We start from the raw sequence: 58,668 nt of genomic DNA on the forward strand, positions 1-58,668 counted from the left end.
CGTGGGGAGGGGAGATGGGGTCTTGCGCAGTGACTGGCGCCCCGTGTCCGGCGGTGACTCGGGGGGGATTCCCGCGCCGGCCTCGCTGCCGCCACCGCGCCGGCCCCCGCAGGCTCAGTGTCCCCCAATGGATGCGTGTCCTCGTCTTGGCACAGAGACACCCCCTAAAGCAGCAGCCCCCCTAGACACAGGTATTCCCTATAGACACACCCCCACTGACGCGCAGACCCCCCCCCCCCCCTCCCCGTACACAGCCCCCACCCTCGCTCACACCTCTGCTTACAGGGGTGACCGGCTTGCGTCACACGACCCCCTGGGGACCCCCCCACCCACACCCCGTGGAAAGGCCGTGATCAGGGTGGGATTTTGTTTGCTGTGGTCCTACCGCCCCTCTCCCCCCCCCATGCCGAACCTGGATGCGGGCGCTGGAGCCCCTCACTCTGTGCCAGGGGCTGGGGAGGGGAGTTAAGGTGGGGCGCTGGGGACCTAGGGGACGGCAGAAGATGCGGGTGAGCTCCCTGGCCAGGCTGTCCCCTCCCCTGGGCAGGTGCCCCTTGGGCACCCTTTACTCCAGCCCTGCGCCCCCACGACCCTCAAACACCCCCCAAAATATCAGTGCCCCTGAGGCTGCCGATGGTGGCCAGTCTAGGTGATCTACAGGACTGCCCCACTGTGGGTGTCCGTTCTCACACCGCCCCCGCCGGTACCTGCCGGGCCCTGGGCGTGCCGGGGACCCTGGTGTTGCCGGGTGGGCTTGGCTGCGCTCTGGTTGTGCCCGGGCATTGTGCCATAGCCATAGCGGTGCTGCTCTCTAATGGCCAAGAGGAGGACACGTCTCTGTGTCACCCTAAACAGGTCACGGAAGATGCTTCCCCTCCCTCCGGGGTGTGGGAGCTGGCAGGGGTGGCCGCAAACCCGCGGCACCCCACAAGCTTGGAGCAGCAGTGTTAGGAAAGCCCTTCAAAAGCAGATCCTGCTACCTTTCCCCTGGCCCACAGGCTGACTGTGTGCATGTCCCTTGCTCCGTGCCTCTGTTTCCCCTCTCTGTACTCCACCTCTGCTTCCCCAGGGCGGCTCAGGGTTCCAGTCAATGATGCTCCATCTGCTCCTGAGTATGCTGAGGGTTTTGCACGAGTACTCCCAGCCGAACATCCCCGTGTTCCACACCACAGCCCCTGGGGCGGGGAATTAACCCCCTTTTTTTGCTGCCGGAAAGCTGAGAAAACCTGCCCACAGGGAGAGATCTGCCCGGATCCCTCTGCTGTGTTCTCAGGCTTCCAGCTTTTGCAGAGGAAATGTCAGCAAACCCGCAGGCAGGGAGGCCGCTGCCCCTTGGGGAAAGGTACCTGTTTCCACCGGGGCCCCAGGGCTCCCCAGGCGGAGGCGTCACGGGGCAACGCTGGTTTTCTGAGAGAGGCCCCAGCTCAGGGCTGCCGGGAGCTCCCCGGGGAACGCTGAGTCAGCGTCTGGAGGCCAAACGTGGGTGGGGGCGCTCAGGGGTGCAGGGAAGCCCCAGGGGACCTGCCTGGGGTTGGTAGGATGACCTATACGGGGCTTGCCCCGGGGTCCTCCACAGAAGCACAGTGGGGACCAGCGAGGGCTGAGAGATGCTGGCTCTGCTCCTGCTCCACTCCGGCTCCAGGCGAGGTCTTGGGCTGGGTTTGGGGACACAGATAGACCCCCACAGCCCATGTCCCACCAAGAATGAGGCATCTCCTCTCCAAAAGGGTTGGAGCCCAAGAGCAGCCACCCCTCCGATTGCGGCTCAGGTCCACGGTGATGCAGAGCATGGAAGCCAGGGGGTTTCCCATCACCGAGCTGGGGCAGTGGGAGGAACTGTGGTTTAACATCAACAACCTACCCGGACTGGGGAAGGGGAGCCTCTGGGGTGATCTCCTGGCTGCCTGCAGCTGTTTAGTTGGAGTTACAGCAAAAGGGAGCCAGGCTTTTTGGGGAGGCACAGAGTGAAATGGAGATCAGCACCGGATGCAAGTTGCATCAAGGGAAATTCCATCAAGATGCGAGGAAACATTTTTCCCCTGAGAGCACAGGAAAATAGTACAGAAGCCCGGAGAGGCTGTGGGATCTCTGTCCCCCATGATGCTCAGACCTGGCCTGGCTCCAGCCTGGTCCCTCCTGAGGTCTGCCCACCCTCGCAGTCTGGGGTGCAGTGTTGGGGTGACAGCCCTGACCCCTTCATGAGCAGTGTTCTTCCTTCCCTCCACACTAACAAAGTACCTGCAAAGTACCTGCAAAGTACCGGGCTGCAGCCACTGAGGAGGAGGAGGGAGAAGATATCTGGGCCCTCATCTGAGCCAGGGAAGGAAGCACCAGCACCACCACCAGCCCCAGGGAGGGGAAGGCACCCCAGGGGATGGCTGGGGATGTGCTGACATGGGGAGCTGCAAATGTGGGCAGAGCTGCCTGGAGGGATAAAAGGACCCGTATCCCTCTGGATTAAGGAAGCACTTGGATCTGCTTAGTATATAAATGACAGTGCTGGAAGTTACGCCTTGGGAGGACGGATCTGGCCCGTGGGGGTCGAAGGAGCCCTCTGATATCTGCAATGGAGTTCATGGCTCAGCTGCTGCCCTGGAGAGGAGGAAGCAGGGGAGGTTTTACCACAGACAGGGTGTTGGTAGGGTTCAGCATGTGGGTGCCAGCTTGGGGGTCTGTGACTGTGTCCAGGGCACCCCGGAAGATGGCTCCATCCCCCCAGGCCAGAGCAATGCCAGCACCTCCCTTCCTGCAAGGGCCCGAATATCCATTTCTGTATCCCATCCCAGCAGCCAGGATTCACTTGGCCTTGCTTTCCTCTCTGCTGTCCCATCCCATCCTGTCCCATCCAATCCCATCCCTGCTTCCCAGCAGAAATCCCTCATACTGCTTTCATGGCTGATGGATTCATTGCACAGCACAAGGTGCTGGCACCCCAAACCCACTGCTTCAGATGGAATGCCTGCAGCAGAACAAAGTAGGTCCCACTGCTGGAAACCCACTCTGCCAGGGGCTTGTGAGTCTAGGAGAGACCCAAGTAGGTTCTATGGGATGTGGGTGATGGGTCTGTGCCATAGGGACCTGCTGTTCTCCCACTGGGGGCTGGAGCATCTCTCAGCTGAGAGCTGAGAGCAGCACCCAGGGTGCCAGTTTTGAGACATGAGTGAAGGGTGAAATCAAGGGAAGAAACCCTTGAAGCCTGGTGCCTTCTCAGACATTGCTATTGGGATAGCACGGGCGGCCCAACATCCCAATGCTTTTATTACTGGTGTGCTGAGCTTGCCAGGCCTCTGAGGCACCCCAAATATGCAGCATGTAGGGTGTGCCAGCACTCTGCACCCCATGTGAGGCTGAAGAGCAGCTGTCAGAGCCCTGTGGTCACCTGGCCAGGCTCCAGCACCGCAGCACTGCACGGGCACTCGGGCCAGGTCCCATCTTACCCACCTCCCACCAGTATGGAAGCAAAGCGCTGCTGGTACCACACCGTGCATTGGTTTAGCTGACTCAGACCGCAGTGAGCACACGAACACATTCAGGGTGTGGAGACACGGGTTCCCTCTCCAGCACTGCTCGTCCTGCAGGCTGTAGTGCCTGTGCCTGCCTGCTCCTCCTTCCCAGCACAGGACTTATGCGGGATGGAGGTGGTAAAGGGTTGGTGATGGAGAGCGAAGCATCCTGCATTGTCTCCCTGCTGGGACTGGGGGCTGCGTCGTGCACACAAGTGGGAATCAGCCAGGCAGAGCTCTCTCCCCATCCCAGAAGGGAGGAGAAGTCAGCAGAGCCCAGCCTGGTGCCTCTCCAGGGGCTTTGGGGGGCTGACACTGGAGTATGGAGTGGGCTGAGGGCATACCACTTGTGAGGGACCAATGGGGAGTGGAGACTGGGGGAGACTGGGAAGGGAACTGCTTCTGGGGGATGGAGAGGGGAGGGATGGGGAAGGGCTGGGGGACTGTAGGGACCATGGTTTACGTCGGGGCGGGGTGCAGAGGAAGAGGGGTGACCAGAGGGCAGATTGAATAGAGGGTCCCGGGGACAAGTGTATTTTGGGTGCGGCTGGAGGGTCCCTGATGGTGGGAGCCGGGCGAGGGGAGAAGGCGCGGGGTGCTGCAGGGAAACCACGGCCCTCGGGGCGGGGGCAGCGGGCCGGGGCCGGGGCGGGCGGGCCGCGGTGGGGCCGCCCCGCAGCGAGGCGGAGCCGGCGGCCGCGCCCGGCGGGGAGCGCGGCGGGACGCGGAGCGGCCCCGGAGGATGGGGCGTGCGGCGGCAGGTGAGGCCGGGCAGGGCACCCCGGGCGGGCGGGGGTGGGAGGGGGTGGGGGGGGGGTGCGGCAAGCGCAGCCCCGGGGGTCGCTCGCCGGCCGCGAGCACCCGTCGGGCGCGGCGGGACGTCGGGTGTGAGACAGCCCCGGGCTGGCGCGGGGGGGGGCGGCAGCCCCGGGAGCCCCCGGTGCGTTTCCTAGGGGTGGGAGAAGTGGGGTTCGGCTCCCCGCCGTGTCGGGATGGGGCGAGGGGAGCGCTGGTCCCGCAGCGGGGGTCACCCGTCCCCTCTGCTCTTCCCGCAGGCGCTGGGCTGGGAACCGCGTCCCTCTGGGGCAGCCTCCTGCTCGCCGCCGGCCTTGCCCTCGGCCCAGCGCAGCAAAGCTGCAACTGCACGGAGCCCGCGGACTTCCAGGAATTCCGGGAGGCTCCGCTCCCCGAGAGCTGCTGCCTCAACTTCACCGGCTCCAACATCACCCACCTGGACTGGAGCATGCTGGTGGGGGTGCGGGGTCTGCGGGAGCTCTACCTCTCACACTGCAGCATCGTGGATATCAGCAACGCACAAGAAGTCCCCCCTGCCTTGGAAATCCTGCACTTAAGTCACAACCTGCTGAAAAATCTCCCCGGAAGTTTTCTAGAAGATGCCCCCAATTTGAGGGTCCTTTATCTGGACAGCAACCAGCTCCAGGAGTTGCCCAAGTCCTTTCTGAAAGCATCCACCCAGATCCAGGAAGTCTACCTGGGCTTCAACGCCCTGACCTTCCTCCCCACCAGTCTCCTGAAGCCGTCTCTGCTCCAGCTCCAGCTTTCCAACAACAGCTGGGACTGCAGCTGCACTTTGCTCAGCAGCCTGGAGGGTTGGCCCAGCCTGGATGATGGTGTCGTGTGCCACACGCCGGAGCAGTACCATGGCAGGGATCTCCAGAGCATCCCCAGGGACGAGCTGTGCCGCTCGCACAGTCTCACTGCCCTCTTCATCTGCCTGCCCCCCCTCCTCATCCTCATCGGCATCACCTGGTGCTTCTGCAGGCGGAAGAGAAAGACCAACTACAGCCTTCAGAGCAGGTCCCACAGCCACCCAGCTACGGTGGATGGGGGCAATGTGGTGGAGCCCCACCACTATGAGCTTCCCACTGCTCCCTCTGAGACCAAGAAGAAGGTGCTGCTGGGGAGCCAGGTCCTGCTCCAGCCCTCTGTGGATGTGCTGGAGAGTGGCAGAGACATCTATGAGGAGGTGGAGATCCAGGTGGGATCCCCCAGCAGTTCCCAGGTGCTGGCTGGTGAAGAGCTGCAGGGCATGGAGCCAGGCAGGCAGTGGGACACCCCAACACCGACAGCAGAGGAGCTGGGGGGCAGCGAGCCAGAGGTAGACACAGTCAGTGTGAGCGAAGTCCTGAAGGACTCTGCTGACCGGGAGAAGATCTACCTGAGTCAGTCAACCAACTATTACAACCTGGTTCCTGGCATCGAGCTGGAGGACTCAGATAACCTGGAGTATGAGAGCATCAACCTGCAGTGATGCCAGGACTCAGCCCGTGTCTGGGACACGCTGGGAGGACGGCAGGGGCTGGATGGTAGCAAATGCCACCAGAGCAAGAGAGGCACGAGCTGTGCTGCCATGGCTTCCAGTAGCTGTTTGCAAAGCCACACACCCAAATTCCCATCCCTTCCCCTGCATGACCACGGGCACCCCTCGCTTGCCTTGTGCTGCAGCTGGGCAGGGGTTATGAGGGTGCTTTGGGCACTGTGGGCTCTGCCACAGGATGGCAGGGTTTGGGGACACACGGACTGGCAGTGCCCAAGGAAGGATAGGGAGAGGAAGTGGGGGCTGGTTTTGGAGGACCAGATGACAAAACCACTGACTGGAGCCTCCATGCTCTCACGCTGGAGCGATGTGGCATCTGGCATGGACCTCTTGCTCCCCAGCCCACAGAGAACAGGGTCTGGAGACATGGGAGAGGGCTGGCTCTGCCCACACAGTCTGAGGGCAGTGATATGCCTGGGCAGGGTGCGCTGAGCTTGGCAAGGGGAGCCTGGGGTGGCCTGGGCTGCTGCCCACCCCACAGCCCTCAGCATCCCGCTGCATGGCATGGGGGCTTGAAAGAGCCAGTCCACATGTGCATGTATGAGTGTGTGTGTGCATGTGTGCAGGGACTGTGTGCACATCAGCAGGTGCACAGGGAAGCTCTGGAGGGGACCACTAGCAGCCTCCCCTGCCCCATGTGCTGCCAAGCCCTCCCTGTAGGATCCAGCTCTCTATAATAAATCATTTTGCTCCTGGAAGTGCAGCTCCACTCCTGCGCCTTCATGGTTTGGGGTGGGGGGGAGCCAACGGGACGTGGGGAAGTGCAGGGATAGAGAGCTTTGCTCCTACCCCATCTCCCCTCCCATGACCCGGGGAAGGTGTCAGTCTGCTGTAAATGCCACAGTTCCTGGCTGGGGCAAGGACACGCAGGACTCTTGGGCATGGGGCCAAGGCTGTGGGTGCTGTAAGTCACCCCTCATCCCCGGGCGAGCCTCACCAAGGGTGCTCCAGCCGTTCTCCAGGGGTGGGGGGACACAGGTGCCCTGCAGTCCCACCCACCCAGGGGGACATTTTTCAGGCTGGAAGCCCCAGCAGCTGCCCTGCTCTGTGCTGGAGCTGGCCTGGGCCGGGCGCTGCACCCGGGCAGGAAGGGAGGGAGCCCGGTAGGGCAGGACATGGCGCTCCCGCTAGCAAAGGAAGCAGCGTTTCCTGCAGAGCATGGCGTGGCCTCCGGCAGCCCACGGCAGGACGGGCCTCGGGTCCCAGCAGCACACAGCCCCAGCAAGGGTTGGGGATGAGGACGGGGTGGTTTTCCTGCAGGTCTCGCTGTCACTCGCGGATGTTTCCCACTGTTTCATGTACTGCTGGAATTTTTTCCCTCCCGCTCCCTTCCAGAGCCTGGGAAAGTGGCCCCGTGCCAGCCTCTAATGTGGCTCCACCACTGCCTGCCAGGTAGCGCAGCCAGGAGACACCCAGGGGACCACATATGCACCCCACACGTTCCCCCCAGGGACATGGAAGGACCAGGGGCAGAGGCAGGACAGCCAGCTGTCCCCAGGGGCTGCAGCCCAGCCCATGGCTGCAGGAGCTGCCAGCAGCAGGCAGTGACAGGCATGTTTTTCACCAGTGCTCCCAAAATATCCCACAGCACTCCCTATGTGCTGGCTCTGCCTGCATTCCCTGCGGTCCCATTCCCAGGGCTGCCAGGAGCAAGGAAACCCTCCATCCTTCCTCCTCCTCCTCCTCCTCACGGACCCTCACTTCAGCTGCTGCAACTGCAAAAGGCAACGACCTGAACTGCTGCGCTGGGGCCTGCAGCCCCCCACTGAATCCTCCAGCCACGGCCTGTGGCAGGGAGCTGTGATCGACTGTGAGACCCCGTTTCCCTGCCTCTGGCAGCCCAAATCCATCATGGGGAGTGCGTGGCTGCATGGGCCCATGCCGGGGTGGAAGTGGCACCAGTGGGGCAGGTGGGTGCAGGCAGGGAGCAGGCAGTGGCTGCAGCATGTGTGGCAAGGGCAGGGTGGTTGTGTGGGACATCACACGAGCAGGGGCATCTGCTCTATCCAAAAAGTGTGTGAGTTTGGGTTTTGTCACGGAGCATACACGTTCTCCTGGGGTAGGAAGGGCACAGCCCCAAGGACTGATATCAGCAGTGGTTGTGGGGTATTAGAACAAGTGATACAGCCAACTAAAGTCCCAGAAAGATGCTTCCTGTAGAAGGATTCCTGCACTCAGAGAAGTGTTTCCCCTGAGAATATTAGCAGAGCTGTAAAATAAATTCTCTTTCCTGTAATCCTTCCTTTCCCAAAGCCACCTTACCTTTAAAGCTCCCGTCTCATTCCTGAAAGTCAGCCACACTCTCCAGACCACTGCTGGACCCACTAAAGTGTAACCACAAGGTCATTTTCTGGGCTGGACCCCATCTTGTGAAAACATCCTGAAGTTAATACCGTGTGGAGCTCAGGACACCTCTCAACAGCAAGGAGCAGCACTCAGGATGAGGAGTGACCCCATTCGCGTTAGATTGGGTGTTCATCCCATGGCAAGTAGCATTTTTTTCTTAACTTCAGCCCTCACACATAGCTGAGGAAGTAAGGTAAGGTCCTTAGACCAGGCTTGGGCACTTCATAATCCCAGCCAAACTAAAGCTGTGTTTAACTTCAGCCCCTGCGCATCTCTTCCTGGCTCAGCACACGGCAGGCTTGGCCCCTGTGCACAGCTACACCATGGCCAGGCCAGAAATCACACACTGGGGTGTGTCCTGCAGCCTTTGCCACCACGGGAACAAGGTGCCACCGTCGCAGTCCCATGTCACACCTACAGCACGTCCCCAGTGCCGCTTTCGTTCACACGAGCTGCCGCCCTTGGCAGCTGCGTTTTTCCGCAGTGACGTGCTCAGCAGCGTGTGCTGACGAACTGAGCATCATCCTGCTCACCAGGGGACAGGTTTACAGCTCTGCTCTGACATCAGGTTGGTACTTGGTGCAGAAGCAGCAGCTTCTCCATCTGTACAAAGTCCCCCAGAAACACCCCTGAATCGTGTTTGCACCCTGAAGAGGGTGGGGGGGAAAAGGAACAGTCAGAGGAAGATGTGACGCATCCCTCCCAACTGCCCTTTATCGCCTCGGCCGCACCTCTCTGGAAAGCAAAAGCAGGCGTTGCTGGAGCGCAGGGAAAGTTTACCCCAGATCACTATGGAGAAGGAATGTGCTTGTGCAAACATCCCGCCCAGCCAGGTCTCTTGGCCAGCAGCACAGCCAGTGGCACCCAGGTACCCCCACCATGGTGTCACTGTGCTGCTGCAGCCACGCAGGTAACAGGCTGCTGTGTCTCACTCCACCCACAGCACAGACCTGTCCTTGCCTGCTGCCACCAAGGAGCCCACCAGCACCTCCTGCAGCCACACAGAGCATCACAGGAGAAACAATCCACACCCAAAACATAACTAAGCACAAGCTATTTGTGGGGCTCAGCCTGTGTTTTAAGCCATCAGAGACACTGGTGTCACCACTGCCCTGCCTGGGGTATGACAATCCCAGGCCCTTTCCTCCCCTTCAGTGTTAAAATCGTGAGGCTGGTGGGCACTGGGGTGCTGATGGATGAGTGGGGCTTTTGTAGAAACACAGGTGTGAAGCATACTGCATGCCCACGTCGTGGGCGTTAAAGGTCAGTGTGTGACCCATCCCACAGCCCCAGCCTGGGATGGGCGCCCAACTCCAGCCCAATACCAGCACAAAGCATTTGGCAGCAGCCCCAAGGATGACATCAGCACTCCCCAAAACATCCGGAAAAGCTTTTGTTCACCACTTTCCAATCCCAGAGCTAGAGTCTGTACCCAGCTTTCGAAAGGGACAGACTATGAGGAGAGCCTGGCCCTTCTGCTAGAAGGAATTCATCTTGCACTGGAAGGAATGAGACCAAGGAGGTCAGGGAGAGGCCAGCTGGTCACTGAGCAGTGCAGGAAAGCCAGATACATGGAGGTACCCTGAGGGCAACCTTGCAGCCAGGCAGGAAACACCAAGGAACAGCAGTAGGGGGCTGCTGGCCCCCACCAGCCTGGTGACCTGGGAATTGCAGGCAGAGGTACCAGCTGTGGAGGCTGAAGGTGTTAAGAGACAAGTTTTCAGCCAGGCTTAGCACAAATGCAGAGCCCAAGTGCTGCAGCTCATGGGACAGCCCTCTCCTGAGGCAGCAGGTCACCTTTCCCCATCGACCTCACTCCCTATGTGACACATGCTGGCCTAAGCAACACAGGAAAAGGGGGGACATGTGCCCAGCCAGACACCAGCAGCTTCCAGGCATGGGCATTTCCACCTTCCTCCTGTGTGCAGGTCGCAGTACTGGAAACTCTCCACTGGAGCCAAGTCTGACAACTTCTCCACACTCAGTCTGCCAAGTCCACTGTCCCAGAACCCAGGGAGATGCTTTAGTCAAGAGCATGCTGGGTCACAGCCTGACACAGAAGTGCTCAGGGATTCCAGGAGAGATCCTTCTTCCTTCACGGTTTACAGGCAGGAGAGGCTGCACAGGACCCCTCTGCCCTGCACACAACAAATGAGCACACACCCCCTTTACTGTAGAAGACTCTTGGTTTTATTCGTTCTCTCAGCAGAATCGTTTTCATTCATTTGCCTTTTCTGGCCTTGATTTTCCTCAAGTAGAACTCTAATTCCTTGCCTTCCAACACATAGCCATCGGCTCGGCCACACTGTCCAGGTCTGGAGGCAATGCAGGCTGCAAGGAGAAGCCAAACAGTTAAAGTTGAGTAACTCACCACCCCAGCAGATGCACACAGAGTGAAACACACGCTGCACGCAGCCTCGCTGCACAAGCACAGAGGAGCAAGTGATCAGGAACAGATACACCAGTTTATGTGATGGCTTTGGTACCACCCCCTATGGTATCTTGCTCCTGAACATGCTCTGCTGGACAGAGTCCCTAATGAAGTCCTCTTCAGATCTCCAAACTGTCATCGCTCAAATTCAGTAGCAGAACTGGACATAGGTCTCATCACCAGAAGACTTCAGAACACTGGCCTACTCCCCAGAACGTGGAACTGGTCAAAGCTGTGACAAGTTCATAGGACATTTTTCTGACCCACAGCGCAGCCTGTGGGTCTTTGCTCATTTTGCAAATCTCAAGCCCCATTGTTTTTCTCCAAGGCCAACCAGGAATGATCAGCTCCAGAAGCCTGGATGGGACATGTAACAATTCAACCTCCAGAAAAACATTCCCCCTTCCTGCCTGAAGTGGGGTAACCCCAGAGAAGATAAAAGAACAAGTTACATGCAAGACCCAGAAGATACTCCTCCAGGTACAGAGAGCACCCCATCACTTTCACCCTGCAGTTAGCTTTATCATAGCAAGTAGAACTTAAACAATCCAAGCACCACCAACAAGACCTGCTCTGGCACCCTGTTTGTGCCCTGACTCCCTTATCCCCACCCACATGAATGCTGCCAGGGACTCACCAAGCAGCTTTCCTTGCTGGAACTGCTCCTCAAGAATATTTGCTATCTTGGCATTCTTCTTCCGCTCATCGTATTTTTTCTGGATCTTCTTTGAACGCTTCTTGTTCAGGATTTCTTCCTCTTCAGGAGTCTAAAAAGAAGACCAGAAATGAAGCCACAGGGCCACCTTCTGCAAGCACAGGTGGTCACCACTAACACAGAGACTCTCAGATTCTCAGAACTGTCCTCTTTCCTAAGCCAGACCCCCCAGAGGAACAGATACTCCAGCCTCACAGAGCCAGGCACTGTTTCTCTTTTGTGACCAAGAAATGCCACGTTGCTAACTAGTCACTGCTGACAACAAAGCACAGCGCCCTAGGGAAGGGTGCTCTCAGTTGAAACAGCAAAGGTTTCCCCGATGAATTAATCCTCCTCCAAGAAAAGCGAGTGCTCTTTCCCTCCCCAGACATAATGAGAGCACGTGGGTGTGGTGCAAGTGCTGACAGACAGGTTACAGGTGTCTCCCTGTGCTGCTGAGCTGCACCGTGCTCAGTTAAAGGCGCTTTGATTTTAATTTGAGGAGACAACCTTAAACTGAGTGCTACACAGAGGGGTTTAAATACCTTCTAGCAGGCTGGGATCTGGAATAAAATTAAAGGCATTGGGTCTGGTTAACAATCCACAAGAAGCCTCTCATCATAGCAATCAGTCCCCAGCACAAGGACCTGACCTGCAAGTCTTCCTCAGCATTGTAAAGTGTCATCGCTCTCCCTTCAGTAGCAGAACTGGACAAAGGTATCATCATTAGAAGACCAGAGAGATCGACAGCCAGGTCCTTGTGCATGAACTGGTTGCAATGCCTCAGAGAGCTCAGTGGTACCCAACACTCTGCGAACAGTCAGGCTTAACCAGGGAGCTGGCAGGAATGTAGCTTAGACAACCAACATGACTGCTGACGGGTACTCAACCCTCATCCAGCAGGCACTGTCCTCTCCCAGTGACCAACTGCCTCTAGCCCAGCAGGCTCTACACTGCAAGGAGTCAAAGTGACAATGACAACCCCAGGCATACCAGTTTGGCGCCCTTCTTGCGTCCAAGGGGCAAAGCATAGTGGGCTTCGTACCACTGCCGGTACGGGGTGCTGTCAACAAGGACGATGCAGTTCTTCACCAGGGTCTTTGTCCGCACCAGCTCGTTGTTGGAGGCGTTGTAGACAACATCGATGATTCTGGTCTTGCGAGTGCAGCCTTTCAAAAGAAGAGTATGAATTCAAACCTACAGGGATCAGACAACTGAGAATACAGTGCACAGCATTTCAACCACACCCTCAAAACAGCTCACACTCATCACCCCAGCATATGTCCTCCAGCTTCCCTGGCACCAGAATAAATTTAACCAAGAGATACATCTATTTTTCATCAGTCCAACATGCTGTTGCTGAGACAGGAACCTATGCCTGGAAACTGAGTCATCCCAGGTGAAAAACTGGGATCTGTGGCTTTGCTGGGACTTTAAGCAACGCTAAAAAATAATCAGTTTCTGGACTGGAAGATTGCCCAGCAGATGCCAACTAACATCAGGCACAGGGCTTGATCCCATCGGTACTTCCTAGAACTACTGAATTAATCTGTGTTGAACGTGCTCTCTAACACATACTAGGAGCCATTTTGTAGGACATGAGCTTAGGAGTGAATTGGGAGGTGAAGCTGCTGTTTTTAGTCTTTAAGACCCACCTCAAGTATTCATAGCTACTAGACTTGACTGTTTAGCCCTGGAGACACAGCCCCCCCAACGTATGGAAAGACCAGGCACAAGATGGGTTTTTGCCTCTTCACTCACGTGCCTCGTCTTGTTCTGCAAAGCGTGCCCAGTCCCTTCACTCCTGCAGTAACACCTATGCATGACAGCACTGATGACATACGGACACTGCTCTGTGATCACTGAGGACCAAGCATGTCCCTTCTCCCTCACACCACGCTGGCCACCTTGAGACTCACTGCTAGCTTCACCATCATGCTGAGTGACACTGAACAGGCCCATCCTCAGGTTGAAAGGCTTTCAGTCTGCAGGTCAGAGAAAATCCACTGTACTGATGGGGTAGCACTACAGACTCCCCTCTTGCTGCATACTACTCCTTTGCTAAGCAAAAGCAGGAAGCTCAGAAGTAAACTGCACATGCTTGAGTTCTTTTCAGAAGGTGTAGCTTTAAGAAAAAATCCTCAACACTTTTTGCTTTTGGACAGGACTGCCTGCCTTTAAGTGTTAACTAGTGCTCCAATCCCTGTGAGCTCAGCAGACACCCAAGGCTCCTAAGGCCACAATTACCATCCCTCTGTATGCTGCTTCAGACCCTGCACTGCCGGTTCCAGGATGTTCAAACCCAGACTACAAATCTGCACATGGATCATCACCCCTCTACTCTGTACTGCTACAGCCACAGAAGATTTTCCCTTTCCAAGACATCGGGCTTACCACGTACTTACATTCCGATCCCCAGGAGAAGTTGCCAACATCCAACCGAAGGGCACGGTACTTCTTGTTCCCACCACGGACCCTCACGGTATGAATCCGCCGTGGGCCAATCTGTGGTGAGGAACAGACAGCAGGGTGGTTGGTGCTGGTGCTGGAGCCCTGCACAGCTTACCCGGGAGCCCAGCCAAGTCCGACGCTCACAGGCAATGTGGTCAGTGTAACTATGACAAACCCCAGCATCGGCAGATGCGTGAAGTGACCAGAACGGTCTGTTGCATCTACCTAAGGTGAAAATTTCATCACTCCAATTGCCTCTTACTGCAAAATCGTTATCACTGCTTCCCACAGGGAGAGGGCAAAGCACCACCTTTTAAAGCAGCAGTGATAAACACTGAACAGTCATTAAACACAGGACATATACACAACTACTGACGACTGCCCCTTCACCCCCCCCAAATCACCTACTTTAGTATTGGCAGGAGGTCGTCCCAACTCATACTTCCTCTTCTTGTGGTAGGGCTTCCTCTTGCCCCCAGTCTTGCGACGCTTATGCCAGTTGTCCCTGGAGATACCTGAGTGGAGAGCAGTGTGGTGAGATGATGGCATCGAGCCCGCATGGCCCCAGCAAGACACAGTTCTGAGTCCTCAGCTCTCCAAGGTTGGTATCCGCACAGTGCACTCAGCCTTATGCAGCAGTGAGAGAAGCTTCATCATTGATACTCAGATCCATCTCGACCTCCTCCCTTCCAGCAGAGCTGCACAGAGCAGATGGATTCCCTCCACCATGTCGGGACCCTTCGGGATGCAGCCTCTCAACCTACCTCCTGTGCGGGGCAGCCTTCCGGAGCCGCCCCAGCCCAAGCTGCTAGGGATAACCCGGTAAGCCTGGCAGGTTACCTATGAAAAGAGGCTGCCACCCCACCCGTCTGCTCAGCGCCTCGGCGACAGCCCAACACGAGCCCCCCGGTACCTGCGTACCCCATAGGAACTGTCTCTCCACCATAACCCCCCCCCGTCCCGCAAACCCTCACCAACCAGTCGGGCGCAGGGCACCCCCACCCCGCCAAAGCCGCTCCACCTTATCTGCGGAGGTCCCAGGACAAGCCGCTCCCTCCACTGCCCCCGAACACCGCAGCCCCGGCGCCACCGAGGGCCGAACGAGCGCTTCGGGCCTGCATCAGGGCGAGGCCGCGCTCCCCCCCAACCCCACCCCGTCGCCATGTTGGGCCTAGGCACCCTCCCTCCGCCATCCGCCCGGCGCCGTCGCTGCCGCCCCCAATGGCGGGCGGTGCTCGCTGGCGGTACCCTCCGCTAACGCCCGGCAAGGAGCGGCGGCGGGCGCCGGCCGCGCGGCGGGCGCCGGCCGCGCAGCGGGCGGATGGCGGCGGATGGCGGCCAGACCCCGCAGCGGCCCCACTCACCCATCGTGCGGCACTGGCGCAAAGAGGCGGGGCTAAGCGTCACGGGGCGGTTTGGCGGGGAGAGCTCTCGCGAGGCCGTGACGCCACCGCGCCGCCAGCGCGGGCCGCGCGCTGTTGCCTAGCGACGCGGCGGCGCTAAGAGGATGCGGCGGCCGGTGGTCGCGGCCGGTGCCCCCGGGGCCAGCTCTGCCGGGGCACCAGAGCTCCAGCCCGCAGGCCCGGGAGGGAGTGGGACATTGTGGGGGTTTGCGAGTCCCTGGCCCGTCCTTCCTGACCCGCGGGTCAGCGCACGGGCAGGGCCGAGGGCCGGCACCCCGCGGCGGGGCCGGACGGGCTCAGCAGCCCCCCCGAACCGGTCTGGAGCCGTACATGGCGCTGCGGTCCAGCGACGCCTCATTAGCATACACCTTATTAGTATGTGGGTTAATTTGCATACCCAGGGTGCACCGCGGGCTCGCGGCGCGGCTCCGGTAGCGTTTTCCGCCGCTGCCGCCGTCCCTCGGTTCCGGGCGCGGGGCCGTACCGTGTGTGCCGCCAGCCAGCCGCCGAGAAGGCGGAGGATGGAGGGAGAAGAAGGGGGAAGGTGGAGGTCGCCGTGTGCTGGGGGGGGACACCCGGGAGCCGGTCTGTGCGCGGGGGTAAACACTGGCATACTCCGGTTTCTCTTCAGATCGTATAAATCTTTCGCCTTTTACTAAAGATTTCCGTGGAGAGGAACAAGCACGAGTGTCGTAGAATTTTTTGAGGCTCCATTTCGGTGGAGCTACCCCTTCTCTGGTCAAAAGTAGAGCTAATGGAATAGGGGAGATTTTGGGTGGTTCAAACACCCCGTCGCAGTCTTAGGCTATGGCTGGGACAGCGATGTAATTTGAGGCTGGTGTGTAGCGTTTAATTTCGCCACGGCAGTCCGTCCGAGGCTGGTTTTACTGGTGGGAGCGTATCTCTTATCCCAGGGATGCGCTGGTCACTGACGAGACCCCCGACGCTGCGCAGGGTGGATGTTGCGGTCCTCACGCCGCCCTGCCAGCCAGCGAGGGAATGCACAAGGAGATGGTAGATAAATCTTGGGGGGAGGTTGTTGGCTGCCGCTGCCCAGCCGTGGGACTGGCTGGGTATCGGCTGGTTGGTGCTGAGCAGTTGCACCGCTTCTCTGTCTTGGGGTTTATTTTCCTGCTGCTGTTTTCTCTCTTCTCCTTACGGCTTTTAAGTACGGGAGTTCCTTTTTTAAACTATTAAACCGTTTTTATCCGCACCCACTTTTACCCTTCCAACTCTCCTCCGCATCCCACCGGGCGCGGGGAGCGAGGGAGAGGCCGTGTGATGCTCAGCTGCCGGCTGGGGCTGAACCACCACCGGGAGCCCCAAGCCCCTTTCGGGCTGGAGCAGAAGGGCCCCACCGCGGCCCCGAGCCCGGCGGCGGCAGCGCTGACCCCGCATCTCGTTTCCCGGCACCTCATTAGCATGTGTGCCTTTACGATCCGGCTGATTTGCATACCCAGGGTGCACCGCGGCACACGGCTCCGTCCCGGTCCCGCCGATACTCACAGTCGCCGCCGCTTCTCCCGGTTCTGCGGCGCTTGTGCCCTGCGGCGAGACGGGACCGGGCCGGGGCCGCGCTGGCGGGAGCGGGCGGGCGGGCGGGGGTGGGTCGCCGTGACCTGGGAGTTGCAGGGCAGGCGGTGGGTGTGCCGGGACGGGTGCAGAGGGTATACTCCGGTTTCTCTTCAGATCGTATAAATCTTTCGCCTTTTACTAAAGATTTCCGTGGAGAGGAACAAGCACGAGTGTCGTGGAATTTTTTGAGGCTCCATTTCGGTGGAGCTACCCCTTCTCTGGTCAAAGACAGAATAAAACCAACCACCTTCGGATCTATCTGGTCACCTGCGCAGCGTGGTGCGTCCTGCCTGCCTGTGCTGCGCCCCGTGCGCCTTGCGGGCGCTGCCTCTCAAAGCCCCTTCCCTGCTCCGCGCTGCCCTGGAGTCCCCGCCCCTGTTCTGAGCATCCTGCGGGCCGAGTGCTGGGCGGTGCTCCGGGCCACGCCGGGAACCGTAGGCGGCCGCCTTCCCGGAGCGTGCTGGGAAATGCAGTCCGTCCCCGCCCCGCGTTTCCCGGTAGGCCTCGCGGCACGCCGGGTTTAAATCGGCGGCGGTTAGCGGCCTCTGGGTGTCTTTACCGGGTTTCAGGCGGTTGTCGAGGAGGGGGTGGTCTTGTTCTACGCCATGGCCTTAAACATCTACCCCGGCTGCGTCGTTAACATCCAGCGGAGTAACGGTAAGGGCTGGGGAGGGAGTGGGGCGTCTGTAGGGGGTCTTGGCCGCTCCCCCCTTCCCCCTCCCCGTAGAGCCCCCTCGGTCCCCGGTGGCCGCGCCGGCCGTGCCGGGGCTCAGCGCTCTTTTCCCTTCTCTCCCAGGCTTGGTTCACAAGGCGACGGTGAAGACTGTGGACACGGAGCAGTCCTGCCTGTCTGTGGAGTGGAGGGAGGACGGCGTCGTCAAAGGCAAGGAGGTGAGCGGCGCTGCCTCCCCTGCCCTCTCCTCGGCTCTTCCCCGCTCGCTGGCGGCCTTGTGGCCGCGGGCAGCGGGGGCGAAGCCGCGCGTGTTCCGTGCGGGGCCTCTCGCCGGCGCCGTTGGCTGCTGGGGGTGGGGGGGCTGCCCCGCAGTCCCCGCTCTCCCAGCTCGGCCGGTGTGTCTTGGCTTTTCCTGGCTTTAACTGTGGCCCTTAGGTGTTCCTTGTGGCTTGCCGTGCCCCTAGCGCCCTGCCGGGTTTGGTATTCAGGATCCCTGTGCTGGTGTGGGCCAAACATCGGGTGGGAGTGAGGAGGAAAGGGAGCCTGGGGCACTCCAGGCTGGTGTGGCTCCAGTCCTGGCACGCACTGAGGTCTCCTGCGGTAACAGAGCAAGATGGGCTGTCCTGGCTGCTCTGCTCTAGAATTCAGCTAAAGTCTTGAAACTGCCGTTGCCTGGCTATTGCTGCGTTGAGATATGCAGAACTTGTGGATCCAGGTGGGATCGCTGGCTGTGCCCTGTGTCTGTCTTATGGCACTGAAGGTCTGTGAAGAGAATTCTGCAAACACTCCTATGCTGTCAGTAGATATTGCCCACATATGTGTTTCTGAGCTAATTCTCTGATTAGGTACTTTAAAGGTTCACATGAAGCTCTTTCTTTCTGGACTCCTCTTTTATTGAAGAAACTTAAATTATTTAAATATTTATTTAAGTAACTTAAAAACTGACAGCCCAAAGATTTCCCAGTGCTGCCTGTGTTGCTTTGTCGGGTGAATTCCAGTGCGAGCTGCTGTGATACAGCAGCTTTTGTGTACACATTCCTGTAACCTCTCCTGCAGGATCAGATTGGAGAAACTGAACCGAAGGAGTTGCTGCCTTTTGTGCTTGAGCCTGCCCTTGGCTACCTGCCCACTGTCGCTCTGCAGCTGCCTGGGCCAGGGTGCTGCAGAACCCTGTGGAGGCAGGGTTGTAACTTCACTTAAGGGTCAGGCAGGAGGTCATAGGTGGCCCTAGGTGAAATCCCTTGCAATGGCAAGTGAAACTGCAGGCAAATTGATTTGCAGATTAATTGCTGAATCCTTAATTCCCAAAAGTTGAAGCAGTTCTTTGAAGTTTATTTCAGTAAATGCAATGACACAGGAAATGCTTAATGCTCTCCTAGTGCAGAAGTCACAGAGCAGCTGAGATTTACTAAGATTAGCAGTAAGAGATTAAAGTAGCTGATGCCAAGTGTGCTTTGCTCATCCCCTCCGGAGCACTCTGCAGTACCTGCAGAGCTGTGTGCTGTTTAGCACATGGTGGCAAATGGCTTAAACAGCGTGTTTCTTCTAGCATATGTAGACATGCAAGGCTATCCAAATGGAATATGAGCTATAAAACTTAACACTTGGCAGGTGGTGGGTCAGGTTTGTTTGCTTGTACTGAAAGTCAAGTCTTTAAGAAAAAAAAAGTCTGTAAGCAGTAGCAGCACTATCCCACTCTGTAAAATCCTGCCTTTGCACTTGTAGATTGACCTTGACAGTGTGGTAAAAATAAATCCTGAGTTTTCAGAAGAAGCGCCTGCCACAGATGTGAAAGAGAACCTTCCTTTGCAAGAGAATGTAACTGTACAGGTAAGTGCTTTGAAGTGGTTTAGTCTCTCCCGAGGCACTGAAGTGTCAGCAGCAAGGTCTTTTTATAAGTAATGCCCCTGGTCTTAAAGACTGAAGTCTCTAACTTGTCTTTTCTGTCTCAGACTTGTCAGAGATCTTGTTGTATTGGCGTTATCTTGAAGTGCTGTGCTAGGTGCTTGCAGCTTACTCCTACTTAGAGCGTTTGCTGTTTTTCAGAAACAGAAGCGTAGAACAACCCTTTCAAAGATTCCTGCTCCACGGGAAGGTGAGAAAATGTTCTTTTCTCTGCTATATCCTTATGAAGCAGTGGTGGTCTTCCATTGCAGCCATAAGGCTGCTTATCCAGGCGATCTTAACAAAGACCAATGTGGTTCATAGCAACGCTTTGGACTCTCAAGTGCAGCAGCCCTGCTAACAGGTTGCTGTCCTGTTCCCATGAGCTGGCGTTTGTTGCTGTGCTGCCCCTTTCTGCAGTATTGATGTAGTTATTCCTCAATACTGCTTTAAATGTCACTAGGTGGTTGCTGTTGTAGTGTGTCTTTAAAGTTTCATGTGGAGTTTTGCAAATGCCACAGACAACAAGAGGTAAGTGGCAGATCTTAAGATTAGAAGTCTCAAAATGAGAGTGGAAAGGGCAAGAAAGAAATAGTAGTGACAAATGGGTATATCCTCTTGAAACAGCCTCACTAGGCAGTAACTGCAGCTTTATCCTTTGAGACATTTCAGACCAGGCAGCCAGAATGCCAGCTGGTGTGCGGTAGCTCGGTGACTGTGTGTCAGGGCAATGTTTTGGCTAAAGCTAAGATAGTGGTATCGCTGTGGGGCTGAGAAGGAATTGTTTTTCTTGAGGTGTCAGGAGTTGCTCTCATGTTTTCTATCTTCTTGAGCTTGTTCATTGACTCCCTCTTGGCCTTGTAAAATGCAAGGGGCAGCGTTACTAGTCTGTCTGTAATACAGACGTGATGCGTGCTGAGGCTGAATGGTTGTGAGTTTAATAATTCTCTTACAGTCTGTAGGTAGCCAGAACTTGTGTTGTTTCCAGGTGATTGAGCTGTAAACAAAACAGCTGGGATTGTCTGGCTGCTTTTCTTGCATGTGATGCCAGACATGGAAGCTGGTAGCAGAGGACAGTGGTACAAATCCTCCTCTGTCGGAGAGGCGTGAGTAGTCTGAGAAGCTTAGTGTGGCTAAAGTTGTTCTGTGCTAGGCTGGTTCTGATCGTCCTCAAAACCAGAGAGCCCTCCATAAGTTTTGTGAACTGGCAAGCAAACTGATGTAGTGAAGTTGTCTAGATAGACAGCCAACCAGGAGAAGAAAGGTTGTTTAGTCCTGTTGCTGATTGATAAAAAAAGTCCTCACAGAGGTCATGGCATTCCTGAAGTATGGAATCTAATTGCAAACCTGAAATATCTGTTGCTTTTGCTTCTGGCAGTCTTGCCCCTGAAGACCTTTTCAGAGTACTAAAGCAGCAGTGTTTTCAGTACTCCTTAAATACTACATTATAGCTAGCTAAACACTGTGAATGTCAGTGAGTATCTGGCCTGTTGCAAACACTGCACAAACTGGGAAGCTAACTTGGCCTCAGGTTTTCTTTCTTAGTCTAAGAAGATCAGGAGGTGTCTGTCTCCATCTCATTCAGGAAAATGAGAGGAGTGCTTTGAGTGAGTCAAACACACAGTGCCTCAGTCCCCTGGATTAGTAAGAATTTTGGAGGATGTTGAATATATTAATGTACAAGAATCACTTGAAACAAACCTATTTAGATGCAGCAGCTCCTCCAGCTGATATGTCTGTCCAGGAGTGCAACATCTACAGAAAAATTGCTGCAGTGTTTGTGGTGAGGTCAGGTATGAGTGTGTGTGGCAAAGGGAGTAAAATGACATCTCTGAGCATGAAACTGATGCTTTTTTGTTCCTAAAGGTACAACAGTGACACCTAATGTCTCTGCACCTGGGCAGAAGATTCCAGGTAAAGATCTAACAGATACAAGGGCTGAATTTTGTGGGTATGGTTCTAAGGAACTGAAGTTTACACTTGGTCTGAAACAGATCTGCTGTCCCCTGAAACTGTAGTGATTAGTTCTGGATAAATCCCTGTGATTGCTAGAGGTGAAGGTGGTTCTAGATTTCATATTGTGCTTTTTTTTTTTTGTATCAGATTTGTTTTCTTTGCAAATCTAGCAGTGTATCTTGCAATCCCTTCCCTAGGAACTGTTGTGATGGATTTGGTCTCAGTGAAAGAAATACCTTAGTACATGGCAGTGGAGACTGCCTACAAAAGGACCACTTCCAAAGACTTTATACAGGGTCTGTAAGCTGAATTTAGTGTCATCAAATTCCTGCTTCACCCATCGCTGTGTGGGTGCTGTGAAGGTGGGCACGGTGCTGCCCACAGCCAGTTGCCAGGTTGCAGTGCTACTGTCACCGTGAAAGAGTTAGTTCCCACAGCCCTACAAGTGTGATGCTTCAGAGTATTTCCTGGTTCCCTGGCTTGTAACTTTCCCTTTCATAGGTATGAAGGTTTTGGAACTTCCTATTAGTGAGTCCTTCGTGGTGTCTGAAAGAAGTAACTGAAACTGCAAAGCTGGAATGAACTGTTTGCTTTTCTGTGGTGGTATATTTCATACCACTTTTCACTCACCTATTTTACTTTGTCCTGCACTTTGCTAATGTGCCAGAGATCTGGAAATGATCCTTTCAACTACAGCTTGTTCCCCACTTCTTCTGTGCTTTGTGAGCACTTGATTTACTTGCAAATGCCTGAGTGTCTGAGGCATGATGCTGACCTTGAATCTGTGTTCCCAAAGCTACACGTGGCCGTTCCAGGATGTCAGTTATCCCAGAATCACAGTGTGGCCTCCAGGAAAATGAGATGAGGGTGGATCCCTGCATTTCTACACAAACCAAAAACAATTCCTCAGTTCCTGGTGAGTGGAAAAAGAAGGTGGCAGAATCTTACTGTGAAACAAGATGGTTTGTATTCACTTAACTAGCTAAGCTGCAAATCCCAGGGGTGAGGAACAAATTCTACCCATTTGTATACGTAAAAACAAGAGAGAAAGAGGTCTGCCATTATGTAAATATCCAGGGCCCCTACCTGAAGGAGTTCTCAAAGGACTTTGGAAATAATATTGTTGAATAATTAGGTGCTTTTATTAGCCAGGGACCTGTGGTTGGGCGAGTGGGTGGATGTGGTATCTCCTTAAGAGCATAAAGCGGTATTCATAGGGCTGAAGTGGGGAAAAAAAGCTCCTTAATGCTGCTCCCAACACATTCTGTAACTACACTAGTAGTAGTTTTACCTGTACTGGTTGTATAAAGCAAGAACTTGAGCCTACTTGAATTACAAATTGTAGTTATTTATCTTTGCCCTATGAAGGCCATATGCCTTGTGTTTAACGTTCTGCAAAGATATTGAAATAAGAGGCTTGAAACGGAATTCTTGTCTGGTGTGGCCTTGACTTGCAGCTTTGAATAAAAGTTGGTGATCAGCAAAGTAAGGAAAAGAACCCCAAATATCTGCACACTTACCACAGGTTTTAACCAGCGCTCTCTCCTGCCTCAGAATCAGAGCTGAGGAATGCTTGTGGTCTGTGAGGCTGCACACATTACAACATTTTTCTAATCTAATTATTGGTTTTGTCCTGGCTTTTCTGCAGCTGGCCGAACCAGGGCTAGCAGGCTGAACTGTGCTCCAGAAGCCGCGCTGCCGAATGTAAATGGAGATACAGAGGATCACCTGCTTGCTGCTGGAATAGGCTCTTCAATGAGCCCAGGTAACAGGGAGCAGTGGGTAAGAACTGACCCACCAGGCAGCAGTGTGTTGCTCTGTGATCTGCTGCTTTGTAAACTCCAAGACAGTAACTTTGAGAATTGTGAGTGTTTTCTATTACCAGTGCATGGTTGTTACAGCAGTGTCTCCTCAGAAATGCTGCCTTTACTTCAGAGCAGCAGTGAGGTTTGCTAGGCAGTTCCTGGGGCAGGTAGATCTGGTTTGGGAAGGAAGTCCTGTGCAATTAATGACCATCCTTCTGAAGATGATTGTTTCCTGTGCACCTTAAACTGTCAGCAGCCTGTGAAAGTTGAAGTTTCTGTACTATGAAAGTTTAATGCAAGGAAAATGTTTTTATTTTACCTAGTTCGGAGAAGATCTAACATTGTGAAAGAGATGGAGAAAATGAAAAACAAGAGAGAAGAAAAGAGAGCTCAAATTAGTGAAATCAGGACAAAACGTGCACAGGTAGAGTACAATGCACCAGTAAGGGCAGGTTCTGTAGGACAGCACATCAGAAGAATTAAAACCAAAGCACTTTGCCCAGGCTTTGTTCTTACAAAGCTGTATGCAAAGACAGATTAATTCTAGTTTCAGAAAGTTCTGAATCTTGTGGCCTTTAAGTGAACTATTTCTAATTGTGTAGCTGATTGTTTAGGATGCTGGGGGCCTTTTCTGCTGCAACAAGTTAATTACCTTTGCATCCATCGTTTTATCCATGCAGGAATTTGACACCAGCTCTCCAAACTGGGAGTTTGCACGGATGATCAAGGAATACAGAGCAACTTTAAACTGCCAGCCAATATCTTCATCTGACCCAGTAAGTAAATACTGAGGCTACTGACTGCAGCCTGTACAGGTTGCTTTGGTTTGTACTGAGGACTTTGTAGCATACAAACGATTTAGTGCATTGCTACCTTGGAAATCCTCTGAGCATGTTGTGGTCTTGAGGGACCTGGTGGTATGTGTGAGGTCACTTACTGTCCCTGTTGAGGCTAAACTGTCTTGTGTTCCTTTGCATATGTCACTAGCAAAAAAACTTGTGTACTTTAACAATCATTGTGCACTGATTTGTGTGGCAGTGTCAGTATTCTTCAGAGCTTGTAAAAGGCAGAGCCCGTTACGCTGTAGCTTAGCTTGTGGTAGGTACAGGTGTAAGTTAAAACAGGATTGCCTTATAACAGAAAGTGGTGTCACATGTAAGGTCATATTATGTACCTTTAAGCTATATCAAAAAGCAGAGAAACAGAAGACTTGCCTCCCTGTGAGGATGGGTCTGATTTGTAGTGGAGGCAGCTCTGATCAGCATATAGAGAAGTAGATGTGAAGGAGCATTGGATTTTTCTCTTTGATGCTACGTAGGTGTGGGTGCAACTGTGACATAATTAATACTTTTTTTCTTTCTTTTCCTTTTAGATAGAAGAACATAGGATTTGTGTCTGTGTGAGGAAGCGCCCTCTTAATAAACAAGGTGGATGTGCTGACATGGCAGTTCTGCCTTTCAGCAGTTTGATGTTTATTCTTAGAAACTCACTGTCTTTTCTGTCAACAGAACTTCTAAAGAAGGAATGTGATGTGATTACTGTTCCAAGCAAGTCTGTCCTGCTGGTGCATGAGCCAAAGCAGAAAGTGGATCTAACAAAATACCTGGATACCCAAGCATTTAGATTTGACTTTTCATTTGATGAAGGCTCTTCCAATGAAATGGTTTACAGGTAACACTTCTTGCTGACTGGGAATGACTTCCAAGACAGAGCTATGGCTAGGTGGCATCCTGGCTTAAAGAAACTGCTACCTGAAACTAATATTAAACTCCTTTTTGGAGGGAACCAAAGACTGAAAAGTCTAGAGCTTATTTTTTGATGTGGCTTTAATTTCCTAGGGATGGGATTTGCCTTTACTTGCTTTTTTAAAACAAAAATTACGAAATGCTTGCCATAACTGTATCTTACCTTCTGAATACTCAGGTTCACTGCTAGACCTCTTGTAGAGACCATCTTTGAAGGTGGGAAGGCAACGTGCTTTGCGTATGGCCAGACAGGCAGTGGCAAAACACATGTAAGTGTTTCTCCAAGGTATTAAACTTTCTACCTTTAAAGCTCCTTTGTGCTGACAATGAGTAGGATTGTATAAGGAGTTTGGATCTTGGCTTATTGTCTTAAAGCTAATACTTTGTCAGTCAATTTTCTTTTTCTTAGTTTTATGTATTAGTGGGTTTCCTTTGAGGAAAATTGTACTAAATTAACCCTGTAGCTGTTTTTTTTTTTTTTTAAAGTCTTAAGATGTCCTGTCACATTAGTGTTAGTTGTGGCTAATCCTTGCCTCAAAAGGTTGTTGCTGCCTTGCTGAACCTGCAGAGTGGGGCTGTTGGCCTACATCTGTGCCAGGCTGGTGTCTGCATCATGTTTTGATCTTGGAGGTGTTTGACAGACTCTGATTATGTAAGAATAAGTCTCCTGTTGCACGTAAACATTTAAGTGGTCTGATGTTGTCTGTGAAGTGGGAAAATTGGTGTGTTTGCTTTCTAACCACTCCTTCCAGCCTACTAGTTGTCGATTCATGAGACATGATGATTGTGTTTTCTTGCCTCAAAGGTTATCTGCTCTAAATTTTCAGCTGTGCTCTCTTTTGAACTCCTTTTGACAACTACAGGGAAGGAAAGTGGGGAAGCTTTTTCCTCACAGCATGACAGTGGAGTCAAATCTGCTGTCTTGTTCTGCAGGAAGCCTTTACCTCAAACCACAGTGATCTGGTCTGGGCTAGTCTGTCAGTTTGAGTAATCAGGCAGTAGCTGTCATTCCAGTATTAGAGGGAAGTTTTAGGTGAGGGTCTCCTACATTAGTGCATGTAGATCCTTTCTGGTGATCCAGAAGAAAGTTTGGAAGCTTACAGAAGTCTGGATGTAGGCTGCCTCCAATGCACTGGAATGGGCAGGCAAACTTGCTCATCTGAGCATTGCTACAGGAGTAAACTGAGGCACTAGAATCCGAAGCAATGAAGTGACTTTCCTTTCTGGACCCCAGGGTGCAGAGCTAGCACAAGGACAGTAGCTGTTCTTTGAGTCTGGAGTGCTGCATAGTTAAGATCTGGTAGACAGTGTGTGTCATGGGATTGAGTTTCGGGGTATTTTATACTTGACTCTTACATACAAAAGTCACCAGGATGGTACCAACTGAAACACTTGTTGGCATTAAAAGTATCTTGCTCATGTAGAACTCAGTTTTGGTATCACTTCTGTAGGTAGCAGTGAAAATGCTGCTCAATTTGTCTGAAGAAATAAGGCTTGCTGCTTCTGGCCAGAGGCTAATTAGTGGCACTGTCAGGGCTACTCCTCCTTGGAGGAGCAACTACTTTGACTCTACTGCCAAGCCTTACAGGTGTTCAGCTGTTGTTTTGCATAGTCCAGATCTTCCTCCTGAACTGATAGGGGAGCAGCAAATGAATTCTGTCCTGAATTGCACTGTGTTCTAATCATGCTGACATTGGAGAGTGTGTGTATATATACATGGTAACTTCTTAATATGTTCTCAGGACTAAAATCAGGTAGCCTGACTTGTTTATAACCTTACCTCTGGCCTTTTTCTCATTACAGACTATGGGTGGAGACTTCTCTGGGAGAGCACAGAATGCCTCCAAGGGCATATATGCTTTTGCATGTAAGTTGATTCTTCTTTAGATATGAAAATCATATTAGTGCTTGTTTTTCCTAAATAGATCTGGATTTGTATGGTTATTTAAATGCTTCCAGTGGAAGATGCATATAAAGAATTTGTGTTTTAGTAATAAGCAGTGGTGTTCACAAGAAGTATGGCTATGGTTTGTTTTTTTCAATTTTAAAGTATTTTTCCACCCAGCCTGTAAGGTCCCAGATCTGTACTTACCTGGCCAGAATATTTTTCTTGTTGAAGCAAAGACATGACACTTATGGGGTGATGACACTTTTTGGACTGAACCATTTAATTTTGATTCTTCTGCTTTCCTTTTGCCTCAGACTAAAGGTGGTGGTTGGAAATACCTGATTTTGAATGAAACAAACCCCAGTCATTTCTGATATAAAGCCTGTCACACAGAAAGCATATAAATGCTTCCTGTAAGCATTAGATGCAAAAAAGCTTGGCACACACAAAATTACTTCAGAAAACAGATGTTTAGAAGCTCTTCCTTGAATGCCTAGAAAGCACCATGAACCCTGACCTCTTCTACCTTCTCTTCAGAAGGCATATTGTGAAACCATTCTGTGTTGCAAGGTAGTTCACTCATCTCTGACAATTAGCTATTACTGGCCCTGAAGGGAAAGTATTTGCTTTTAGCTCAATTTCCAAGTCTGAAGCCTGACTGAGAGGCTGCACTGGATCCAGCCAAAGGGTCAGTTGCTCTGTTGTATTGTCTTCAGGCAGCTGCAGTGCAGATGCTCAGGGATCCATATTTTCCAAGCTTCCCACAAGAGGTGCTTGAAACAAATTCATTATGTAGGCCTGTCCAGAACAATAGTGGGTCCCTGTGTTCCCCCAGATCAGGAAGGATTGCTGGCTGTGGGTGACATCAGCAGCAGAAGCTTCTGAATCCCCCTGTTTTCAGGCCATGGGTGAGGGTGTTGCTGAAACTGTTCTCCAGATGGTAGACCAGCACTAATTGTTCTACTGGCATTTGTTTAGGCTGTCATTTGTCTGCTAGACAATGTCTTCTAGCTCTGCAATATTTGAAAGTAGACCAAATAGCAACTAAATGTGCGTTAAGCTAGTTAACTAAACTCTGCCTTTCCTCACTAGCACACGATGTCTTCCTCCTCCTAAGCCAGCCCAGGTACAGGAGTCAGAACCTGGAAGTCTACGTGACTTTCTTTGAAATATACAATGGAAAGGTGAGAGTGTTTTAAAAACTGTGACCTGAGTTCTTTAGCTGAATGCTTCACAAGTGGCTGTGTGAAACTTGTTTCTATAGTTCTACTAATATAGTCTATTCTTGGTGTGTTTGGAATTGAGTTGGAAAGCTATGTTAAAGGTGCTGTTTATCTATGAAGACTTACAAGGAGACTTTGTTCATATTTCTCTCAATCTTGTTGTCTGAATATAGGTGTTTGACCTCTTGAATAAGAAGACAAAGCTTCGAGTCCTGGAGGATGGCAAACAGCAGGTCCAGGTTGTTGGTCTGCAAGAGATACAAGTTGGCTCTGCTGAGGATGTCATCAGAAAGATTGAGATGGGCAGTGCCTGCAGGTTTGGTGCCTTAAAACCACTAAGAGTCATGTCCTGTTGTACCCCCTTGTCTAAAAAAAAAAATGTATAATGTCTGTAGCTGGTGCTTTGAGGCTTAAACAGAAGCCTGTTGTTCCCAGTAATAGGCAGGCACAGAGAAGCACCTCTGCTTGAAAACAAGGTGGTTACAGAATAAAGGGGCTGGCAGGGAGGTCAGAGTTTGTGGTTCACCTGCCGTTGTGTAACTCCAAGAAGAGAGAATCTATTCACAGGAGGAGATGGCTGCTCAATTTAGCTGCTTTCTAGAAGTATCAGCTAGTGTACAGGAGCACAAGTAGCTCCCTCTGGGCCTGTAAGATCAAGGAAGAGCAGCTGGCATTAACTTAGTTGCAAAAATGCTTTGGCTTAACTGCAGGCCAGATGAGCTATTCCAATGACAGCAAAACCACTACATCTAGACTAGATCCCAGAATGAAAGAATCCTGGAGAGCAGGTGCCAAGGGACAGCTGTAGGCTTGGGTCATCATCCTGGCAGGAAGGCAACTGTATTGTCATACTGGTGCCTTTAATCAGGAGGAAAATCTGTACTATCAAGTCTTATCTCAGTGAAGCTGCAACTGCTGTGGAAACACTACTAAGGAAATGAGCTCCTTGGCTTCTGTATTAGCTGCATGTGCAGGTATGGGCACCCCGCCCTCTGCTGCATGTGCTTCTCTGGCAATTTTTCCCAGAAGCGTTTGTCACTTCAGACTCCCACCTTATTTTGGGCCAACCTCCCTCCCTTCCCCCAGCAGCAGGGGCACAGGTGGGATGGTGAACCCTCCAGCCTTCTCAGGGAAAGATGATGAAGGTCACAGAGGTTTATAGCAACTTACAGGACTCCAGGCTTTGCCTTGCAGGGATGGGGCAGGTGCAGTTTCCCAACAGAGGTGGTGCCAAGCCAGCTTGGGTGGAGAAAGGGGATTTACTGTGATTGTGATGTGTTAGCAGAGCTCACTGTGGTATGACAGATGTGTTGGGAACATGGCATGTGGCTGCTCTGAGGCTGGGACATGGAGCTGAAAGACACTTTCAGCACTGCAAATCATATAAGGCATTAGTGGTTGGAAAGGCATTCCACTGTAGGCTGGTGCAGCTGAGCCTGGCAGATTAAACAGCCTTAAGTCTCTACAACTGGGCTGCAAGTTCATATCTGTCACAGCAGTGCTGCTGTGGAATGGCCTGTGATGTCAGAGCACAACTCATGCTAAACCTGAAGTATTAATGTATAGGATAAAACCAGGGAGGCTAAAGGACTGAACTGAATGGCTGCAAGTCTTGCCTAGTGCTGTGGGCACCCGTTGCACCTTCTGTGAGACAATCCTAATGCCCGTTTGCATCTCTGCTGCAGGACATCTGGGCAGACTTTCGCTAATGCGAGCTCTTCGCGGTCACACGCCTGCTTCCAAATCATACTGCGCCAGCGAGGGAGGATGGTTGGCAAGTTTTCCTTGGTGGATCTGGCAGGAAATGAGAGGGGTGCAGACACATCCAGTGCTGATCGGCAGACACGAATGGAAGGTGCAGAAATCAATAAGAGCTTGCTGGCTTTGAAGGTGAGCTGTAGCTCCAGGAGCAAGTAGTGCTAATCAACACATGGATTCCGCTCACTCTGGGGTTACCTGTTCTGTTCCCTTTTTGGTGCAAGGGAAAAGAACAGGCAAAAGATAAATTCAGAATATGTTTCCAAGAAAGCAAACCAGTCAGGCCAGGCACTGATACATCTGTTTTCAGCTTTGTTCAAGTTGTTTCTTTGCATGTGATGGATATATACTAGCTGTCCTGTGACAGTCATACCTGGAGTGTATTTAAAAGGCTATGAAGCACTTACAGTGCAATAGGGGTGACCATTCTCCAGCCTGTTGGGTTTGACAGCAGTTTGGTGGTTGATAGCTTGCAAAGCTGTCTGAGAAGAGATGCAAAAGACTTGTCTTTTCCTAGGAATGCATCCGTGCTTTAGGGCAGAATAAATCTCATACCCCTTTCCGGGAGAGCAAGCTGACCCAGGTGCTAAGGGACTCATTCATAGGAGCAAACTCAAGGACTTGTATGGTGAGTACATGCACAGTGCAAACACACCACTTATGGGCTCTGTGATTTCACTAAATAGCTGCACGCCCCTCTTCTAGAGTGAGGGGCCTTTGAAGTCAGCAAGCTTTGGTTCATTCAGTTTTCCTCCTCCACTTGCCCACAGTGACAGAGAACAAAAACTGATGAGCCTTGCCCAGCACCAGTAGAAGCAGGACTGCAGAAGTCACTTCCATGCAGTCAACCTACAGCAGAGCCTGATGTGCTCTCAAAGGGCTGTGCTTCACTGGCTTTGTGTGCATGCTGCCCGGGGAAGGTCAGATACAAGGCCCTGCTGCATCCCAAAGAAGCTATTGCAAAAAATGGGCTTGTCTCCATACTTCAGCTCTGACCCTTTGTCCTAACGTGTCCCAGCTTCCTGGGGAGATCTGTGGGGCCATGAGCACAAGTCAGATGTGAGAGTTACTGAGGTTTTGTGTTCTGTTTGCAGATAGCAATGATTTCTCCAGGCATGAGTTCGTGCGAGTACACCTTGAACACCCTGAGATATGCTGACAGGTAATGGCCTTTGACCTGGGGATTTTATTCACATTATAGAAGGTGTTTTGGCTGGTTTTATTTTGACCAAAAGTTCTCCTGCCATTGCTTGTAATGGTAACTCGGAGGTTGGTTGCTAGGAGCAAATTATCTGAACGCTGTCTTAGGAACTCCATGTGAAACACGTTAGTCATGGTTTAATACAGTCTGTCTCTTCTTCAGAGGAGGCTCATGATAGGCTTCAGACTGTCCTGGGTTTTGTAGGGAGATTACCCTGCCCTAGATGGTTGCCTCTGTGCCCTTTACTTTTTGCAGTACTCCATGTTCCATCTCTAAGTGGTGTGCTAGGAATGTGTCCTTGACATTGCCCTACTTTTAGCACAAAACACTTGGTGTTCTTGACAGACTCTGGTGTGAGCTAAGAGGGTATGGCACCTTGGGGACTTTTAGGTGAAATCTGAAAGACCTGGAGAATTCAGATGCCTCTAAGCAGATGGTGGGAATGTGTTTTGAGTGCCCCATGGTGTGCCTTGGGTACTTGCAGGGCAAGGGAGACTTGCAGGGACTGAACCCCGGGTTTCCCTGGGGGTCCTGCTGATACCTGGAACCCCTGTGAGTGCAGTGAGTACCTCCTGGTCTCGGCTATGTATGCCTCAACACCCTTCTGGTGAGGTGACAAGTAAAAAGAAGGCTGTCACTTTTGTCCTGTGTTACAAGATGACACTTGTACACTTCAGGCTTAGAGCTTCCATTCGTTTAGTTCACAAACAACTCTTTGGAACACTGAATCTTGAGAGGTTCCCAGACTTGGTTCTGGATTGGAGTTGCAGTTCTTTTCTTCTGGTGGTCAGTCATTCCTGCTCACCTGAAAGGACAGGACAAAATGCAACATCTGACTTGGTGTGCTTCAGTGAGATTCTGGTCTCAAGTCGGGCCCATGGGGTTCTTAGCCAGTGTACAAGGCAAGTTCAAGATCTAAGAAGGGGATGTGAGGCTGAAACTCACTGGAAATATGAAGCTGACTCTAGTAAGTGGAATGAAATATCCAGCTGGTGTCTGACATTACCTCTAGTACCATGTCATCAGCCATGACTAATCCTTATTATAGATCTATTCTGGCACAGCAGGACTCTGGGGGGGAAAAACCTTATTCCTTTTTCTTTCCATACTAAGTTCTCTTAGTTGGTCACGACAGACCTGACGTGTGGAAGACAGTTTCTGTGAAAGGTGTTGCTGGCAACACCAGTGTGTACTTGGATGTTTTTCTCCAGGAGAGGTTCTAGACTGGGCATGATGACAAATGTGTGTGTGCTCTCCTTCCTATCGCACTCCGGGTTTTCTGCCCGTGTGAGCTTGTTCTGGGGGTGGTAATGTGCAACTCTGAGGTGCAGCACTGATCAACTGCAGTAGCCTGGAAACTGCTAGAAGTGTTTGAGTGACAAGTCTTCTTGTTGCAGAGTGAAAGAGCTCAGCCCTCATAATGGCGTTGGTGAAACACAGAATCAGATGGAGACTGAGGAGATGGAGACCGGTGGAGAAGGCTCATGTCTTCAGTACAGTGTATGTGTGTGTGTGGTGGGTTGAACAGCTCTCAAAACTGGGAACAAGTTGCTATTCTTACTTGAGCTGTTTCTTGCAGCTCTCCAAGGATGAGGAGGAAGATTTCTCTTCCCACATGTTCCGCTTCCGTGAGGCCATGACCCAAATTAACGAATGGGAGGAGAAGGCTGTCGAACAGCTTAAAGACATGAGACAGGTACGTGGCAGAGGTGAGCCCAGACCAGGCTGCCTTCTACATGTTGTGATAGCAGCTTGCCTTGTCTGAGCCAGGTACTGCTGGGTAGGCTGTGGGCTGCAATGCAAGATCCTGTACAGTATAGATCCTCACTGCCAACTTCTCCTGTCTTCCTGCCCAGCTGGTTAAACTGGGGTATTTCAGTGCTTGCGGTCAGCTAGTCCCTCTTTCTCTCCAACTAGCAACCTCTACTTGCAGCTCATGAGCACTGACTGGTACTGGCTTGTAGAAGCTCAGCTTTGTGCTAGATTTGAAGAAAATAATTAAATTCCAAAAAGCCAATTTTTCACTACTGTTATCTTTGTAAATATAGAGAATGATGATTGAATTCAACTACCTTGTGGGAACCACAGAGCAACCAGACTATGATCTTGAGACCTTTGTGAGCAGAGCCAAGTGCTTTACAGAGGAGAGTGCAAGAAGCTTCCTTAGTCTCAGAGGTATGTTAGTGTTTGATTAGCAGAGTTGCTAATCTTTTCTTATTTTTAAAAAACCTGAAAGTAATACTGGCATGCCCATGGAGGTTTGAGCACCCAGTTATTCTGCACAGCTTATCCTTAGGATACTTTCCTAGGTAACTGCACACACTGATCTGAAATGTCCTGTTGTCTGCATTTTCCAAAGTAAAACACTGGCTAGTAACTTCCACTTGCTTTCACTGCCATATAAAACTGCCTTCTCTTGAGAAGAATCCACCAAAAAGAGCAGGTGAGCTCAAGTCTGGCTAGTTAGTTTTGTAGTTTACCTTTTGCCTTGGCCAAAAAAACCCCGACCAACCAAGACTTGAGAAAGAGATCCAGGTGCTTCATTGCAGGGATTTGTAGGGATATGCCCACAGCTTCCACTCCTTTCTCATGGATATCAGGCCTTAATACCCATACTGGTCTAGTGAGGGTGTCCCTGCCCATGGCGGGTGGAGGGGTTGGAACTACATGATCTGAGGTCCCTTCCAACCCAAAGCATTCTATGATCCTCTGTAACAGGCATCTACCAGACACATACTGAGTTGCCACATCTGCTAGCACCCACAGTTGGCATGCCTTTGCCTTAGTGTTAAGGGCATTACTTAATGTGCAAGAAAATCCTTCTGACTGTTCAGTTCTGACTCAGACTTCCCAGTTCCACCAGCTGCCTGTTCCCTGAGCCCTGCCTCTCCTCCTGTGGACTGCACTGGCTGAAGTGCTGCTACAGATACAGTGGTAGAGGACAGGAAGGCAGATGTCTGGCTGGGCTGACACATGGAACAGAGCACAGGTATACAGGCTGCCTGACTGGGATGGGGAAGCTCCAAAGGTGGCAAGGGCTACTTTTCTGCCACTGTTACAGTAACTTGGGCTTTGCCACTTGAACCCTTAGAGCTGGCATTGTCTTTGTCTCAAAAAGCAGGGCTGAGAGGGTTTTGGGTATTTTTAAATAAAGCTGAGAATTGTGGCATCAAAGTGACTTTATTTTTAAACAGCTTTGGCTGCCCTCCTATCTTAAACGCAGCCCCATGGCTGTACCCCTTCATTCACCATGGGGGGGTGGTGACAAGGTAACAACAGGAGATGCTCTGCTCTCCTCTTTGCCTTTATATGCCAGGGAAATGCGGCCTGCTGGGATAGCTGGATTAGCAGCATCTTGTCTGAACTGCAAACTGCAGGCTTGAAGCTGACTAGAACTGAACAAGTGTGGCTGAAGAGCTGTGTGGGACCAGGCAGGATTTGATTTTTGTGCTGAGCGGTTCTTGCAGACTTCGCTTCCTGCAGAGCCCTGCTGAGGGGGACAGCTGGACTGGGGAGTTCAGCTTCCAGGTTCAGCCTCCATCATTCCCCTCTTCCTTTACAGAAACACTGGATGCCCTGGGGATTGCCATGCAGCTGGAAGAACAAGCCAGCAAGCAGATGCAGCGGCGGCAGCGGCCTTAGTAAATACAGCAAAATCTGGTTTACAAGCAGTCTTGCATGCTTGTCAGTGGTTTGTGTAACTCCTGATTTAACCGTGGTAAAGTGTCTGTGGGTTGTGTGTGCAGTGACCACAGCAGTGTGTCTCTCTTTGTGGCCTGGTAGCAAGAGTGCTGGAGGCACCCGCTGCCAGGCTTGGGGAGGGGGGCCTGAGGAGTGGGGACAGAGATGCTAGATGTGTCCGGCATGTGGCCCTCTGCTTGTGACAATGGTGTCTCTACAGAACTAGATACATATGTTTTCTAGTCTACATATAACTTCCAGATGTGCTTGAAGCATTGCACAACTGTTGGAAGCCTGACTCTTCCAGAAAGAAAACGTATTACATGTGATTCTTAAAAAAAAAAAAAAATCAGTATTTTAAAGAGTTTGATAAATAAATATTCCGGGGTTAATAATATTTAATGTTATAAAAATCTATTTCTTCATGACTTTGAGGTCTAACAACTGACTGATTTCTTGATTGAGGTTTCTTTTTAAACTATTAACTTGCAATGTTTACATAAAAATCTCTTGAGATACATTTTGTCTCTTAATTTTGAGATTCTGCTGGGTAGGACTTGCCTAGCAAGGGCCAAGCTGTTTTAGATGGTACCTATCCTGCACCTGAGCAAGGCTGGGTGTATACTGAGTGGCTCAGCTCTTCTGGCATCAGGTAAGTAAGAAGGACCCTGTGATACTCCCTTATAGCATCCTGGGGCTATCTTCAAAGCTTAAGTAAACTCCATCACACTTTGCATATATATTTCTCATGATTAAAATGCCCCATAAAATACATGTGTTCAGTAGCCCACCAAAATCTGTATCTGAGGGCAGAAGTGCAAAGCTGGCCCCTGCCATTGCCCTTGTGTGCATCCTGGGTATGGTGGTCTATGCAACCTGTCCTCCTGGCTGGATACTGGTGGGTGGAAGACAGCTGGGAGCCCTGTGCTGCTGCTCTGTTTACTGCTTGTTCAGCTTGTTCCAGGGTTTATCTTGAAAGGACAAAACAGCCCTGGGAGCTCTGTCTGTAGCCAGACAAAGGTCAGTGAATGGACTCTTAGGCCATACTCCTTCCTCTACATCCCCCTACCCTGGTGTATGCTTCCTGAACTAGCTTCTGCCCCTGAAACTAAAGGGGGTGATGAAGTGTCTGTACCCCCAGCTCTGCACATACCTTCAGTGGACTGCAACCTTGCCATGTCTCTGGGGATGTCCACTATGTTGGAGGCCAGTTCTTCAGCCTCAACTGGGTCCATTTTTGTGTACCAGGTATCAGGACTGTCCTAGAAAAAGCAGTGAAAGAGTTAAGATCTTCAAGGGATGAGCAGCTAAAGAAGGGATACTTTAACCTGGCCAGCTGTGATACTTGGTCATTACTGGTTTTGGTACTGAAAGCAATGTGGGGTTGAGCCCTCTTAACTTTCCTCTGAACTTTTAAAGCTGACTGGGCTTTGCCCACATTAAGATGGCACAGCCAGAGCAAAAGGGTTATTATTCTCTGAGTTTGGATGGTTCCCCTTCAGCTGTTACTACACTCTATCCAGCTTTGTCCAGGGGTGTCTTGGGCTAAGGGTGGGACTCATTGTGAGGAATGAAATGTTGCCCCTTGGTTGTCCTGTCTTCCCTCCCTGGACCTACTGTTGCTTACTAACCTGTGTATCTACCCCAGGAGCAAGAGTCGGGAGGGACCTAATTTAGAAGAGCTCATGTCACCTCTTGTCTCACTGACCCTTCAGCTCCCACTTCTGTCACAAGTTCCCACGGTCACAGCACTGGCAGTAGTCTGAGTTTCCCTCCTTGCTCTGTCTTGGGGTGGAGCCAGAGCAATTATCTTCCTGAATACCAAAGAGGAATGCTTCTCAGAGGGGGCCTTGGTTTATGTCTCAGCTCTCATGCAAGCCCTGATTTCTGGTGGAAATAAATCCACTCCCTTCAGCCCTGCAAAACAGACCAAGGTCCTGCTAACAAACACCAGGAGGGAGGCATGATTACCGTAAAGTGCTGGAACAGTCTGTCCCCTAGTGCTGCCTTTACCCCCTCCTCCACAAAGGGAAATGTGTGGACGAAATACTGCAACAGAACAGAAGAGTTGGTGTGTAAGGAGAAGGGATGGGAGTATGGACAGATCTCTGGGGGTGATGGGGCTCCAGATAACCTTTGTCATGTGCCCTGAACCACCCACACCGGTGCTACTGCTGGCACTTCCTTGTGGTATATTCAGCTCAAGCTTTACTTTGCTCTTCCCCCCCTCCCCCACCCCAGTGCCAGTTCCCACATTTGTTGATGTGAAGGGGAGAGTGTTTCAGTGAAATGATTGTAGTGCAGAAGCTGCTGGAGAGCTCATCTTGCTCTGCTGGTGGTGCCTGCTCAGGGGAAGGGTGCAGTGACCCTTTATGTTACTCTGTAGGTTTGTAACCCCCTCTTTCCTCCCTGAGCAGCCTAGTTCTTGGCCATCACTTGTTAAGCCCTTCCTGTTTCCTGACAGCATGGCCCTTCCCTGTGGGTGTTACACAGGAAGAGCTAGGCTGAAACAGGCCAAACCCCCTTACCCAGCACCGCAAAATAGCCTGCTTTCACCTCTGTGCTAATGTTTTACTCTTTGCAAGTTGTCCTGATTAGCCCCTTAACGCTCCCTGTGCTTGCCCCCTGGAGCCCATTCCTGAAGAAGTATTGCTCCTGCCTTTGTGGGCAACTCTCTGTCTGTGCTGCTTAGGAAAAGCCCACAGTGTGGGGAGCCTTTCTGCTCAGGTGCTCTGGGAGGAGATCGTGTGTTCTGATGTTCTCTGGCATATACCACCATACCTCCAAGGAGGCACTTGCATGGCTTTGGCTGTCCGGATGATCCAGATTCCCCAGAGCTGCCATCAGACCATGTACCACTTTCAGCTGGAGCAGATCTTCAGCCACTTCTGCTGACTCCTTGGCTAATACGCTGCCATGAAAAAGATGCTGTCACCTGCTATCCCATATAGGGGAGGAAGCACACAACAAATTAAGTCTGGACCTCTTGGTGCAGATGGTGCAAGGCAATGGAAAATGATGTGTTCCTACCCTGCCCTAGCAGCGCCAACAGATGGGAGAGTCTCTAAAGAGAAATGTTTGGCTGTGCATGGATTAGCAATCATTAAACTAGTTAACTATTGGCAGGAGCTTCCTGGGCTGTATTAAAATCTAGCAAGTTTCTTGTGTGACCATGAAGAACCCAGGACTCAAAACTACCACCATCACTTCTGTGAACATACCCTGGAAGACACTCCTGTCAAGGAGTATGTCAAGGGCCTTCTGTTATCTGCTTTTGCAGGAAAACTGTTCTGATAGCACTATCTTGTGGACACTGCAGGAATTTCATATTAAAGGAACAAATTTTAGCTCAAATATCTGAATTTCCTTAAGGATTATGTAGACTGCTGTAGACTCTACTGTTGGGTTGCTGTTGTTGAACAAGGGTGTTTCCCTGCTCCCTGGGGCTCCTGGCTATGTGGAGAATACAGTGGCCTTGATCAATACAGCACCCTACAGGCACTGTATTGGCAAAACACACATTGCTTCCAGGCCCAGCTATGAAGCACACAGCACATGGGGCTGGAGCAGGTAGGATTCCACATCTCTCTATAAATAAAACTTCAAGCCAGCTCCAGTGTCCATAGCAGGGAGGGTCAACCACGTTCCTGAAAACAACCCACCTCCAAACAACCCAGAACTGGGGCCTCGGCCGAGCTGAGGTACTCAGCCAGAGAGCTGTGCCAGGGAGGAACATGTCCCACTCCTTTCCTACCCAAAGCACTCACTTCCCTAAGGCCTTTTTTATACTTCAGTGGATTTTGCTCCCAAGTTTCTTACCCAATGGCTTTTGCAGCAGCTGCCTGCTGAATATACACCAGCACAGGCTGCTTCGGGCAAAGCGAGCTTGGGTCTGCAGGAGGAAAATTAGGAAGGTGAGAGTGATGCTTTGAAACACGACTAAGATGTTAGAAGGGAGGGTAGGTGGAGTTACACTGCTGGCATGAAGGGAGGATGTTGTTTTTCAGAGAACATGCCTTCAGGAAACCCTGTGGCTATGTATCATCTGCAGATCCCTGAGAGGATCTATGCAGGTGATGCCCACAGCAGCCCAGCCACAGCTCAGGGTGCCTGGGCCGCTGCACCCTGCTCCGCTGAGTTTGGGGAGCAAACACCCAGGGGCTGGACCTGTTCATCATCCTTGCCCAGCAGACAGACCTCACTGGTCTCTGCAGCCCCGCCTGCTGGCACGAGTGCTGCAGGCAAACACCTCGTGAGAGTGACCCTTGTCTCATGGTCAGGGTCACTGCTGAGCTCTGCAGATGAGGGAGCGTGGGAGAAACACACCCCTGCACCCCGGTGGCCCTGGCAGGCTGCAATCAGCTCTTTTACCTTCGGTGGTCCTGTCATGGAAGGGAAGTGCTTTCTCCCTGGGGGGTGTCAGCAATCCAACCAGGCCTTTCAGCAGGGCGGGCCGCACCTTGTGCGCCATGAGGGCCTTCAGTAGCAGGATGGCTAGAGGAGAGAGACAGGATAGCCCCTGTTATAAACCTTGTATAATCAGTTTGTTAATCAAACTGGTAGGCAGTTAAGCTATGTTAACCCTTGTAACTAACCTGTTGCTAATCGCAATTGATGTGAGGGTGTAGGATCACGATATATAGGTGGTGTAGTTATGCAGTATAGTTATGGGAAGCAGCTCTGGGAACTAACGGCTTGTGAAGGACAAGAGAGTCTGCTTCTTTTTCTTTCTTTTTCATAACAAAAGACTTACTTGTGAGAGTCTCACACTATCTCTGGGGGACAAGGATTCGAGGGCAGGATGGCATCCACCACTGATACATCATTTACCCCCTTGCTACAGAAAAACTGACTAACAAGGACATAAATTAGCTCAGACTGATAAGACCACTGCAAGCTTGCAAGACCTTCACATTCTAGGCAAATGTTGAAAGTGCATCATGAGGACGACTCAGGCTTTCTTCCAAGGACCACCAGAGACCCTCGCTCACAATTCTTGGAAGGATCTGCGCAAACGACTGATAAACTAATTAACATATGAAGCGAGAGTAGGTAGCTTTAGGTAATAATTATCTATAGGTGTTAATAGAATATTCATTGGTTTACTGCATAAATGTAGGGTGGGTCTGCTGTTTGGGCGCGCGCTGTTGGTGGAGCGGAGACTCCATGGCCGCCCAGCACTGCTTTTGCCTGCTTCTTACTTGCTCAAATAAATTCTATTTGGATACTCTAAACTAGAGTGAACAATTTGTCACTGCTGTTTATAGCAATTTTGGTGCCGTGACTGGAATGCAGGTTAACTTGGTTCGGGATCCAAACTCTGGGGAAGGCGCCTCATCTTCGGATGGCCCCTGAGTAAATGACACCCCTTCCAACACCTGCACATCTGAACCCTAAATTGAGGAAGAAAGCAAAGGAAACTGCAGTACCCCATAATTTTTGTGCACGAAGAGCCAAATGAAGACTGCAGGATGTGTGAGTATTATGAAGCAATTCCGCTCAGTTGGGGTGGGTTTCCCAAAGTGCACCTGAATGAGACGTCCCGAAGGGGCGAAGCGAGCGCAGACCCTCTTGTAGTGTGGTTCTCATTACCCATGAGGGTGTGTGCCATGAACGAGGGGAAGTGTGTGTTTGAGTGTGTGAAGGCACTTGGTAAGATGGGACAGAAGTAGAGCAAGCTGTCTGATCCCATGGAGAGGGGCCCTAAGGCAGGATGGCCCGGTATACCGCCAGAGAGTCCTTTAGGGTTAATGGTTGCCCACTGGGATGACTGGCGAAGAGTTGCAGACAGTTTTGGGTATACAAAACCATTGTTTGTATGTTATGATGTTGCCCTTTGAATTTTGTAATGTAAACTGTGTAACTACGATGTGATCTCCTGAGAGTGAATAGGGGAAATTTGGATACTTAAGTCTGACCCTCTCAGGATGTATTGCCCCTTTGAGTTGTATAGAATGGCTGCCCCTATGGCAGTTGGTAAAAGTAAACAAACAGTTGCTGCTAAGTGAGAGAACTCCTGCCTGTCACACAGGAGACCGGGGTTCCATTCCCCAACAGGGAGTCCCTTTTTGGTGACATTGATTTATTGGTATTGACTTCAGATATTGCTAAAATGAACTGAGTTTTGAAAATTGATTTAAATTTGACAAACTATTTGTGTGAGTGAAATGAGCTAACTCTGGTGTGAGTGGTGAGTGACTGAGCTGCAGCGTATCTGAGAGAGAGAAAAACCTTTTCATAACCATTGTTATGCTTTGCATATGCAAGAAATCTTTGTGCCCGGTACTGTGTGTTGTTTGAATGATTGAAGTGTTTGACTGAGATGCAGTCTGACTGCGGAGAGAGTGCGAGTTCTGATCTGTGGTCCTGCATCTCCGCGAGGAGAGCAGCTGGAGACAGACGAAGCGAATGGCAAATTTAAGCTGTTTGTGTAAACAGGAGTCAGAGTATGTGTTGAGAGTGTCCCTGTCAACAGGAGATGGAATTTTGTTATCAGAAAGAGAAGCAAAAGGGAAATAATTACGGAAGGTATAGAAAACAAACATAACAGTCTGTGGACCATAGGATGACGAAAAGACATTCCCTGAGAACTCATGAATGGGGCGCCGACAGATAAATTGGAAAAGCTAGTACTAAGACGACCCAAAAAGCCAGAAATCAAGGTTGAAAATCCTGCTCCTAGTGCTCGTTTATTGGATTGAACCACTTCCCCCAAGCTGCCAGGAGGCTAGCTCCTTCATCCCCTTGTGGTGGTGGTCAGGGGGGGGGGCGAAGGGTGGATATATCAGAAAGTTCACTGAAAACCACCAAGGTGATTTACTGATTACTTGTTCTGTAGAACCTAAGTTAATACCAGTTATATTTTTGGTAGACACTAGAGCCCAAATCTCCACACTTAGAACAGAAAAGGCTATCTGCATAGTTTTGTAAGAAATTGCCTTGTTGCCACCTTTAACGTTAAGGGCTCACTGTTCCCCACCCCTTTGCCCCCCATGCTGTTTTTTTTTCCTCCTCTCACCGAGAAGCGAATGTGTTTATTTTCTTTTCAGGGGGTAGAGGGAAGCCAATTTCTCCCCCCCCCCCGGCCAATCCATAGGGAGTGGAATGTAGCAACTCGCATCTTGCAATGTCGCTTGTCTGGTGGGTTGGTTTGCAGCGTTCACGCACTGAGCCAACTGAGAGCAAGGCCGGTTACGTGTAAATTGTGCTATTTCATTTCTCTCAGGGACAACTTGTCTCTCCAGGAATTCCTCATTCCCAATATGTATGGGTGATTCTATCACTCCCGAATAAAGCTGCTCCAAATTGTTTTCATATTAAATCATCTTTCTAGCAAAATGGACTTTTTTCCTGTGGTAATTAGAAATGTAATAATTTCTTGTCTGCTCAGTCAGGGACACATGTTTGTAATAGAAATCGCTTCTTGAACTTGCAAGAAAATGATGCTGCAGTAGAATTTGGCTAGGAGAAATATTTATGATTACTTGCCACAAGAAGACTTAGCTAGACATTAGCCTGGCTAAGCAAGAATTGTTCCTCCTCCATTTGGATCTCAAATAGATTATTCCATTTTTCTGACGTGTGTTCTGGAGGAAGTTTTTCTTGTGTGCTTGCAGAAGACATACTGACTTATCCACATTACCTTCAGAACACCTAACCTGCCATGTCAGTGTATTACAAGGAAAGATAATGTTCTTATCCATTAAATATTATATAGAGGAATAAGAAAGAACAGTGGATATACTGTATTGGGGGGTTATATTTCTCTTACATTGTTCTCTTTTAGACATTCAGTGAGAAAAAATGGACTAGAGAGTTTAGATGGAACGTTCTATAAATACACTAGTATGACAGGAGAAAGTAGACTACTGATACACTTCAAACACATTTATAGAATTCAATCTTTGTTGCATACATTTAAACTGAATTTTGAGGAAGGAGTCCCAAGCCATAGTAGTAAAAGCTTGGCTCGTTAACTTGTTTTAATCCATAGCAAGTTCAGTGTTTCAGTTTCAGGATTATTTATTTGCTAAGCATTTTCTAAAGCAGAGCCTCCTTCATGAGAAATTAAAACAAATTTCCTCTCTACAGGGAACGTGTCTAGTTAAGTACATCCTCACGTAAGTATTCGTCTGTTTATTTAGACAGGCTTTTGGATGGGACCTGGATAAAAACACGTTGGTTTAGCATTACACTTATAATTGCCCTGAGGACTATTTATGAGGCTGTCATGCTTTAATAATCAGGTGACTATGGTAGGGTATGATGTGCTTTGTTCTTGTTCTGTTGCTGATGGGAGTACTTGTGCCATGAAGTGAACTTGTGCCAAGTGGAGCTGTTGATGTGGCCGGCTTTGTTGCTGTGTGCCATACTTCCTCTGTGTTCTCATGTGTGCTGCAGTGGGGCTGCCAAAGAAGTAATGATATACTTGCTCAAATAAATTCTATTTGGATACTCTAAACTAGAGTGAACAATTTGTCACCGCCGTTTATAACAGCCCCCGTGGGCGCTTTGGGGAGGCCTGGCGTGGGGAATGAGGTACAGATACAGAGGAGCAGTACGCACACCAGTGCTTTCTAAGAGCTGAGCAATCAGCTGCCCAACTTCCAAAGCCAATTTATCTGTTTTTCACTATAAAAAGAGTAGCTCCACCGAAATGGAGCCTCAAAAAATTCCACGACACTCGTGCTTGTTCCTCTCCACGGAAATCTTTAGTAAAAGGCGAAAGATTTATACGATCTGAAGAGAAACCGGAGTATGCCCCAAGCGCCCGTCCCGGCACACCCACCGCCTGCCCTGAGACCCCCAGGTCACGGCGACCCACCCCCGCCCGCCCGCCCAGCTCCCGCCAGCGCGGCCCCGGCCCGGCCCCGTCTCGCCGCACGGCACAAGCGCCGCAGAACCGGGAGGAGCGGCGGCGACCGTGAGTATCGGCGGGACCGGGACGGAGCCGTGTGCCGCGGTGCACCCTGGGTATGCAAATCAGCCGGATCGTAACGGCACACATGCTAATGAGGCGCCGGGAAACGAGATGCGGGGTCAGCGCTGCCGCCGCCGGGCCCGGGGCCGCGGTGGGGCCCTTCTGCTCCAGCCGGAACCCCGAGAGCGCTCCCGATCCCGAGACTGTAACAGCGCACACTTGAATGCACAGTACAACACACAGCTTTTGTCCATTATCGCAATTGGGTTCTATTTTTGACCAGAGAAGGGGTAGCTCCACCGAAATGGAGCCTCAAAAAATTCCACGACACTCGTGCTTGTTCCTCTCCACGGAAATCTTTAGTAAAAGGCGAAAGATTTATACGATCTGAAGAGAAACCGGAGTATGCCCACGACGCCCCCTCGCACACCTACCCACCCGCGGCTGCTGCCCCACAGGACACGGCGACCCCCGCTCCGCTCTCTCCCGCCGCCCCGCCTGGCCTGACACACACTCCCCTCGGCTACCAACGCCTCGATTCGGCCCGATCACACCGATCACCGGCTCGGGACGGCGGTGGTCGGTGAGGCTGGGAAGGCATTGCCCCGCACTGCACCCTGGGTATGCTAATTAGAGCCATGCTGAGGCGGGGCATGTTAACAGGGCGTCTTGGGAGAGCGCGGGCTACAGGGCGCTCTGCGGCGATGGGTGTGTGACGGGACAGCCAGGCCGGGCTGGCGCAGGGGGAGTGTTGGGCCCAGAGAGCGGAAGAGGGTAAAGCCGCCGCGGCGCCCCGGTTGGGTTGGTTCGTTCCCGCGGGCAGCGCCGCGCAGAGGCGGAAGGTCGGCTTCGAGAGAGGCCGCCTGAGCCCCCGCCGCTGCCCGAGCCTCCGCAGGCTGGAGCTCTGCGGCGAGAGGAGTGGTGTGCGAGACCCGGGCCAGTAACGACTGCGCGGGCCCGGGCAGCCCCGGGTAGCCGTTTCCTCCAGAGTTTGGCAGGCAGCGGACCGCTCGCGTCGCCCGAGAAGCTGGAGGAGCGGGATCAGCGATGCCGGCAGCCGGACCGGGCTCCGCACGACTGCGGGCACGATGGGACCCGCGTCTGCCTTCCTCCCCCGGCTATGGAGCTATGCTCTTCGCAGCATGCCCTGAACCACCGTCCCCCAAATCGCTCTGCCATTAACCAAGGAAAGGGCGCTTCCACCGAAGTGGAAGCTCAAAAAATTCCATGTTACTCGTGCTTGTTCCTCTCCACGGAAATCTTTAGTAAAAGGCGAAAGATTTATACGGTTTGAAGAGAAACCGGAGTGACCCGCCTTCCCCCCGCACACGTAGCCACTCCCGACAGTCCCTCCATAGCACACGGGGACCCCCGCGGCGCCCGCCCGCTCGCCGCCGCTGCGGGGCGACACCCCGGCGGCCCACACGGACGCTCCCTCCCGCCCCGAGCCCCGGCGCTCCGGTAGCCGCGGCGGCGGACAGCGCTACCGGGATGGCACCGTTGCTCCTCGGTGCACTCTGGGTATGCAAATAAGGCGACTGCTAATGAACTTAATGCTAATGAGGCGCCCGCGGCCCGCAGTGCCAAGCGAGGTCTCGGTGGGGGGGCTGCTGCGCCCGGCCGCCCCCGCAGAGGGTCCGGGAACCCCGGAGACACACGGGCTGAGGCTTCCCGTCCCCTGCCCCTCCACCTCATACTTCCCAGGTCTGGAGAACAAGGTCCCCAGCCCCAGCCTCGGCCACCACCCAGGGTGGTTACACAGATCTTACCTTCATACTGGACATCCAAGTGTACCGAGCACAGCACGCCCAGCACAGGCTCCACGATTATGGAGGGGGCCTCTTCCATGATGTCCTGGAGAAAAAAAATGGGCAGAGTGACAGGGACAGTCTTTACACCCTACTCCAGGCTGTCTTTTCTCCAAGCACAGGGTCCTGATGCAGCCCAAGGCATTAAGGTGGAGGGGGGGGAAAGGTGGTGGGTTGCCAGGGTGGGAAGACATAGAAGCTAAAGCAGCCAGCCAGGCCCACAACCCACCTGCATGACTCTGAGTGCCTGCAGAGCCAGCTGCTGGGCTCGGGGGGAGGTGCAGAGCAGCACAGCAACCAGGCCGTTGTAGACTTGGTTCTGGTACTTGGGATTGCCGCGGCCCAAAGAGGCCAGCAGAACCTGCACGTCTTCTTGAGCCTCTGCCGAGTTGGAAGTGGCCAAGAACTCAGCGAGGGATTGCACCCCTGTGAGGAGAAAGAGATGCCAAGTCATGTGCCTGGATAAGTCTGCAGGTCACTTAGCTGTTTCCCTGTCACCCCCTGGGAGACCCCAGTGCCACATCCCACTCGAAGTGTGGCTTGAAGAATGGAAGACAGGAGAAAAGTTCTTTGTCCTTGTTTGGAAGCCCTACCACCAACTGGAAAACCAGATGGCAAAATTCATAGCCAAAGTAGGTGGCCAAGGCCCTTCTGTGGGCATTTACATAAGAAGAGAGTCTGGCACTGGGATGCCAACAGTGCTGCTAAGGATCCCTCTGCTCATCCTGCCACTTCATCTCTCTTGGAGGAAGCTGTGATGGCAGGTATTGCTCCAAAGCCTCTGACAACATAATCCAAACTACAGAACAACTAATGGGCTCTGGCTTCCACTGCTCTGGAGAAAAAAAAAAAAAACCAACCCCCAGGAAAAAGTAATTGTTGTAATGCTCTTTCAGAAGACACATGCTGGAAAACCCTCCCACCCTCAGAGGGGGAAGCCCGGGAAAGTTTGCAGTAGGTGAACGCTGTGTGTAAGAGTGGAAACTGTTTTGTGGTTTAACTGGAGCAGCCATAACCAGTGGGACAGCAATATTGCATCAGAAGAAATGACTGTAAAGCAAGCGAGCTCATTAAAAACTGAGAGAGGAGATGAAATGCAACCGCTCAACAATAGCTGAGACTCTGAACTCCTTCCAAACGCTGCGGCAATCTGCCATCGGCAGGTGGAGGGAAGGGAGTGGCTCAGAGCTGCCAGCAGCCCCTGGGGCCAGAGGTCAGGGAGAGCATCCTTGTCTGAATTAGGAAAAAGCACCGATGGACACAACACCTACCGTAGCTTTCACAAATGAGCTCCTTATACTTCCTGCCAGCATCTGCGACGAGCTGCAGCAGCTTTACAGACTCCCTTTTGTCCTCTTCTTTCAGGTGGTTCAGCCCTAGTATTTCCAGGAGAATCAAGACACCTCCGATATCCAGGAATTCAGTGAGGTATCCGTGTCTGCAAGGACAGGAGGAACAAAGCCAAAAGTGTCACCAATCTTCCTCTGCCAGCACACTGTGTACCTGGGGAGCATCACCTCCTGCCTCGCCACAGCGTGTCCTGGCACAGTGAACATGAGGCGGCCCAGCCTGGAGTGCAGAGGCAGATGCCCACCAGCAGCATGCTTTGCTGCCAGCGGGTCAGCTCCTGTTTTACCCTCTGCTTGTTTCAGGTGTTGAACATCAGGCAGAGAAACCTCCATCTCTACACTCAGGCTCGCATCACACTCCTTCCACATGGTGCTGCAAGTGGTGCTGGAGGCATGCACAAGCAGTGGGTTTGGTTTTGACAGCATTCATTTGGAATTCCTACCACCAGCCTCACTGGGGCCTGCCTTTCCAGGAATGCTTATGAGGTCCTCCCAAAAGATCTCCAAGGACTTGTTATTTTCTTTATCTACTCATCCCATCACCCTTGTGTGCCTTCCCCACGGCACCTCTCACATGGTGACACTCTATACTCACCCTCTTGTAGCAGATAAGAAGATCCCAATGGACCTGAGCAGCTTGTTGAGGCATGTGCTGTAGATGTAGCTGTTTGACAAGGCTAAGGAAAGATTTGCAGACCATCGTGGTGTCCCCCAGGCTGCCTTTGGCAATGTGGAGGCCCAAAGTGGGTACTCCCTCTATGAGAAAGCATGGGCCTTCCTCTCACACGTGGGGAGAGGCAGCATGCTCATCCCAACACGAGAAGAACCCACTAATTCTAGCTCCCCGAAAGGCAGGTTACATGACTTTTCCCTTCAGCTCTATCTTTAGATAGCTTGTATTGTTTCCTTAACCCTGCAGAACAGTTGGATATGAATATCTCCATAAAGGAGCTTATTCTTTAAAGAAATTTTTGGTAGAGAACTTGCCCTTCCTCTCCAACCCCACTACCACACACCACCTCCAGCTGTCCAAGGAAAGAGATACGTCATCCTGAGCCACGTTGTTAGGCGAGCCAGAAACAAGCTGGCTCCTTGAGAGAACTCCAGCTCCAGCTCCGGTTGTGTTTTGCCATCGTTACTTTTAATGAAGTTGTCCAGGATGCGGCTTCGAGCAACTTTGTGGGCACTATCCCATTCCTGCAAGAAAACCATGAGCTTCCTGATGGCTTCCTGCTCTTTGACAGAAGTCATTATCTCTTCTGCCTAGAGGAAAGTGAGAAAGAAGTTTTAAAAGGGTTTTGAAGATAGAAAAAGCCTGTACTAAGTATCTCTGGCAAATATTATTACAACACTGACTAGCCATTAATTTAATCCATTTTTTTTTCTTTGTGCTCATTCCATAGATAGGAAAACTGAGGCAAAGGGAGAGTTTCTGGTGTGTCTGAAGCTGCACAATGAATCTGCGTCAGTCCTGAGATTATTTACCAGGGCAGGTGGCCTCACCACAGGGGCTCCCTTCCCTGCTCTGTTAATAAAGTCATTTTGATGTTAGCCATTACCCCAGCCTAGGCTTCTCGCTCGCCTCATGATATGAACACTGCATCTCATATCTGACCCGCCAGAGGATAAATAGGGTGAAATGAGAGCACAAATAGGTATGGATTTATGGGGAGTGACAGGGTCAAGGGGGCTGTAAATGCCTGTTAGCACAACCGGCGCAGCGTGCCCTCGCTCACGTGATGGAGCAAGTCATTTGGCCCAGGCCTGCCTTCTCTCCAGGAAGATGTGCTTGGCCTTGGCTTGGAGAGTGCTCTGGGACCCCTCCACTGGTTTTTTTTCCTTATCTAATGTCTATGGCATGTTTTTAAGCAATCTGAGAAAACCTGTAACAAGAAGAACTGTAGGCAAGAAGGCAGAAGCTCCAGAAACACCCCTTGCCTGCTCTCCCATCCCTTCACACGGGTGTTAAATAAAACAACCTGTATTGTGCCAAATTTCTCTGACAAACTTTTGGCTTGGCATGATATCCCCTATTCCACCTTCACAGATGTGAAGGTCCACTTCCTAGGGGGGTGAAATGCTAGAGGATTAAGCTCTCCGCTCAGGCAGGTGAGAACTGCACTGGCATGTATGTGTTTGGAGCCTTGCAGTTAAACATCAGTATTGCCCTGGCATGTATGTGTTTGGAGCCTTGCAGTTAAACATCAGTATTGCCCTGGCATGTATGTGTTTGGAGCCTTGCAGTTAAACATCAGTATCTCCTCACATACACAGATGCTGGAAGAGGGACAAGGGCACAGACATGAACACAGGTGTGTTGTCCTCCACAAGCCCTGTCAACACGCCTGGGGGTAAGAAAGGAATTCACACCTTCTCTAATACAGTCCATGGACTTCCTACATAAAAAAAAGCACCACTTAGGGTTTTATTTTAAGTGTGGTTTAAGAGAAAAAATAATTAAGGTGACACAAAATCTTTGGGCTTCAGAGCAAGAACTTTCTCTCACTGTAATTCAAGTTGCCAAGACTCCTGATTTCCTATCTACGAAGTTGTTGAGCCTTGTCTCCTAGAACCTGGAGCAAAATTCAAATCAGGTCTAGAATATCCCCAAGATACCCCATCAAAAGTAACTTTCTGTTGCTATTACCCGAACCAGGCTGAACCCAGTGACCAAGAGGTGAGTGTGTACACCCCTGTGCCTGGAAACAAACAAAAGTCATCAAAAAGCCAGCTAAGAATGGCTTTTGAGAGTTAAGATGAGACGAAAAGTCACTGGGGAATTAACAATCTGTGCTCTGTAAGGAGTCTGTGTCCTTGGCAGGGCGTTTTTAGGATCTCCTTTGCGGGGAAGCAGGTTTAAAATAAATCCATTTTCCCAAAATAGTTGTGATTGAAAATGTTATTAGCCATAACAAATGTTAGTGCTGACAGGAGAATGGCCTGTTAGGGGCCTCTGGTGAAACAGTCAAGTGAAAGTCATATTTCACATTATTGCGAACATTTTCCTGTGATTTACAGAATATTTGTGAAACATGACTTGCAAGAGGCATGATTGATACTGAGAGAACAGCCAGTGTGTAGGGGGAATCTGTATTTCACAGAGACGGTTTGCACGAAATTTACAGTCCCATAAAGTGCTCCTCTGTCCTCAACAGAGATCTAGTTAAAAGAACTTTACAGTCTGAAACATCCCAAAATTGATTCTAAATTAACGTTTCCATATTTATGTTTGAGATGCTGGTGGTGTAATGCTAGCCTATTTTTATTATAAAGCTGCAGTAACACCCCCCCTATTCAGAAATGCACACACCAGCCTCTGGACATGTGGGGTTTTTGTGATATGAAGGGCTTGCCTATGAATCAATAGCAAAAAAAAATAAAAATATAAAAAGTCTGAGTTAGGAACAGTGATCACATGAGGCTTCTGAGGATTCAGTGATATCTGTCCCTGGCTGCTGTAATAACAGCATCTGCTGACATAGTAGTCTTTAAGCTAACATTGCAAAGTACCCTGAAAAGGTACATGAACATTTTTATTATAACCATTTTACATATGGGAACATACAGACACAGGGAAGTTAAATGACTTGCCTGAGTCATTTGGCAGCACTAACATCAGCGCATAACTCCTGTTTGTTGGCTTCAAACTCTGCTCTCAGTAGTGCTGGGCTGCCACCCCAGTCCATTGGACCCAATAATCAAAACAAGGCTGGGTCAGGGCAGAGCTTTATTCCTGCCAGATAAATCCCAAGTGATTTAGGAACTGGCTCTGGCAATTCAGCAGTTCTTTACATCCAGAGTGCTGCTAAATCATCAGATTGAGATCAAAAGGCAGACGAATGCTGTGTCAGCCTCAGTCCGAGTGCGAGGTGCCAGGGACTATTGATAGCCTTGGACTCAGAGAAGGACAGAGTGACAGTGAGTTGGTGTTACCTTTGCATCTTGCAACATCAGCAAAACTCACAGTTCCTGTTTCCCTAGCGGGTTTCACCGTGTCCTGGCACACCCCAAGGCCCCCACAACCCTCCTCACGTGCAATGCACCCTTCTCGGTGTGCCTGAATGCTCAGCCCCTAGCAACCCACAGTCCCACTGACCCCACCTTCCAGCCCCACCGTTAACCCCAGCCCTCGATCCCTGCGTCCCTCCCAGCCCCCATTCCCCTCAGCATTTCCCTCCAGGCCCGATCCAGAGCAAACAGGCCCTGCACTCCCCCACAGCCCTTCGTCCCTCTCATGTTCCCTGATCCCAGTGCCGGCCCCGACCCCGTGTCTGCTCTCCCTGCCCCAAACCCCCTCAGCCCTCATGCCCACTCTACTCCCCAGCCTGCGAGCCCCTCTTCAGGCCCAACAATCCCCCTCATCCCGACCCCCCAGGCCCTACAGACCCAGCGGCTGCCTCACCCCCTCTCACCTTCCCCGAGGGGGCGGATACCCCGCTGCATGACTGACACCGCAGCCGGCCCAATCGCGACCTGCTTCAGCCCCCGCCCCGGCCCAATGGGTGGGCCAGTGTTCATCGCCAGTGGGCGGGGCGCCCGGCCCGGGCCGGGTGCTAAGGGCGCGTTGCTAAGGAAGTGGGAGGCGGGCAAGGGGCGGAGGGTGGAGTGAGGGGCCCGCTTTTCCTTCCCATTGGCTGTCGGGGCTGTCGTGGGTGGTGGAGGGGCGGGGCTTCCGGTGGGGGGAGCGGAAGCGCCGGTGGAGTGGGAGACGGGAGCGCGGCGATGGGGGTTCGCAGGCTGAAGGCGGCGGTGGAGCTGGCGCCGGGGGAGGCTCGCGGTGCGGTGCGGTGCGGTCCCGGAGTAGGGGGGGACGAAGGGGGAAGTGGACCCGAAGGGGGGGACGGGGCTCGAAGGCGGGTGGGGGGAGACAGGGGCCGGAGGAGGCGACCGAGCCCAGGGCGCTCCACTGCCCAGAGGGACCCCTGCGGGTGGAGAGGGGGGACGGGGCCTGAGGGCCCGCCGGGACACGGCGGCAGGGAGCCGAGTGCCGGCGCGGGGCCCGGAGGCTGCCTGAGGGCAGGGCGGCACGCTCCCCTTCCCCCCGCCCCGGCAGCGGGCAGCGGTTTCTGGTGCCTCCCCATGTCCCAGGAGGCGCGAGGAGGGGGTCTGAGCCCCGCACGCCGCTGGCTCCGCGTCCGTGGGGAGTTCCGGGGGGTGAAACTGTTGTCCCGCTGAGCACGTCCGTGTGGCCGAACCCTGGCTATGGGGCAGCGTTCAGAACCGCCCGGGGGGACTAGTACCTACCTCACCGTTAGGTTTAAGCAGGGACTCGCATGGGTTCGGGCTCCGGCGGGGCAGGAGGCAGCTGTTTTAACTGGTGTGACCCATTTCAGAGAGCAGCACGGAGAGAGGGCCTGGAGATGGGCAGCCTGTGGTGATCCTCCTAGGCTGGGCAGGCTGCCAGGACAAATACCTGGCCAAATACAGCGCGATTTACAGTCAGAAGGTGAGTGGCCAATTTGTGCTCTCCTGACACTGTCATTCAGCTCTCTGAGAAACTGCCTCTTTTCTGCTCGCTGCTGAAACTGCCCCAAAGCCTCTCTCAGCCTGAAGGGTCTTTGGGAGCGAGCAGTGAGGTCACTTGTCATTGAAAGCTCCTTGCGTCCCGGAGCTGCGGCAGCGTTATCTAATGGTTGCTGATGTCATCTCTGTGCGTGCAGCTGAGACAAGAAGTACTTCCTTGGAGAAACTTTGTTCCCTGTTATGTGAATTACTGGAGTATTTTAGGGCTTTTAAAGTTGTGACGTTGTTCAGACATGATGTGAACTGTGTTAGCTTTTCCAAGCAGGGAAAGACTGCGCAGTTATGGCTTGTAACAGGCTGAGGAGTGACAGTGCACGGCAGCATCTGTCGTTCCTTTGGCTTCTCCTTCCTGTGAAGATGATTCATCTTAATCTAAGTTAGGATTATCCTGTTTGCGAAACAGGCATCTTATGATAGTCATACCCACCCACCAGGAGCTCCTTGGGTTTGAACCAGAGAGGTCTGTCTGACTGCTGGTTCCCTAAGTTGCAATATTTTTCTTTCCCCCCTGTAGTGGGGGACCCAGTGAAATGTTAGTGGGGTGTTTTTTTTTAATGTCAGCATAGGAGGTTCTTGTACTTATCTACATCTATTTCAGTTATAGGTGGCAAAGCTTGTACATTACAAGTAATAATTGCCTGGGTGGCAATGTCCCCAGGGGCTGTGCCAGTTAGCACAAGATTTGAAAGGATCTTAAACCCCATCAAATCCAGGCATCTGCCATGGCAGCAGCCTTCTCCTAATGCCATGGGCTGTCGTGGTTAATACGATCCCATTGGTGCTGGTGCCTTGCTGCTGACACTAAAGGCTTTCTTCTGGCTGACACTAAGGATTTTCTTCTGCTTAGGGAGCTCTGGGTGGGAGGGCCGACTCGGTGGCTTTGCCATGTGTTTGTTAATGTGTAATCCAGTGCAAAAGCCATGAGTTGGCTTGTTCTAGTGAAGAATTAATTGTTCAGTGACTGGCGTGACCAAGAGATGCTGCTGAGCAGAGGAAGAGCGTGTTGCAGGGCAGCATGCTAACTTTTTTAAAAAATACACCTCTACCAGAAAGAGGATAGGAATGGGAGAGGGGAGAAGGAGTTTTCTTAGCTCCCTAGTGAGAAGGTGGCCGCAGCCATGGTGAGATGGCGTAGAAGACTTTGGTGTAAGAGCTTGATGACCTCTTCCTTGTTTGCTGTTTAGGGAGCTCTGGGTGGGAGGGCTGTCTTGGTGGCTTTGCCATGTGTTTGTCAGTGAGTTTAGGTGATACAAAAGATCTGGAGTGTTTATCAATATAGTTCTATCTGCTCTATTTAGAAACTCCTCCAAGATCCTGTCTTCCAATCTGCACTTAGATGTAAGGCCTTAATTCTGGGGGCAATCACTGGGGTGTTCTGAATCCCCAAACCAGTGCTCTGCAAATGCACAGCTGGAGCATTTCAGGAAGGCTTCTGAAAACCAAGTCGGTGTTGATTGTGGACAAGTCTTGGAGACAGCTGCAAACAAGTACTACTGAAGGACAGGACGAAGTTGTTCTTCCTCCTCACTCTTGTTTCACTGTCATGAACTAGACATGTACCAGAGCAGCCCCTTCTTACCAGAATGGCTGGCAGTGGAGGTCTGTGGGTTGGGGAGATGGTTTTCTCTTCCCATGTGAAAGCTAACACTCATAAAAGCTTGGGTGGCAGTGTCCCCAGGGGCTGTGCCAGTTAGCACAAGATTTGAAAGGATCTCAAACACTGTCAAATCCAGGCCTCTGCCATGGCAGCAGCCTTCTCATAATGCCGTGGGCTGTTGTGGTTAATACGATCCCATTGGTGTTGGTGCCTTGCTGCTGACACTAAAGGCTTTCTTCTGGCCAACACTAAGGATTTTCTTCTGACCCCGTGGTTTCTGTTGGAAACCTGTCCCAGATTTTCATGTTCTTTGTACTGAAGGTACTGACTTGGTGTAATTTACAGCACAGCCTAAATGTGTGTGGGGTGTCTCTTTCTGTTCTCCTTAGGGCTGCACTGTCATCCGCTACACGGCTCCATGGAGGATGATATTCTTCTCCGAGACCTTTGGCATCAGATCCCTCCAGACCCCAGCCAGGAAACTCCTGGAGCTGCTCTTTGACTACAATGTTGAAAACAGACCGGTTCTTTTCCACGTTTTTAGCAACGGTGGGGTCATGCTGTACCGCTACATCATCGAGGCGCTCCGCACTCACAAGCCGTTCAAGAACCTCAAAGTCGCAGGCACCATTTTTGACAGCGCCCCTGGCAGAAGAAACTTGAGAGGAGCCCTGCGTGCCTTGGCAACCGTCCTGGCATCCACCAACGTGCTGCTCAGGTGTTTCCTCCTGCTCACTTTTGCTACCACGGCTGCCGTGCTGCGGATCTTGCTGTACCCGCTGACCCGCTTCATCCATGAGAGCCACTACGATGCCCTGCTGAGAGCTCCCTCGCGGTGGCCCGAGCTTTACCTCTACTCCCAAGCCGACGCCATCATCCAGGCCAGCGACGTTAAGGACATGGCTGAGGCCCGGCAGCGGCTGGGTGTCTCCGTGAAGGCTGTGGACTTCTCGGATTCGGCTCACGTCAGCCACATGCGGGCCTATCCCACCTCCTACTGCAACCTCTGCACCACCTTCCTGTCTGACTGCGCCGGGGGCTCGCCTCCTTAGCGGCGGGACGACCTCCCGTGTTTGGCTCTGCTTTGCTCGGCTCCTGTGGGAAACGTTACCCCCTTTGCCTGTGTCTTTGAAGGGGGGAAAGTAGAGACTTCTTAGCTTTTTTTTTGGTTTGTTTTTCTTCTCGCCATCTGCGGGCCTGAAAGTCGCCAGGCTGGCCTTTGGGCCTTTGGGCCAGCTGTGCTGTAGCAGAAAATAGACAGGGATTAATTTAAAGCACTGAAGGTGAAATCTGGGTGTGGTTCAAGTTGATGTGCTTTACCAAGGTGTCACAGACCTGGATTTCACTGGGAATGTTATTTGTTTCGTCCTATCTCCTATTTTTCTTTGCTTTCCATGTTGTCCCTGATGTCCATTGTGCCCATTATGTTGCCTTGTCCTGATTTTACAATACAGTTCTTCCATGTCTTTTTTTCCCTCTCTGCTGTTTCTTTTATCTTGCAGTAAGCAAACAGGACAGGAGCAGCTTTACCAGACTTTTTTCTCCAGCTCTTGTGATGCTCCTTGCTGGATAACAGGCAGAGAAACCAAGTGTAAGACCTGCAAAAGGCTTGTGCAGGGCAGTATGACCGGACTGTCACCTGGCTTATTTAAATAGCTGAGATAAGAGCAGCTTAAGCTCAGATCTTTGGTGGGAGCTCAAATGCCTGTGATACCTGTTGTGTTCTTCAAGCAAAAGATCTAAGTTAACGCTTTTGAATGTGTCTTGTGTTTTGTTTCTCCTCTTTCCAGTCTTTTGTATGTTCTCCTGAGTAGTTTTGCTTTCTTGGGGAGCTGTTAATTTATTACTGGGGGTCTTGGGGCAGCCTGTGTTGTGCACCTGGAAATGTGGGGAAACTGGCACAGCCGTGACCCAAAATAGCTTGGAAATGGAAAGGTGGAACTGCAGGGAGAAATTAAACCAGCTCTCAGAGCTATGATTTATACTGGGTGTTTCTTAAATCACTTCCAGCCCACAAATGACCATGAAATTCAACATTTTCCCCCATAACATTTTCTTCAGATGATCAGTCTTTGCTGTCTGTGCAGCATGTACGATTAATACCAGGAATTAATTCCCTTCACCTAGAGAAAAAGTAGCTCTCTGTGCTGCACTCCAACCATGTTTGGTTTGGGGCTTTGTTGCTTGTTTGGGGGAGAAGTGGGGATAAAGAGAAGGGAGGTTGCTAATGTGTTTCTGCCATGTCACAGCTTCCAACCCCTACAATTCTGTGATTCTGTGAATAATGGGGGAGGACAGGATTAGCTAACTTTAAATTCCCAGCCAAAGATTGCCCGGAACAGGCTCTGAAGAGCTCTGATATGAACCAGGCGCTGCCCTCACGAGGCAGGAACGTAAAAACCACACAGATTTTTACAGATGTTTGCAGCCTGTGGGCTGCTGTGCTCGTCTTGCCTACCTGTGGGGTGCTGTCATCCCCAATTACAAAGCACTTGCTGTTCAGAGTTGAAATGTGAGAGGGGAGAAGTCTCTGGGGAAGCACTAAAATAGTTTGGAAGTTTAAATGAGGGGAATGGAAGCACACGGCGAGTTGCTGTCAGTGGCCAGCACGAGTGGTTTCAGCAGGCTACTGTGGCAACACTTCAAGCAAAGAATAACTCCACACTGGGCAGGGTTTTAAAGGGTGGGCTGGCATGTATGGGGTAGGTGAGAGGGAAAGGAAAAGGGTTTGGTTGTCTTCAGGTTTTTTTTAAAGTGAAAGCTGGCTCAAGGATCAGGAGTCCTTGTTGCTTGGGATCCAGGCTGTAGGTGTGATCCCAGTTTCAGCTTCCACTGTGGAGAGGAGCTGTGAGGGCTTTGCTGTGGGAAGGTCACCTTCAGCCTGCCACTTCTTGTGGAGCAGTTCTTGTTGCTAGGGTTTGGACCTGTAAAATCCAGGCATGGTCCCCTATTCCCAGGAAGCCCATTGGAGCTCTCCCAGCTCTTTAAAGCAGGTCCCTGGCTTGTGCTGTCAGAGCTGTAACTCCTGAGCTGTGCTGTTTCCCCACCTTCCCAGAGAGCTGGACTCTGTCTTCTGTGGCACTGTGGGAGCTCTTAGGGAGCAGAGGTGATAAAGGTTGTTTAACTACCACTTGCCCTCATGCTGGTTTCTACGGGTTCAGTATTTACACAACAGTTAAACACCCCATAATATACACCTCCGAATTAGTATGGTTGTGCTGGGCTGGGAATCTGCTGTTGCTGTTTATTGCTGTGGGTGTTGAACTTCTCCCACTTGAGGACTTGGGCTGTTGCAGAGCGTGGCTGGCAGGAGCTGGAGCTGAGCCCTCCATCCGTCCCTCTGCAGTGGGATGGGGAAGATTCCTCTGGGAAGAGCCCCATGTGCATCAGGGACACCTTCCATCCCTGCTGTGGGATCGCTGCTCCTCCACTGCAGCTGGGTCTGCTCCAGCTCCTGTGTCCAGGGCAGCAGGCAAGGAGTGGGCTGGAGGTGCCCCATGCCACTCAAGTGGGACCCAGCTCACAGGCATTTCCACTGCTGCCAAACTGACCTGAACTTTGGGGGTGATTTATGTACACACCCCCCTGAGAGCAGGGGCACCTCGAGCAAGGGGAAGGTTTGCAGAGGAAGTCATCAGGCCCCATCTTCTGGGTGGGTTTTGTGTTCCATATCCCAGCAAGCTTTAATGATGGTTGAGCAGGGTGGAATACATCACCCTCTTCTTGCCTGTACCCCATGTGTGGATATATCACCCTCTTGCCCATAGAGCATGTATGGATATATTGCCCTCTTCTTGCTCATACAGCATGTATGATCGTACCCCCTTCTGCCCTCTATTTCTGTTGCTCATTATTTGAAGCAGCAGGTTAATAACTGGGAGCCTGAAGGCACACAGCCAGGAACTGATCCAGCCCCTCCTGGATTTTACAAAACCCAGCTCTTCCAGCCCTTGATCCTTGCTAAGATCAGTTTGGTGCCGTCTGTGCTCCTAGAGAGCTTGAGCCAATGTTTGGGATATCCTGGCAAATCCATGGAGATCTCAGAGATGAGCTGTGGGAGGGATGTTGCTGGTCTGCTCTTTGGGGGGAAAAATGCAGTGTCCCTGGGCTTGCCTAGCACGTAGGGAGGGGGATGCAGTGCTGGCTGGCTCTGCCTGGGCAGCCCAGAGCTCGTTTCCCTGCAGCACAGCACTGGTGTGTGGAGCAGGGTGGGCAAAGGCCAGTGGTGGTGAGAGAGGAGGGGGCCTAGAGCCCAGCAGCCGTCGTCACACATTTCCCAGGAGAGGGAGAGCCCTTTCCCAGGAGAGGGAGAGCCCGCATTGAGGTTCTGAGCTGCCCCTGGCAGTGAGAGGGTGCCCAGTGGCACTGGGAGAGGGCAGAGCAGGGCCGGGCCAGGCCGCGTGTTTTGGAGCGGGTGGGAGCATCTCGCAGTGTAGCTCAAACCCAGCCCCTGGGCAAAGACTGACCTGTGCCTGCACCCAATAAAGACATTTTAAAACAAATGTGCTGTTGTCTTTCAGGTGTTGGGACAGTTGTATATGGGGCTGAGGCCTCATCTTTGTAACGTCACAGGCTGGAGCTCTGCTGCTGATGGAGAAGTGTGGAGGGCTTGGGATGGAAAGGAGCAACCCTGGCCCGGGTGCTGCTTCCTAGAAAGAGGAGGAAGATGAGGAGGAGGCTTAAGGCCTCAGGTCTGCATCGCCTGTGGAGGTGAGGGAGGAGGGAGCTGGCGGAGGGTGGCTGTGCCGGCCTCCCTGACCACCGTGCCGCGGCTGGCCGGGGTATGCTCCGGCCCGGGGATGTGGGGATGCTCCGACTCGGAGGGAGCAGCGCTCCACGAGGTGGCAGCAGCCCCCCTCTTTCCTGCGTGGAGCGGTGACTGCTTCAGGAGACGGGAAGACCAGAGGATGCTGGAG

General features: G+C 51.8%; 3 protein-coding genes across 4 annotated transcripts; 2 read left to right on the forward strand and 1 right to left on the reverse strand.

Annotated features, from left to right (window-relative positions):
• Positions 1–10,354: 10,354 nt before the first annotated feature.
• Positions 10,355–15,160, reverse strand: RPS8 (ribosomal protein S8). The gene is made up of 6 exons (XM_084265828.1): positions 15,128–15,160; positions 14,172–14,278; positions 13,718–13,817; positions 12,306–12,481; positions 11,256–11,385; positions 10,355–10,518 (listed from the first exon to the last, which is right to left on the reverse strand). The coding sequence occupies exons 1-6, from the start codon at positions 15,129–15,131 to the stop codon at positions 10,409–10,411; spliced, it is 627 nt and encodes a 208-aa protein (XP_084121954.1). The 5' UTR covers positions 15,132–15,160; the 3' UTR covers positions 10,355–10,408.
• Positions 15,161–17,346: 2,186 nt separating this feature from the next.
• KIF2C (kinesin family member 2C) lies at positions 17,347–34,516 on the forward strand (the record flags this gene model as incomplete). Its single annotated transcript, XM_084265873.1, has 22 exons — positions 17,347–17,398; positions 17,538–17,632; positions 19,140–19,244; positions 19,461–19,509; positions 21,165–21,212; positions 22,051–22,170; positions 22,903–23,019; positions 23,383–23,483; positions 23,740–23,835; positions 24,432–24,486; positions 24,568–24,730; positions 24,983–25,073; positions 26,608–26,671; positions 27,785–27,876; positions 28,089–28,231; positions 29,601–29,805; positions 30,191–30,301; positions 30,768–30,835; positions 32,272–32,374; positions 32,454–32,570; positions 32,923–33,049; positions 34,437–34,516. 22 exons carry the CDS (start codon positions 17,347–17,349, stop codon positions 34,514–34,516), a joined length of 2,202 nt encoding a protein of 733 aa, XP_084121999.1.
• A 16,838-nt stretch (positions 34,517–51,354) lies between these two features.
• TMEM53 (transmembrane protein 53) lies at positions 51,355–54,804 on the forward strand (the record flags this gene model as incomplete). Of its 2 annotated transcripts, none has more annotated exons than XM_084266384.1 (3): positions 51,355–51,409; positions 51,966–52,078; positions 54,142–54,804. In XM_084266384.1, 3 exons carry the CDS (start codon positions 51,355–51,357, stop codon positions 54,802–54,804), a joined length of 831 nt encoding a protein of 276 aa, XP_084122510.1. The 2 variants fall into 2 exon arrangements, with proteins under 2 accessions (XP_084122510.1, XP_084122511.1); XM_084266385.1 differs by having other exon boundaries at positions 51,363–51,414.
• Positions 54,805–58,668: the final 3,864 nt, after the last annotated feature.

The sequence above is a fragment of the Gallinula chloropus genome (genome assembly GCF_964237585.1).
Source record: "Gallinula chloropus genome assembly, chromosome: 6".
Classification (NCBI taxonomy): Eukaryota; Metazoa; Chordata; class Aves; order Gruiformes; family Rallidae; genus Gallinula; species Gallinula chloropus.

What these genes read in the sequence shown, in the direction of transcription:
- RPS8 (XM_084265828.1), bottom strand. An exon ending in GACCTCCTGCCAATACTAAA is followed by an intron (nt 13,818 to 14,171) that starts GTAGGTGATTTG and finishes TCCTCACCACAG; the next exon opens with ATTGGCCCACGGCGGATTCA. An exon ending in CCAGCAAGGAAAGCTGCTTG is followed by an intron (nt 10,519 to 11,255) that starts GTGAGTCCCTGG and finishes TTCTCCTTGCAG; the next exon opens with CCTGCATTGCCTCCAGACCT.